The 72,089-nt window shown below is 38.1% G+C and overlaps 2 protein-coding genes, 1 long non-coding RNA gene, 3 other non-coding genes and 1 pseudogene across 7 annotated transcripts; 2 read left to right on the top strand and 5 right to left on the bottom strand.

Annotated features, from left to right (window-relative positions):
* The first annotated feature begins 27,323 nt into the window (after positions 1 to 27,323).
* LOC113276230 (calcium-dependent protein kinase 26-like) lies at positions 27,324 to 30,942 on the top strand. Its single transcript, XM_026525809.1, has 5 exons — positions 27,324 to 27,469; positions 27,730 to 28,611; positions 28,717 to 29,013; positions 29,838 to 30,242; positions 30,347 to 30,942. The coding sequence occupies exons 2-5, from the start codon at positions 28,023 to 28,025 to the stop codon at positions 30,622 to 30,624; spliced, it is 1,569 nt and encodes a 522-aa protein (XP_026381594.1). The 5' UTR covers positions 27,324 to 27,469; positions 27,730 to 28,022; the 3' UTR covers positions 30,625 to 30,942.
* Positions 30,943 to 31,188: 246 nt separating this feature from the next.
* On the bottom strand, positions 31,189 to 35,415 carry LOC113276231 (annotated as a pseudogene).
* A 139-nt stretch (positions 35,416 to 35,554) lies between these two features.
* LOC113276232 lies at positions 35,555 to 36,990 on the bottom strand. The gene is made up of 3 exons (XR_003324197.1): positions 36,847 to 36,990; positions 36,348 to 36,389; positions 35,555 to 36,188 (listed from the first exon to the last, which is right to left on the bottom strand). It is a non-coding gene; the product is annotated as an uncharacterized LOC113276232 (long non-coding RNA).
* A 178-nt stretch (positions 36,991 to 37,168) lies between these two features.
* TRNAV-CAC lies at positions 37,169 to 37,241 on the top strand. Its single transcript has one exon. It is a non-coding gene; the product is annotated as a tRNA-Val (tRNA).
* Positions 37,242 to 43,527: 6,286 nt separating this feature from the next.
* LOC113276234 (probable nucleolar protein 5-2) lies at positions 43,528 to 48,316 on the bottom strand. Of its 2 annotated transcripts, none has more exons than XM_026525811.1 (10): positions 48,168 to 48,316; positions 47,814 to 47,911; positions 47,687 to 47,728; positions 47,412 to 47,591; positions 47,165 to 47,329; positions 45,449 to 45,649; positions 44,813 to 45,310; positions 44,598 to 44,732; positions 44,158 to 44,515; positions 43,528 to 43,852 (listed from the first exon to the last, which is right to left on the bottom strand). In XM_026525811.1, the coding sequence occupies exons 2-9, from the start codon at positions 47,889 to 47,891 to the stop codon at positions 44,165 to 44,167; spliced, it is 1,650 nt and encodes a 549-aa protein (XP_026381596.1). In that variant the 5' UTR covers positions 47,892 to 47,911; positions 48,168 to 48,316; the 3' UTR covers positions 43,528 to 43,852; positions 44,158 to 44,164. The 2 variants fall into 2 exon arrangements, with proteins under 2 accessions (XP_026381596.1, XP_026381595.1); XM_026525810.1 differs by having other exon boundaries at positions 44,149 to 44,515.
* Positions 46,322 to 46,403, bottom strand: LOC113276906. Its single transcript, XR_003324697.1, has one exon. It is a non-coding gene; the product is annotated as a small nucleolar RNA snoR77Y (small nucleolar RNA).
* Positions 46,465 to 46,546, bottom strand: LOC113276909. The gene has a single exon (XR_003324700.1). It is a non-coding gene; the product is annotated as a small nucleolar RNA snoR77Y (small nucleolar RNA).
* Positions 48,317 to 72,089: the final 23,773 nt, after the last annotated feature.

Consider the following 72,089-nt stretch of genomic DNA (forward strand, 5'->3'; position numbering starts at 1 on the left):
GTATATTGGAGTTTGTCTATTCAGATTGCCAAAGGAAATATTGGGTGTTGTTGTTAGACCCTCGCTTTTTCAGCACCCACCCAGATACGGTGATTATCAGACCAGGTTCTTTATATTGTGGACTATAAGTATTGTTACTCCTCGAAATGCTATATGGTCTTTTTCTTTATGATATTAGATCAATATTATAGTATTCTACTTCATATTCTAGAAAGGAATATTAATTAGAAATTATTATCTCTTAGATGTGGATAAAAGATAGAAACCTATTATATCGATCGTTCAAAGGCTATCTATTTTTGTTCAACATAATTTATCTTTTTCTCTTTTTATACGAATACCTACAAAAATTATTGCATCAACCTCGAATGTCCTGGTTTCGTGCAAACATCCTCGGATGTTTCCCTTGGGTGAAACTTTACATAAATGTCTACTTTTAACGGTGACCAAAAAGATACCACCTTCAGTATATACAAGGTAAGAAAGCGGAAATAATCAATGTCTTATTCACATCGTATTGCAAACTATATTCTAAAAATTATATTGCATAATTTTGTAGGACCAAAATGGTGGAAACTGGTGGGTACAAATACAAGGTATTCCCTGGGATATTATCCAAGTTATTTGTTCACCCAATTAGCAAAGACAACAGTAGATGTATAATTTGGTGGAGAAATCTATGATGAGAAATATAAAGAACGACATACTACAACTCAAATGGGCAACAGTCATTTTCCTTTAGAAGGGGGTTTGGAATATCCAGTTTTTTTAATCATGTTCAAGTAATTGATAAAAATAACAAAGCCAAAGATCCCGAAGATGTTGAGACTTACGTATCAAATCGAAATTGTTATGATTTGAAAGTTGATGAAAAACATACAAATGGTTATGATTTTTACTATGGAGGTCCCGGGTATAATAATAATTTTCCATAATAAGGACAACTTCATATTCTTAAGTGGTTCGTAGTAGGTACAACAGTCATCCCTTAATTAATTATTACCTTGTATCGTATTAGATGTACTATGTAGTTGTGTTAGTGGCAGAGCCTATATTTTCAGTTTAGTGTAACAGCCCTAATCCTCTAGTATCAAATCAAATGACGTATGTTGAGTGAGTAGATATTGAGAGAGGGTTGAGTGAGTATTTCAAGTTGTAAGGATACTCATCTTTATTATCTACCACGACCAATGGGTCTTGGGTCATTAAATGAACTAATAAAACTGTATTTTGAATTGATAGCGTCGTTGTAGATTACATTGAATTCGAGCAATGGGCGGACCGGAATATAATGCCTAGCGCGTCAGGCCATAACTTCACCGATGCGTCATTCTGATGCCACTAACTGGACCTTAAAACTAGGCAAATGCAACTTCATTTGTCGTTGCAAGCATGCTCGACAAGTGCGATGCAGCTAACTTAGCTTCCACATCATTCTAACTTACCACAGAACAAGGATAAAAAGCCTTATAAGTTATGGCCGATGCATGTTTATATCTCTGAATTTGGCCATTATAGGCCTATTTCCACCTTTCTTACTTAGCTTCGGCAATGTTGAAAGTCTGCGCTTCTCTTGATCGTGGTGCATCAATCGCGCTCATATCGTACTTTCCTTAGGCTTATGCAATCTCCGCTAACTTTCATATTGATGCATCTTACTTTATTGACCATGCCCAATGCGCCATTGGTCCATGCCTACGCCAAACACCTTGATAAGAAGTATGAGCATTCATGGAATGGAATGCAACTTTCCTCGGCCACAATCATCTCTTGCATCGCAATACCAAGCCAGATGATATGCTAGGTCAATATGCCGCAATCATCTCGCAATTAAATGATATGAGGGACAATGTGTTGGACGGGCAATACTGCAACTCACTGTGTCTGCCTACGTACCCTCCATACTCTAAAGGGATCAAGCATTGATAGTAGTTTATCCTCGAAGGGAAAACAACTTAATTAAGAGAAATTGTGTTGCAAGGCCGTGGTCAAGCATCCGTATAGGTCGTTCTGTCAAAATGCACAAAGATTGCGCATAACTAGTCCAAGACATGTCATAGTGATTCCTTTACATCATCCCCATTGACAAGGATCATGACTATAAATGAGGCCTAAGCATCATTTATGCTCTTCCGGCTACGCTATGAAGCTTAGTTGGTGCATAGTCCGTATATGCACCTTCAACCAAGTACCCCTCCCTATATATCCTTAAGGACATTTCTACAACTTACACTGGGGGGCCACTTTTACATTCACGAAGTCACATTTTTTAGGTGTTTGCTTCACTATTTATGATCGTTTCTATGCACTTCTGAAAAACCGGCAATGATTGTTGTGTTTTATTCTGGCCCATAGGCCAACTTCAATATTGTGCAATTCACACGACCAGCTCGCGTTGCCATATTACACAACCGTTGCGTGATATTTTATCTAGGTTAATTCTTATGTTTACAACAATGATGGGTGTTCTTTATCTCGGGTAACCTGTTCTAGCCTCATGCATCATTGTGATGCGATATTGGTCATAGGCTAATAACCTGCGTAATGTGCTACGTTAGCATCACTTTTCTCAAGGGAATCCTCCCAACTATCCTAATGTACCATTTGTTGCTAGATTGGCCCTTGACCAGTATAACCCACTGAAAAGACGAGAGTACATATACCTCAATCTAAAACTTTTCCACCTATAAACCTTTCTTCGAGAGTGATTGTCTATGGACTGAGTCGAGACAATACAACAAATCGGTTCACACTTTGTGTGATTGTCTATGGATACGAGATCGAGATAATACAACGACGAAGTATGTTTACTTGATAAAAAGGTTCGGACTTAACCAAACACAATAGCATTACTTATCAAGTAAATAGGAATTAACGTTTGTGTATTTTACTTCTAATTATAATAAAAACAATTATAATTGCGGAAATAGAAAAGTAAAAGACATAAAAAGATTTTGTTAACGAGAAAAACGCAAATGCAGAAAAACCCCGAGACCTTGTCCAGAATTGAATACTCTCAGGATTAAGCCGCTACACAAAATCAAACCAACTTCGTATAGTTGAGACCAAGCAACTAACCTATAGTTCACCTAGTTCTGTATGTATTCCCACGCCTCCAACTTATGAATAAGTCACGTACTTGGAACAATTCCTTTGGTTCATATTCCAAACAGTAAAGGAACAACAAATCTGCTTGGTAATAACTCTTTTAAACCAAGTGATGTGAGTTCGACAAAGGCTCTTCTGTTTATCTCAATAAACTCCTTCGTCAGCTTCTTAGATCTATCTTATTATCAACTACCGAAGTAATTGTTAAGATTTTACAATCAATACTTTTAATCACAAAGAATTGTATTGATGCCGATCTACACAACTAATCAATCTAATCTACCACGAGGATAAACCGATTATAGTTGGATCTCTATACCGAAACAGGTATGGTGCACACCAAAGATTATGAACCCCAAATCAGAAATCTTCAATATCTTCTTTGTCTCAAATCTTCTTAGATCTTCAATAAACACCTGCACACAATCAACTTGAATCTCTTGTGATCAATCACGCACAGAACGGAGTCTGTTAACAATGGATTATCACAAGATGTCTTTAGAACTATAAACAGTCTAAATATCCCCGTCGAAACTTCGATCTTGTTTGAGTGAATCTTATATCAGAAGAGAAGATTCTCAAGCATAAATAAACTATATGCAATCAAAGTTCAACCACCGTTAGTCAATCAAATCAATCGAAAACAAAAGATAAACCGCAATTATCTAGTTTCCCACCAACGGTACTAATAGAGCTTCTCAATCCCAAAGAAGACTTTAAACTGAGCGGCCGTAATAAATTTCGCCTAATTAGGTTACTCTCCTCTCCGAATACGCGGCTTCACCAGTAACAACACAACTGAGAAAGTTCTTGTAGTACGTAGGATTAGTTTGCTTGAAATGCAAACTTTCATATTTATAGACCAAGGAAGTTTGTACACCAAGGAATTTCCAAAACCGAAAATATTCTCAAGATATGCAATATATTCCAAATTCGGTTTCCATAATTCCTGGAAATGCTTTGTCCAAATAATGATCGAAAATCTCTTGCAAAATCTCCAACTAGTAACTGCACATTACTAATTTTCATTTTCCTAAAATAAAATTAAAACCTTAAATAAAAGATTCTCAATTTATTTTATTCGATCCGGGATTTTCTTCCTTTAGCTATTAAGGAATAACTTTGAACAATTAAATATTAGCGTTACTGCACATGTTCAAAGTATGTCGACATCCTTACTTTGTAAGTCCTCTTTCATACTTACAACCTTGAAACCGATTTTCCACACTTCCAAACAAGTTTAGAATTGGTTCATCTGACTTTCAAGAACTATTTGATTCATCAAGAACACTCAATCACAAATCATGGGTTTCGCGGTTCTACCAAAACAAGTTTCGGTTCTACCTCCATGTGAGTACTGTGCATAGTCACATTAGCTTTCCAAAAATTAGGTTGACTAGGTACTAGGATCGGTTCCCCACGTATATATGGTATCTAACTTGTACTTGTTGCACATGTCCATAGGATCGGTTCCCCTTTGCCTGAAAACGTGTTGCACATGTCCGTAGGATCGGTTCCCCTTTCTGCTAAAAATTGTTGCACCTCATACAAGTATCGATTCCCCTTTGTGATGTGTTGAACCTCTTACTAGGATCGGTTCCCCTTTACCCAGAGTCGGTCATACACAAAATCACAAAATCGATCATACCATCTCATGTGATTACTTAAGATCGGTTTCACTAACAAAAGTCATACCAATACAAAAGTCAGGCCTTTGTGAATAGTTTTACCAAGAACATAAACAATTCATGAGAGGTTATACTAATCACACATATTGGTTGTTCACAAGATACACAATGAATAACAATACCAATAATGCCTGGCGATTTCCTTTTCGATTCACAAAACAAGTTCATGAATTTACTTCCTTAAAACAAATGTAAAACATTGTTTCCTAGGATGAAATCTTCACCTTATACCCATACATAATCACAATAGCATTCAAACGATTATGTTGATGTCTTATCTACAAAGTTTAATGGTTAAGCAATAAACCTTGTATTGTATTCCTTAATACTATGTCTAACTAGAGTGTCATTCATGCTTCGCAGTTTTGTTTCCAATATGCATGACTTGAAAGATACGTTAGGGAATGAAACAGTTCAAGTCAAATATCACTAACCTCAAGTGGAAGGATGATGTTGTCATTGTATCTCCTTACTTCTTCACTTCTTCAAGTCTTCGCAATACTTGTAATGTCTCATATCCTAATACTTTCAAGCTAACCTATACGAAATTGACTCTAGTACATAATCAAGCGACTCTTAAAATGAATTTTGGATCACTAAAATATGACAACCAAACTTGACATACCAACGCTTGGTGGGTTCAACCGAGCTATGCTCTAATACCCACAGAATTCTCAAGGGCATCCTCCCAACATACCTTTCGCTAGAAACATGTACCTTAGTCCCATATTGCTTAGATGGGGATTAATTGGGTAGTTTATAAGTCAATGTGATCCCTCAACTTGTAGACTGGTTTTCGAGTTGAGTTATGCCCATGGACTTGTGACAAATTAGGTTCAGTGTCCTAACATTTGGTATCATAGCCAACCACCACGACCCATGCCCACTCCTCAGAAGGGGTGACCTATATTAAGGAGTGAGTGCACCTATGTATGGGCGTAGTTTCCACCATATTGAATACTGGTAGTCGAGTGAAGCCACTATAAGGAAAAGGTTACCTCCGGGACAGTGTCGGTAGAATATTCCAACAAGGATGTTGGGTCTGGAAGCGTGGTAGGATGTTGGGACCTTAGGCTTAGTCTTATGGCGTGCTAATTTAGCAGCTAGATTAGCAGACCGCGTCAGCTAGGACAACCTCCTAAGTACTATGGAAGTTCTAATCTAGCATGATAGTCGCAGAATCAAACAGCGCAACCAATCTTAGCTATCAGATCAAAAAATAAATCTAGATGCGCTGAGCCATTCTACGAAAAGGTGATTTTTGTGGCGCTGATGGCTCAGCGCAACTATCTCGCTGCTAGTTCAAATGCGACCAAATTCTATGAGAGAGAACTGGTGTTAACAAATAGACAACATTTTTTTTAACTGCAACAATTTTTGGCTAATCTAGTAGTTCAATCCCACATAAATTATCCTTAGTCCCACATTGCTTATTTGGGGTTTAATTGGGTAGTTTATAAGTCAATGGGATCCCTAAACTTGTAGACCATTTTTAGCTAGAGTTGAGTTGTACCCATGGGCTTATGACGAGTTAGGGTCGGAATCCTAACAACAAGCTTGCAAAAGATCGAAAAACTTCATTGTCAACTTCACCATCCCTACACTAGGCTTAGCAACGCTCGGCTCATCTTGGCGCTTCTCAAGAAGGATAAATAATTTCTTACTAATAGCGCTCTCAAGGCCCGATCTATTTTTTTCCTGAGAGTATCTATCCCACAAAGACTCACCGCTGGATGAAGCCTCATCTAACATGGCATGAAGGTTTCAAATGCAAAGAACGTTACACGTAAACTCATTTAGTAACTGTGAAAAAAAGTAATGAAAACGAGTAACGAGTCAAAAATATTAGAAATAATAAGTATGAAATCTAAAAGGAGGTTGGAATACCCCCAACACTTAGTATAATCTCCTGAAGATAACACAGAAACAAGCGATTCAACGTCCATACCTCAATTTGCATTCGGGGGGGAATTTAGAGCACAAGCTCCATTTCTTTCCATAGGCATTTCTCGGTGGCAATAACTTGACCTAGAGTGTAGGTTACAAGTATCGATGGAACTAAAAGCAGACAGAGAAAAGTTATCAGGAGTTGTGTCTCTTAATTCTTCCTCAATCAGGAGGAAGAACAAGTTTCCACAATTATTCTGTTATCAGAAATAGTTTTTCTCCTATCTGCAAAAAAAGAAGAAAAAAAAAATCATAAGAAATTAAAAGAGGAAAAGAAATCATTATCAAATCAACATCAAAAGAAATCATCATCAAATCAATATCGAAAATATCATCATCACAATACTTAATAAGAGGAGCATGAGCTTCTAATATAGTGGTAGAGACTGTCTCACGACCTAGACGGTGAAGAGTTAGCATATAGATATGTCAAGTCCCTCGTGGATGTTATTATTGAGGTTAATAGGTTAAGTTATCCAGTGAATTTAAATGTCTTAGATACCCAGCTTGTTCAGGATCAAATTTCTCAAATACCTGTAATCTTAGGTCGTCCATTTTTAGCCACATCTATGCAGTCATCAACTATAAAACAAGATTTATGAACATATCTTTTGGTAATATGACTACTGAAATAAATGTATTTAATGTTACTATACAACCTTCTGGGATTGATGATTTAGAAGAAGTGAATTTTATTAACACTTTAGTTCAAGAATATCCATATTTGAAGTTCTTAAGTTGGGAGTCGAGTTTTGTGTGTCTAAGGTATTAATTGAGTCTCTATAGACTCCACAACAGTGATGACTAATCATCTAATGTGAGTAGGTATAAAGTATATGGTCCACAACAGTGATGACTTAGACATTAATGTGCATATCTGGTAATATTTATGAGAATTTATTTATCGAGACACTCATATGGAACCTAAATTGGCACCCGAGATAAACGCAGTTATATTGAAAGAAACCTTAGACAAGGTTGTGCTCTGTATGCTCATTTTTCTGACCCAATGCAATTGTCTCATATTTGTGTCAGTTCAATTTAGTTATGATGATCTGCAGTTGTTTCGGATATTGGTATATGATTTTATATTTGATGTCTGGATGAAAACATTAAACATAGCACTTGCTAGGAGGTAACCCATGCTATGCGACTCAATAATATTTTTCCTTTTCGGTTTCATTCAAGTGACAATGGTTTCTCCTTGTTCATGCTTTTAATCATTTATCTTCGGAACATTGAGGGAAATGTTAGATTTAAGTTTAGGGTAAGGAATAAGATTTTAGTTTCATTATAAGATTTCAAAGTCGAGAAACTTGTGACAATTCAGAGTGACACTAACCAATCTAAGCAGATGGAAACAAGCCTCTTGGTTGTAGAATAGGCGTTCCCAACTAGATAGCATATTCATAAAAAGACGCCTAACTCAGGTGTTATAAATAACATGATAGTTGTCCCCATATCTCGAAATTTAGCTTGACTATATGACTTTCTTTTTTTATTTTATTTTCCAAATTTATGTGTTTCTCTAAGTTTTGTTAGAGCCCTAGTATTACCTTGATGTAAGAGTTGGGATGAATAGAGTGATTGAGATCAACCCCCATTATTTGCATTTTATTTTATTTTGTTTTTTTAATAGTAAATAAATCGACGATGAGGCATTTGTCTTAACCAACATAGTCGATAACAGGAATAGAATTAAGAAAGTGGGATCGAATTCTAACCCATTAGGAGCACTGACAATCATACTTATATTTTCGGAAATGTCGTTCACCTTAGTTAACATGCGCACACTTCTATCTTCGTATACATGTTCTAATATTTTCATGTGATTGAGCTTTGTTAGATTTTGAATATCATGGGTCATTGAACGACTATATGAGTAGATTTTTGAATTCTTATATATAAAAGCTAGAGATAAAGTCAAGGATAATACCTGACTTACTCTGAATAATGGATCTTGCATTTAGTTTGACAAATGGGTGGATGACTTAACTCATACATATTTCCAGATATTTTAAGCTAACTCAGTTAAATGTGCATCTATAAAGAATATGTTTTCAGTCCAAGGATCTTGGAGTTTTAGTTTTAAAATAAATTTGAATGAATTTGAAATTGGTGAGGTTGCTTTGATACTCCAGTTGCTAGACAATGTCACTTTTGAGTTCATAATGGTATAGTGGAGATGCCATAAAATGGATTTTTTTCTTCTGACTTGTCTCTTGCTAGTTGTTATTCTTCTACGGAGGTGGACGAATTCATAAGCTTTCCTCGTAAGCAGATTTGGAACGCGAAAATATCTTCAAAAGTGCCTTTTCTGATTTGGAATTTCTGCCATATGGTGAAAATGCGGGGGTCTAACAACCACACCCAATAATTCGTTTGCCAATCTGAGAGGACTTACTCCAATACACTTTCTAGAGAATCAACTAGACAGTTAGACTCAATCTAGAGTAAAGTATATCAAAGAGTTTTAATATCTCTGTTTCACAATGTAATCAGGAAATCAAACAGATAGAAATCCACGAGCCTGATTATTATGTAAAACAACTTGAACATTACCAAAGACCAATGTTCAAGTGTCAATCAATGCAAATCAACAACCCAAGGTTGGATATTCTAACTGATTGATCTTAACGCACAACCTGTGATATTTCAATTATATAACTAAATATAATGCGGAAAAGAAATAACACAGACACCAGAATTTTTTTAACGAGGAAACTGCAAATGCAGAAAAATCCCGGGACCTAGTCTATTTTGAACACCACACTGTATTAAGCCGCTACAGAATCTAGCCTACTACCAATTAACTTTGGACTGGACTGTAGTTGAACCCTAATCAATCTCACACTGATTCAAGGTACAGTTGCGCTCCTTACATCTCTGATCCAAGCAGGATACTACCTACGCACTTGATTCCCTTAGATGATCTCACCCACAACTAAGAGTTGCTACGACCCAAAGTCGAAGACTTGATAGATAAATATGTCTCACAAAGAAAAGTCTATATGATTGAATAAATTTGTCTCCCACAGAAATACCCAAGAGTTTTTGTTTTGTCTTTTGATAAATCAAGGTGAACATGAACCAATTGATAAACCGGACTTATATTCCCGAAGAACAACCTAGTATTATCAATCACCTCAAAATAATCTTAATCGACTAGAGAAACAAGATATTGTGGAATCACAAACGATGAGACGAAGGTGTTTGTGATACTTTTTTATCTTGCCTATCGGAGAATAAATCTCAAGTCAATCTTACGATTGTACTCAATCATGATAGAATCAGCAAGATCAGATCACACAACTACAAAGATAATAGTTGGGTATGGATTCACAATCCCAATGAAGTCTTCAAGTCGTTAACCTACAGAGTCTCGAGAAGAAACCTAAGGTTCAAAGAGAATCGACTCTAGTTATGCAACTAGTAACACACGGGAGGTGTGGGGATTAGGTTTCCCAGTTGATAGACACATTTTTATGTCTAATTTGTCTCGATTCTATATATTGATAGTTCTCATTCTTGTATTTATTTTGATATTTTATCTCTTTGTAGGTGTTTTTGGAGAAATAAGCTTTTGCGGCGAAATTGGCTCAAAACGTGGCATTTGAACCTCCGTAGCAGACGTACCAGTGACATCCCAGAAATACCCCGGAGGAACCACGAGAAAAGTGTTGAAAACATCCCAGAAAAATTACTAAACGACCCAAGGGACAAGTGTTATACGGACTCCAGAAGCGGATAAGGGGCGACCACTGGATAAGGGGTAACCTTTCCTCTTCACGTTCAAAAACTGAAATTGGCGGGGAAAAAAATGGCAGCAACGAGCGAAACTTGGTTCGAATTTCTCGGCTGTTTTAGAGAGATTAAATCGCTGGAATTTGTTGGGCTGGACGTGATTAAGCATAACAGGCTTGGTATGGGCGCTGGAATGGATTGAATTGGGCTAGAAATCGATTTGGAGCAAAACAGAGGTGGAGTTATACACGAGACCCTATTGAGATTATTTTTAGAAGTTCTAGAGATACTAAAGACCTAATAATCTTTCCAAAGATACATATTTATCTAAGGAAGAGTTTGAGACGATTGGGAAAGCTCAGAAACGCGTAAACAAGTCAGCAGAGAAGATTATTTCCGTGACTTGCACGAAAAGAAAGAGAGAATTTTTATCGGAATTTTTGGGTTTCTGAGTAGTATAACAGGTGTGTTTAAGTCTTAGGAAAAAAAGGAAGTGATTGGAGCAGTTGCAGAGGAGTTTGTAACACTACAGAGGCGAGTTGATCAATTTGCAGGAAACCCGTATTTCTGCTGCTGCTGCTGAAGAACAAGCGTTGCAACTAAGAACAGCGTCTCAAATTCGTAACGCTGCTACAGTACTTCTTTGTAACAGTCAGTCATTCGTTTTGCGACTTCAATACATCGTTGCAAACATTCAGAGTTATAGTTTTTCATCTTTTAATCAACTTTTGAACCATAAACAAATATTTTGAGTAAGTGATTAATATGAGGAGCTAAACCCCATTGCTGAGGCGACGGAGGAAGCCATTTTTCCAATTATTATGTGGTAAATTCTATTTAATTTAATTTTCGTAATTCTTTTATGATTATTTGCACTGAACTGAAATTGAATATATGGTTCTGATTAAGTGGTTGTGTTCCCAATTAATGGGTCATGCTTAGGTTAAGTCTTTTGATGGTCCATGCTTTCGATTTAAAACTATTGTTTTGAGAATCTATTTGTCTAGGAGAAAATATTAGAATCACTTTAAACGTAAAGAGTTGCATAAATATTGACTAGATTAAATCACATGAAAATTGGAGATTGGTGGAATCCAAAATCTCAGTGCTTTTTATAAACTTGAATACAATTTCTTTTTAAGTTTTCTATTCTAATTTGAGTCTAAAATCGAGTCTACATAATCCGAGTTGAACGAACTTTACTACCACTTAAAAACTACATCAATTTTTGGCGCCGCCGACGCAGATTTGTATTAGGTTTTAGGTTTTAGATTTATTTTATTTCTTTTAGAATTTTTGTTCTCTTTTACGCCTTTGGTATTTTTCGATTCTTTTCAGATTGGAGCGAAGCTACAAGGAAAGAAAAAAGTACTATAAAAAGAAAGCATCGCCAAAGAAGGAAACAAGAGAGGAATCCAAAAGGAGTGAAGAAGAAGATTTTTTATATAGTTATTTTGGTTTATTTTTAGAACCTGTAAATAGGGTTTTATTTTTTGTAATTTTTATTTTTATTTTTGGACACTTTTTGGACTTTATTTTTGGACTGGGACATTATTATTTTTAAACCCTACGGAAGGGTTGGTTTAAATAAAAACTGTGTGCAGAGAAGGACGGTGATTACGATATCGCCTCGGCCCCTCTGGTTCGTATATGACATAGGAGTCGTGGCCCGAGTCGACTTCAGCGGTTCTTCGCCCGTCTGGTACGGGAGGTAAGTTTTTCAAAACACCCGCGAATCCCCTGTCAGCGGGTTTATTGTATTCCTTCGTTTGCATATATGTTGAGGACTTGAAAACGGCTGCTTTAATTTCCTAGTAAAGGGCAAGAACTGGCCATACAAGATAAGGGTTCAGATTTCATCACCGTTCTCTTCTTTCCCGCCTTAGGAAAACGAAACCAAACGCGAACCTAAGCCTAAAATTTTGACTAGAACGAGACAGATAGGGTAATGAGCTTAATAGGAAAGTCGTTCGAAAAATATTGGTTACTCTTTTGAGCATACTTCGAAGTTCATGATGGTTTCTGTGAGTTGAATGCGTGACTGCGCCGCCTTGTAACCGGTGAGGCCTTGGGTATCAAAGCTCCACTGATCTTCTCTCGCCTCGATTCAACTTACTTTGACTCGGATTGATTCCATAGGGGTTTGCTCAGATTGTAACGAGTTCCTTCTCGAAAGAATAGAAGTTGGTCTAGAAACAATCTAAGTGGAACCATCATGCTTTTTGTTTGCTAGAAAATTAGGTTTGATTTGGTTGAGTCAGCCTTGTTTTGTGATTGCATAGAATCCCAAATATACTGATAGTGCCAGCAATGGAAACTTTGAAAGCTTTGTTGAACACAAATAGGACTACTCGTCCTTCTTGTATCAGGTTAGCTGAAACTGAAGCAAATTATGAACTTAGGCCTGGGACCCTACAGATGCTCCCAATCTTTTTAGGGAAAGAAAATGAAAACCTATACTTCCATGTTAGGGATTTTGAGGAAATTTGTAGTACCCTAAAGATTAGATACCTTGATGATGATGCTTTGAAACTCAGGTTATTCCCCTTTTCCTTAAAAGATAAAGCCAAGTCGTGGCTGTATAATTTGGCTTCCGAATCAATCAAAACATATGAACAACTTACATCTGCCTTTTTGAACAAGTTTTTCCCTAGGCACAAAACATCGTCTATTAGGACGCAAATCTGCACATTTTCTCAACAGGAGGGAGAGTCTTTGTATAGGTATTTGGAAAGGTTCAATGACTTATTAGCCCAATGTCCTCATCATGGTTTAGAAAAGGTTAGGCTAGTTCAAATCCTCTATGAGGGTTTAGATCATTCGACAACAACCATGGTTGAGTCTCTATGCACTGGTGGTTTTGAAAACCAAACTGTTGATGCGGCGATGGAATTTTTGAATGAAATCGCCGAAAAGACCCAGCAATGGGAATATAGTAGGGAACCCAAGAAAACAATTCTTCTAGGTAGAGGAAACGTTAATAGGGTAGAAGGAGGCTATGAATCAGATGCCAAAATTGTTGTTATAGCAAAAAGGTTAGAAGCCTTAGAGTTGGGTCATACTAGTGGTAGAATAGAGCCTTTTTGGGAAGTCCATAATAATGAAGAGCAAGCCAATGCTCTCTATAATAACACTAGGTTTGATAACCGTTAGAATTTTGACCCATATTCAGAAACCTATAGTCCTGGTTGAAGAAACCATCCGAACCTTTCATGGTCTAAGGGCCAGAGTCTAGGTCAGTTTAGTAATTCTAATGCTCCCCCAGATTTTGGTTACACTAAGAATTCATCAGGCCCAGAAAATAAAACGACTAGCTTAGAGGAATCTATTAAGATGTTAGCAAAAACTCAGGATATGTTAGCACAGAGCCAAATTAGTTTTCAGCAGGAAACCAAGCAGAACTTTCAAACTAATGCTCAGAGCCTTGCTAAGCTAGAAATTCAAGTCGTCCAAATAGCTAAGACCTTAAGTGGGAGAGATAACGGAAGGCTCCATAGTCAGACTACCCCCAACCCTAGAGAAGTTCATGAAGTAGGTGCAAAACCATTTAATCAAGTGAATTCTGTCACAACCCTTAGGAGTGGTAAAACGGTAGACAATAAGGTAGCCATGCCTAATAGTGGACATACTGTAGATCCACCTTCTATTTCCCAAGATGAGACCCAGAAGGAGCCACTAATTGAAGATTCCGATAAAATTTATAGTGATGCCAATGTGGTTCCCGACAGGTTTCATTTTGTACCCAAAGCCCCATATCCACAGTTGTTAGCTCCAACAAAGAGAGAGTCGACTTTCAACGAAATACTAGAGATATTTAAGCAGGTAAACATTAACATCCCTTTATTAGAAGCAATTAGGCAAATTCCTGCTTATGCCAAGTTCCTTAAGGACCTTTGTACATGAAAGCGTAAGCTTAATGTCCATAAGAAAGCCTTTTTAGCTGGTCAGGTAAGTTCAATCCTTCTGAACCAAACAGTCCCTAAGTATAAAGACCCTGGATTCCCCACCATATCTTGTGTGATCGGTAATTATTCAGTAGATAAGGCATTGCTTGACTTAGGAGCTAGTGTGAACTTACTCCCTTATCATGTATACAACCAGCTAGGTCTTGGTAAGTTGAAACCGACTAAAATGACATTGCAATTAGCTGATAGGTCTGTCAAAATACCTCGTGGTGTCATAGAGGATGTTCTGATTGAGGTTGATAAATTTATTTATCCAGTGGATTTCGTTGTTCTAGATACTCAGCCTGTTCAGGATCCTAGTGCTCAAATACCGGTGATTTTAGGTCTCCCATTTTTAGCCACAGCTAACGCAGTCATCAACTGTAGGACCGGACTTATGAACATATCCTTTGGTAATATGACCACTGCACTAAATGTCTTTAATGTTAATAGACAACCTTCCGATGATTTAGAAGAAGTTAATATGATTAGCACTTTAGTTCAGGATCTAACTCAGGATAATTGGGACGACACTTTATTTGGTGATTCCTTAGATGAACTTGATGAGGAAATTCTCTTAAGTCAGTTAGGTGACCAAACTTTTGAACTAGAAGAATCTCTTGAGTATTTTAAAGACTCTGAGGATCCAGAAATTCCAGCAATAGTTATAGGTTTGTCCGAGAATACTGACTACCCTAAGTTTGGGGGTAGTAATGGTCAATTATCTCCATTAGAAGTCCCTAACTTTGGATTCGAGTCTAGTGTACCTGAGGTATTACTTGAGTCACTTCCGACTCCGCAACCGGATCCTCCTGATATTATCCAGGAGGAAATTCTAAAGACTTGTTGTTCAAATGAGTCAATTTGTCAAGACACTCATATGAAGCCCAAATGGGCACAACAGAAAAACCCAGTTGTCTTGCAGGAAACCTTGGACGAGGATGTGCTATGTCTGTTCATTTTTCTGATTTGGTGAAGTTGTCTGATAATTGTGGAAATTTTATTTGCTTTTGTTGACCCACAGTTGTTTCGACTATTGATATATGATTTGAAAGGTAATTAGCCATTTTGTGGTATTTGACGTCTGGCTGAAGACTTTAAATTTAGCACTTTTTGGGAGTCCAATCTCATGCAACATGGTAATATCTTTCCTTATCTCTTTTGCTTCAAATGGCAACAGTTTCTCCTTGTTCATACTTTTAATTTTATCTTTAAAACATTGAGGACAATGTTAGATTTAAGTTTGGGGGTATGGGAGAAACTTTTTAGTTGCAGTATGAATAAATAAACTCCAGAACCTAGAAATTTATGCCTATTGAGGATTGCACTAACTAATCTAAGTGGATGGAAGCATTTTGATCGTAGGAGTTGAGGAACCAATCTGATTAGATGGAAACATATAAAGAGTCTATTCATAAAAGCACAAAGCTCAGGTGTTAGAAATAACATGATAGTTTCACCATATCAAGTTGAGTCCTTTTCACTTCTATTTTTATTTTGTTTTGTTTTTAAACTATGTTTCTCTAAGTGATTAGGTGGGGCTCAAGATTCAAGTTGTTACCAATGCTAGGTTGAATTAGAGTGATTGAGATACAAAAGAAAAAAAAATTGAAAAAAAAAAAGAGAAAAAGAAAAAAAAAAGTTGAAATTTTTTTTTTTGAGACCAGACCATTTGACCAAAATGAATAAATTCAATAAAGTCGACCACTGGTACCCTTGTATATGCCAGTTGTGTTGACCTAGAATTAGGTTATCGACCACTGGTTCCCTTGTATATGCCAGTGTGTTGATATTAGTCAGACTAGTATCTCAATCCATTAGGATAGGTTCATTTTGGCGGAGGCCTTCAGACAGATATGGGAAACGCCGTTCACTTAGTAAACATCAAAACCATCTATGTTTTTCTCTATATCCATCTTCTTGATCTATCCATGTGATTAGTTTTGACTCCGGATATTGATGTCCATAGCGCGACTATCTGAGTAGAGCTCTGTCACTTTATATGAATTTTAGTATGCTTGAGTGCAAACTCGTGTACAGCAATTGGAATTTCGCATCAGGGTACTTCCTCCTGTAGTCAATAAGTATGCCAACCAAGGAGATTCTTTAGTGCCTTCCAAGGTTCTGCCTAGATAGCTAGGGTCTGGAGTGTAAAGGTTTTGTGGGTATATCTCTTGTAAGCCCTCCGGAGACAACACTCCGCCACTAGGGACACTTAGGGGTTTAAAGGCTTATTGCATACGCTAAATGCAATCGACGATGCCTGCGACAGTGAGTTAGGATTTTATTTTCTATTTCACCAGTTACTAGAGTTCTCCTTTATATAGTATTCACCGTTAGATTAAAAACCTGATTCAACCAAGCTAATATCTTTCAACCGTTAGATCGAACTTAGCTTGTTACACACAAATGAAATGTACCCTCATTTAGGTTTACGTCGCCGTACCTAAACGTGTACACCATGTTGGTTCACAAATAGTTAACCGAGGTTAGCCATATGAGTACTCTCATATCAACCTGTTTGTGGGTAAAAACGGTTTCTGCTGTTTTTGGTAATTTCGTGTGTGTGGATGATAAACGAGTCTAAACCCTAAATAATGTACTGCATGGGAGTACTTTTGATTCGAGAGATCAATCTGTACAATCCTGGCCTAAACCAAAAAATGGTCGTTCCAGGCTTGCTTCGGTCACAAAGTGAAGGAGAAGGGCCGGTCTTAGGGAGGGAAGAGAAAAAAGTGTTGAGACCAGATAGTTGATTCTGGAAGTGTGGGTGTTTTGTGACTTGTATCAGAAAGTTGAACTGGCTAGCTGAAAGCTATCAGATGATTTCTGGATGTGGTATTGTTCTCCTGACCAAAACTTGTTATTTGGTGGAAAACATGTGAGACCTATTTATACAAGTCGCAGCAAAACGTACCTCGGTCTCGTAGGAAGTGGAAACGATTGAGTGGTGGAAGAAGGGAGTAACGGGTAACGCCTGGAATTTATGTTTCCATAATGAAGGATACGTTTATACCATTAATTTTTGTCATTACTAACCGCCCCGCTTTATGACATTTTCCTGTAACGGGCGTATTGCACGCCGCAAGCTGTAAACCGCCAGACCAATAACCTGATGAGTATCCCCCAAGTTGTGACATGTTTTGATGTCTCAAGTGTTTTGGTGGAAAACATGGAGAACTTTGCTACGTGTGGCAAGTTAAAATTGAGAGGCTTTCCGCCGGTAAATAGTGTATGTGATGCTAGGCTCGTTTTGGCTAGTCGCCTAAAACTTGTCACGAGCTTACCGGATCGGTGGCGAATTTCGATGGCTGAAATCGCATCTTTTGAATAAGGGTAGTCGTTGATTATGGATACCTTGTGTTGGCGCCTGATAATGGTGCAGTGGCGTTTTGGTGTACGCCAGTGGCATTGCGGCATGGATCGTGCATGCCAGTGGTACGGTGGTGCAAGTGGCGCTCGGCGTAGCCATGGCCACTAGGTTTAGGCGGCTGGTCGCCTAAAAGTTGCCACAAGTCCATCAGTTCGGTGGCGAACTTGGAGGGCTGAGATTGCATCTCAGGAGTAAGGGTAGCCGTCGATTATGGCTACCTTTTGTAGGCAGTGGCGCCTTTAACACGCGCCGCCGGTGTTGAAGCATGGCTGCCATGGCTCTGCATGCCATTAGCACGGTTGCGCAAATGGCATAGCGGCGCCTGTGGCATGGCGGCATGGCCAAATCTGGGATTTGGTGTCGTGACCAAATTAGGTTTTGGCACTGTGGCCGAAATTAGGGTTTGAAACTGCGGCCGAAATTAGGGCTTGGCACTACAGCCGAAACTAGACGTCGTGGCCAAAATTTAGGATTTGGCGGCGTGGCTGGCACGGCTCGTGCATGCCAGTGGTGGTGCAAGTGGCGTCTGGCGTATCCATGACCACTGGATTTAGGCGGTTGGTCGCCTAAAAGTTGCCACAAGTCCATCAGTTCGGTGGCGAACTTGGATGGCTGAGATTGCATCTCAGGAGGAAAGGTAGCCGTCGATCATGGCTACCATTAGTTGGCGGTGGCGCCTTTAACGCGCGCTAGCGGCATTGCGGCATGGCTGGCATGGCTTGTGCACGCCTTTGGCATGGTTGCGCCCGGCGTAGCCATGGCCACTGTATTTTGGCACGTTGGTGTGGAAATCTTGCCTAAATTAGGGTTTGGTTTGTCGAAACCCTAATTAGCCTATATGGCATGTCGCTTGTGGTGAGTGGTCATGTTTGGCCTGTTTGGCATGAGCGTATGGCATGTGTTCCTGGCATGTATGCCTGGCATGTGCGTGTTTGTCATATGGCATGTCGTTTGGCATGTTGGCGCGGTTTTTGGGAAGCCAATTGGCTTTGCGGCCATCTGGCGCGGTTTCCTCCTTTTCAACACTGTGGCGAGTTTAGAGCAACCTGATTGGTTAATATAAGGGGGGAGGCCAAGCATGGGAGTGGGTACACTTATGGTGTGAGTGTGGCGGTTTTAGAGCGTCCTGATTGGTCGATGGAAAGTGGGGCCGTCAAGCTAGGGTGTGGCCACACTTTCGGTGCGTTATGGAGGATTTAAAGCAGCCTGATTGGTCGATGGAAAGAGGGCCAGCAAGCTAGGGCGTGACCATACTTCTGGTGTGCGCATGGAGGATTTAAAGAGACCTGATTGGTCAATGGAAAGAGGGCCATCAAGCTAAGGCGTGGCCACACTTCTGGTGTGCGCTGTGGCGGAAATCCCCTAGTTTGGCCAAGCGTAGTTTCAACCAGTGGGGTCTAGTGTACTTCGCGGGGCGCGAAACCCTAATTTTTGCAAATTAGTATGAGTTTTTTGTGAGTTATCTCAATAATTGGCTGGATTTTGTATGCTGCCACAAAAATCCTTATCTACAGAATGCAGTGTGCTTTCCGTATGAGCATTTTGTGCGATGGCCTTAACTTTGGTACTTGGAGGTTTATGCTACTCCGCTGCGAGTGAACATAAATCCGTCACGCCATACCTATATTAAGGGTTCTTCCAGGGAACATAGCACAGGAAAGTACTCAGTGAGTCTTGTATTGACGAGGTGCCAAAATTTACAGAGTGTTTAGGATGGTTGCTACATTCGCCAGTCTGGATAAATTTCATGTAAATATATTGAATGGCTCAATAAATATGCCGGTGGAGAGGTTAGCACTCACGTCACCGTTTCCTTGCAGAGTGACGTCACATCAGATGCAAGGTATTACGATTTTAACCCTAAGCTAAAAACCACCATCAACACAACCTTATTCATCTTAACCATAATTAGTTCAAATGACTCAAATGAAACTAGTTAAAGAGTTGTTCAATTGCTATATTCTCATAGAGTTATACAAGAACACAGTTGAAGCAAAATTGGTTTGATTCACTCGAATCAATACATGAACATTATAGCCACGGTTTGCAAGGATTGCATTCCTTATTGATAAATGTTTAGGTTCATGTACAACCGATTTAGAAAGTAACCCACTTAAGTATGCGTTAGGGTATGCGTAATTACATAACCAGATTTGAGTTTGTTTTAGTTTTCAAACTCAGCAGAATTTCACGGACGTGAACTTTCCGCCAGTATGCGTACGGGTACGCGTACGTTAGGTAAGCAGATGAGTTTGGTTTGATTTTCAAACTCAGCAGAAATTCACGGACGTGAACTTCCGCCAGTATGCATACGGGTACGCATAGTTACCCAGTCTCCTACAACCTTTTTGTATACACACAAGTATGCATACTTTAGGTTCTTGGTTTTGGACTTATATACTAATGTGCGAACACACTATGCTTATATCCAAATATGGTTACAAGATTCTAAACTCTTTATTTCAATCATTAAAACATTCTTAGAGGATGACAATATCCGTTTTCACACACTATTAGCATCAAAGAAATTTTCAAGATATTGAAATAATCATTATCGAAACATTCCAAGCCTACATCAAATGATTGTATCACACAAACCATGTAAGACGTTACTCGGAAATTTTCTCATGATATAAGATGAACTTGGTCGAAGCGAAAACTTACCAGCACATATTTCGAGAAATATGTAAGCGAGATATACTCAACTCGAAATTTCAAATGTGTATAGAGAAACCTATATCGTAACACGACTTATATTTCAATATAGGAGATAGTAGAAATAGACTTTCCAAGTGATAGATGAGTTCAAGTCTCCACATACCTTTTGTCGATGAAGTTCCACAAGCTCCCATTAGTAGTTCTTCGTCTTCAAATGATGATGAACGCCATGAAAACTAAACTCAACTACACAATCTATGTCCTAGTCCGAGACATCTATAAATAGGCTAGGAATCAAGACTTATGGTTTTGATCACTAACATTGACAGACATGCTTGAGATAGCAACGCATTCGAGTTCGACCGAGCAGTGATCTAACATATGGAATACATACTCTAAATTTACGACAAAGAGATGGTAAGGTAGATTCTAGTCTTTGCACTTTGTGTAACATGGAGCAGGAAATACAGAACCACATGTTTCTCCATTGTTCAGAGACTAAAAATGTATTGTACTATTTTTTGGATTTTTTTGCGGTTAAGTGTGTCTTTGCGGAGGACATCAAGACTAATATTCGGGAACAGTCTTCTAAGAAGAGTAAGAGAATAATAAAGAAAACTTGGGGTATCTGCCTTTCGTATTATGGTTGGACTATTTGGAGAGCCTAACGGCTTTTTTTCAATAAGGAGAAACTATCGAACACCTAATTATCTCAGTAAGTTTTTTTTTTAATTGATCAAGTCATTTTAAGATTTTTAAAAAGTATTTTTAAAGGCAGTGACTAAATACGAACCACACTTTGGTTAAATACAAGTCAAACTTTACTTTTAAAATTTTCATTTTCTTAATTTGAAAAATAACTAAATGCAACCCAAACAAAAAGTCAAGTCAAACTAGTCATAACCTAAAAATAAATAATTACTTTTCTTTTTCCTTCTTCTTCCATGAATCAAGATCCATTATTCAAATCCTAAATAACTAAAATCAATTCTAGATTCGATGTAAATTACGGAATCGTAAGCGATCATATATACGAATCCCATGAAGGTCCATTATTTCCACTGCCTCTGATTTGGTGTTGAAAGAGTTCATGAAGGATCCTTGAAAAAAGCATGATATTTAGCAAATTACATATCTAAAGAGGTTGTATTTAGTAAGGATTACATTTAACCCAGATATGGGTTGTATTTAGTCACTATCTTTTTAAATACCTTAATCTATAATTGAGAAGTGTAGCGAATAACAACTGATTATTTTTTTTCTTTACTATGCTTTCTTGCTTCAAAAGGAAAAGAGGAGAACCGATCAAAAAAAAGAAAAATTCAATGCTTTCTTCAAATGCCACAATTTTATCTACTTCGTCAAGGCTGTTAATGGGATACCAAATTTATTTGGGGGTGTACCAATCCAAAGACAAATGGTTGTTTTGTCTTATATGTAATATTGTACTCCCCAACCAATTTGGTACCCCATCGTGCAAACAAATCTGGCCCCCCATAGCTGTAAGTTACGCTATCTAAGAGGACCCAGCAAACCCCCACGCTTGGAAAGGGAATGAATGTGGTCGACCATTAAACCAGCACACGAGCATCCATTTACAAACAAACAAGAGGTCCTAGTGTCCTACTAATAATCACTCTTCTTTCCACCTAAATCACCTAAAGTTGCCAGAGTGATTAAGTCAACTTCATTAGCATTTGTTTACTTATAGACTTGATGTAGTTTAGTTTTAATGGTAATCCTAAGCGTCAGCAACCAACACTTTTAATATCCGCAGCGTCCCGCCTACAAATCTTGCTAGCATCCAAGTTAAATTTAAAAAAATCGTCCTCCTGCGTGTTTGTTGCGGCACTCAAAAATCTCTAATTAAAAACTTTGTCAAAACAATTTGGTGTACAAAAATGGGTGTTTATTGAGGGAAAACAAAAGTTAGTTCCTGAAGAAGATAAAACATAAATTCCACGGCTTCGTGCAATAATTTAATAAGTAAACATCCGGATACAGTGTGCTTGTTGGTGTTCCATTATTGGCAAATAAAATAACAAAAATGATAGACACACAACGTTGTGTGTACCGTGTGAGGGAGGTTGTGTGCACCGTGTGAGGGGAGGAGTGGGACCCACTTCTGCCTATCCCAATGCAGAGAGGGTGACCTTTCTGCCGTTGGATCCCCTCTCGGTGTACACAACGTTGTGTGTGTAGCAAAATTGATAAAATAAACAGAAACCGTGTGGATTCGAAAAGAATGAGGAGGAGGACCCTCTCAAGCGAACTCAATCACATGGATAGTTAGCTAGCAGGCCGCAACCACCAAATAATAATCAAACGGTCGGTTGCTTGGCTCTTATAGCGCGTTTGCAGATAAATCTGTTTCTGATTTCTGCTTTTCTAGAAATCGAAGTCAGAAGCAAAACAATTTTGCTTCACAAAAAAGTAAACTTTTTGATTTTTAGAAGTTTTGAAATTTGACACCCAACACAAATTTCTGATTTTTCGACTTCTAAAATTCAAAAAACTACTTTCGATGTGCTATTCAAACAGATTATTACTCTCTTGGTATGTGATATTAGTTTCAATAATTAATAATTAGAAAGGTAACTTTATAAAAACTGGCTAAATTGGGGCCTATAAGGTTTAATTTGGGCCTATCACTACGTGACAAAAAAGAGACATTTTGAAGTAAAATAAAAAACCCCTTAACCAATTATTTTTTTAATGGCTAATTTATCCCTGATTAATTAGTGTTAATTCGAGTGATTAGTGGTAAAATATCGTGTTATATGTGAAATTAATTTGTGTTAATGAATCATTTTGACATGAAAAAATTTGAAAATTTAAATTTTTTTGAAGAACACCAACTAAGAATCGGTATATGTTGTCATTGGTATCAACCGATTGTAACCTCAAAAACATACAGAAATTTTCTGAAACTTGCTTCTACCCAGAATCGGTTTATATAGGCATGAAAATCAACCGATTATCCAGTTTCAAATCGTTTAAGAAGTTGTACTCGTTTTCAATTCGAGTATAAAGTTACACTCGTTTTCAAATTGGGTAAAATCTATTTTCATTTTCGTATGTGATCGAAATGAAATGAAATCGAGTATGATTTCATACTCATTTTATGATCGAGTATTAACTAAAAAAAGATGGTTAACCAGAATCGGTTTACACGATACATGTATAAAAACCGATTCCTAACATTGCATAACAGGAATCGGTTTTGGGCAAATTAACAAAGTGTCCAGCTTCAAACCATATAATTCATAAACCGGCCAGAATTTTTAGGTCTTTTATAAACTGGCCTTTCCGTTAGTTTCTTCACCTGGTCCCACCAAAATGGTCCAGCCAATGGACTTAGTCAATATTTTGGTTCAAGATTACCACCGTATCCTCACCCCTTTATCTTACGATTCCAGACTCTCTTCTCTTTTCTATTTCGTTTATTCTTCTTGTTTCTGTCTCCCTCACAACTCTTCCGTCGAAACTAGGGTTAGAAATTAGGTTATTGGTAAGCAAGAAGTGATTCGCAGTAAAGACATGATTATTAGTGAAGTAGAAGATTAGTGATGTTTGGAAATTTTGAAGTTTTAGGGTTTCCTTTGATGCAGCGAAGATGAAGTACAAATCAAGGATGAACAAATCAGAATCCATGTAAAATTCTTAGAACCCACATATTATTTAACTTAATATTTGATGAAAAATCATTTTTAGTTAGTGAAATCGATTGATTTAAATTCTAGGGTTTGGGGTTCTTTCCCCTTTTTTGGTTCTATGAATTACACGATTTATGTCAATGATTGATTGTCTTTTTTTCTATTTTTTTGTTTAATAGAGTTCAATTTTGTTAATTTTGGTTGCGATGGGTTTTTCAGTGTTTCTGAATTTTTCTTGTTCATTTCTGTTGCAGTTGAAATATGGTGATGAATGGTGAAGATTGAGGCGTACAAAGAGTTCCAATGGTTTTAATTGAAATAGATTCAATGAAAAGTCAGTTGAAAAATGATGATGTTGTTGTTGTTTCAGTTTTTGTGTATGAACAGGATTGAGGGTTGTTATGAAATATGGGGGAAGTAGACACACACAAGGTGTTTGTGCAAAGACCTGAATGAGCAGTTCCCAAAATCAAGTTCAGTTGCCACCGGTTCTTGAACCTAATTTTTTTCATCGATTAACCATGGTTCCTGAGGTTATTTGAGAAGAATTAGGTATCATTAACACCAACAATTCTATCGTCAACATGATTATCATCAATAATATAAGGTCTTATCTAATAGTTGATTGTATCTTTTGATTTTGAATGTGGGCTTTGATTTGTAATTTGGAGATTAATCATCGACTGGGAAGAAGATTGAAGTGGTGAGTTTTCGTAACTCGAACCCAGTGAGTTGATCTGAGGGACTTGAGAGTCTTTTGAAATGGACTGGGTAACTGACACATAAACAATAATTGTCGTTACACGTTTTTTTTCCGAAAAAACGGGATGGAAAAGTCAAACTCGGCCAGTTTATATAATGATTTGAGAAAAAGACCACTTTCTTAATTATACTTCAAAAAGGTGGCTACTTTATCGAAAAGTCCATCGGTTTTTGTATATGTATCTTGTAAACCGATTCTAATAAAAAAATAACACACAGAAAAAAATTTCATATCAGAATCGGGCTACGTGGGCATTAACGTAGCCCGATTCTGATTCAATTTCCTCTAACCAGAATGCCATTCAGGACAATCGGTCTTTGTGCGCATAAACAACAACCGTTTCTAAATGAAATCGGTTTACAGCCGATTGTTATAAACCCAAAAGACTTTGATTTAAAAAAATTGGATTGGAAAAATAGTGCAATTATTTGCTTAGGAAACTAGTGTACTCTGTAAATAGTCAACGACATTGTAAATTTATGTTAAACTTTTACTTGCCTCATAAGTGGCATCACAGGCATTTCGCAATATAATTAGCGGCCATACTCATCCAGCTGACTCCTTTCTTGAGATAATAAGCTGCAAATTGCATCACTAATCCTCTAGTAAACCACTAATCGAGGAAAGTAATCCTCTTAAAAGAAGTGAAAGATTGTTTTACCTACTAGTGGCAAAGTAAATATTTGAAAAAGAGACGTAAATACAAAATAATAATCAAAATTCAAAAAATGTAAACCGTTGGGATCAAATGAGACAAAATAAAATACATGATCGATCAGGTGTTGGGGATAAGAGTGGGCAAGGCATATATAGTATTTGTTTAATGCAAATCACAGTGAGCCACTTGTTTTAAAAAATGATATCGAACCCAGGAACGGCTGGCATTGAGCAGGGAGGGTATTTAAAGACCTAATAAATGGTGGAAATAACTGACTTTTGTGTCCCGACATAACTTTTTTCAAGCACTTTCTATGAATACGCTATTTAGCAACTAGTCCTCAGGGGGACATTTTCTTTTAGAACTTGAGTGAGGACATCTTACTTCAAGTCAAGTCATGTTTAAGTCAACCACTCAACCTTATCGAGAGGGGGAAATCTTCTGGTGATTATGTCAAGAATCTTAGGACATAATCTTTGCATATGGTTGAAAAGCGACCACTCCTGATATGAGATTTATTTACTGAGAGATTTTGAACAATATAAAATAAGGGTATGCCATCCCACTGTTAGAGAACAAAAATATTTGACACACCACTTTACATTGTGAAATTCGTTTTGACAATAAATCTTTTTTTTTCTTGTTGATTGCTGAATCTTAATTAAAATTTAAATTGAGTATAATTACACAACAAAATGGTTTAGTTTAGTTTTGCACAGGGACGGACCCTAGAATTTTCTTTGGGTAGCGCTGGAATGACAATAATTTGGCGACAACAAATATTTTTGAACAAATGAGCGTAAATTAATGGCTAATAGCAAAAATTTAAAAAAAAAATAGTAGCAAGACATGATTATAGCAAAAAAAAGAAATTATAGCTTATGGAAACAGAATGTGTAGTAAGTCTCTAAATTCATGGTCCAAAGAAAAGAAAGTCTCTTTTCTTCTCTTCTGACATCGACTGAATCTCACTTCCAACACGTATCGAAAAGGTTGTTTTTCTCATTTAAGCATACGTATCGAGCTTTGAATGTAGGTTGACTCCATTCTAGTGTTGGGCTAATCTCAGAATTAACGTAAATGTGTATGCTAAAAAAAGAGAATATTCAGTGAATCTAGGGACGGGCTATAGCCTGGATTAGCCCCTTGTTAGGCTCGTCCCTCGTTTTACGAAACTGTTAAGTAAGCTGAAAATTGCATGAAAGATCCGTAGGTAATTCCATAAAAATAACATGATTTTCTTTTTGAATGATTAATGTAACGGCAAGACAAGAATACTTCACATGAAAATTACGGCGTAAAACATGAAAACCCCATTCCCCAGAAAGAGCCCTCTCATTCATCTCGAGTCCTAAAGGATTCTTGCAGTACTCATTTACCTTCTAGATGTTCAATTAAATTTTTATTTATTCTTGATTAGTGAAACTAAGCAAGCTTACCTAACCCCACTTAAACATAACCCTAAATTTGAAACTCAAACCGTTAAACTAAACAAATGTATTTTTACACAAAGAAAAAGTTGAAAAAGAGGTTTCTAACTCCAAAAATAAAAAAATTAAGCTTCCTTAATTATGGGTCGATTAGGTATTTAAAGTAATATTATATCGACTCGCTCAAGAAAAATAATTCAAAAACGCGTTGACCAAAGACAAAACACAAGGACGTAAAAATAATATTATCACTAATACAAGGGCTTTCAGTGAAGATAAATATTTGATAAGGAGTTTCTAATAAATAATAATCGCAGTCTTTGAATAATAAAAGCAGAATGAATTTCACAAATTTGGGCCAACCAGAGAGAAAAAGAGAGAACCGCCAGAACAACAAAACACAGACAGACAAAAAACACAATAAACTCCATTGAAGGTCTTTGGTTGAGCTCTCAACACACAGAGCTCCTCCAATCAGACCTCAATGACACAATTTCCAGGTTCGTTTCTCTCATTAGATCTTTTAAAGCTCACATTTTTAATCTGGGTTTTCGTTTGTTTTTGAATTTCTGTAGTAATTTCAAGATCTGGTCTCTTTTTTAGGGTTCATGGGTACCCTAAAAATTGGTTCTTTTAGTGTTTTAGGGTTCATGGGTACCCTTTTCCCCTCTGGGTTTAGTGGTTTCTATATTGGGTTTTTTTGTGAAACTCAGAAAGCTGATTATTTTTGGAATGTTTTTCTTTTTTGGAAATTTAACAGGAAGTACATAAAGGGAGTGTAAAGATATAATTTAAGCTCTGTGGGGGGTTTTGATCTTCAATTATCTATAAAGGGTTTGTCCAGGTACATTAAGTTAAGATCAACTGTCAAACTTCAACAACTACAGTTGAGAAATTGACTAGTACATTTTGTTGAATTAGTACTGTTTTTACAAATTTTTAGGTAAGTTATAATTTTAGAAAGAGTTCTTAGAGGTGTGGTATGGATGTTGTATTATAAGATCATCAGATATTGTAAGTTATAATTTTAGAAAGAGTTCTTAGAGGTGTGGTATGGATGTTGCGCGGAGCAACAGTAGTAATTCGGCGTTGATTGAACCGTGCAGCTGTTATAGAGTTTCAACACTTGTTGACACAATTCTGAACACAGAACAAATTGCTCGGTTGGAAGATCGGTATCGTTTGGGGGATGAATTGGGGTGGGGGCAATTTGGTGTTATTCGTGCTTGCTTGGATAAATTAAATGGAGAGATTTTGGCTTGTAAATCTATAGCGAAAGAGAGATTAGTAACACTTGATGATCTTAGAAGTGTTAAGCTTGAGATTGAGATAATGACTAGGTTATCTGGGCATCCAAATGTTGTGAATCTTAAGGCTGTTTACGAAGATGAAGATTATGTGCATTTGGTAATGGAACTTTGTGCTGGTGGGGAACTTTTTCATCGACTGGAGAAACATGGGAAGTTCTCTGAGTTCAATGCTAGAGTTCTTTTTCGGCATCTGATGCAGGTGGTTATGTATTGCCATGACAAGGGTGTTGTTCATAGAGATTTGAAACCTGAAAACATTCTTTTGGCCACAAAGGATACATCCTCACCCATTAAATTGGCCGATTTTGGTCTTGCAACCTATATTCAACCCGGTAATCTCTCTTGTTTCATTCTTCTTTATTCAAGATTGTATTTTCTTGGTTTATTGTTTTAGAGTTCCATCAATTGGTATTTAAGTTTGAATTTCGTATTAACAGGGCAGAAACTTAATGGTACTGTTGGGAGTCCATTTTACATAGCTCCTGAAGTATTGGCTGGGGGTTACAACCAGGCAGCCGATGTCTGGAGTGCTGGTGTTATCCTTTACATTCTCCTCTGTGGGATGCCTCCATTTTGGGGGAAAACCAAGTCTAGGATCTTCGATGCTGTCAGGGCTGCTGATCTGCGGTTCCCCTCTGAACATTGGGATCATGTATCTGCATCTGCCAAGGATTTGGTTACTCAAATGCTCTGTACTGATCCTGCAAAACGGCTAACTGCAACTCAAGTGCTCGGTATGTTGCTTCCTTACTCTTCTTTGTACGTTGGTATATTTTTGACTCTGTACGTTGGTTTAAATATCATATTCATCGTACGTAGCCTTTGTTCTAACTTAAGCATGCAAATGTTCTGATAGCAAGAAGTGTACCTTTCTGGAATAAAGTCTTTCATCTATCAGCTTTATCTCCATCAAACTGTCAAATCAAAGTAGATGGTACAATCAGAATATCTAAATAGCGCACATCAGAACTATTTTATTAAAGACATGGTGTAGAAATTTCTGATAAGTAGTTCATAATCTGACAAGTATTCCATATGGGATAGCACCAACTGGTGTTACAAAACAGTTACAGCAAATGTTTTGTGGTTATCACATTATATGAAGTTCAGTACTTGACCGAATCTCTCACATGATTGTCTTATTTTCTATTTCTTGACAGAGAGAAACTTTGTTTGCAAAATCTTACTGTGTAAAGATAGTTTGATATAGTATTGCGTTCCTTCGCTTTTGTACAATGTAGCAGTAAACAAGTTTGTCTAGAAATGAATGTGCCATGTATACATATTAACTGATTATCTCAGCTTCCACCAGATAAAACAAAAATAGCAACTTTGTACTTTTTCTGAGCACCAATACGCATATGAATTAAATGTTATCTGCAAGCAAATGTTGTTTGGCTCTTATAAATGTCACAAGCATAAAGTTGATAGCATTTTGTTTCTCTCTAATTTGCCTTGGCTTTATAAATTGAAACGTCTAAATGATGCAAGACATCATCCTTGGTAAAAGAATTCTCTCTTTGTGATCTCCAGAATATTGACATTTACTTCCTTGCAGATCACTCTTGGATGAATGAGTGTGTACAGATGGAGAACGAATACTGTGAACGCCAAAACGTAAGTTGTGGTGATATGGATATGGGCCAGGGATCTTTCTCCTCCACCACCTTTATCTCTAGACAAGATCTTAGCTTTGGTTCAGAGTCACAGCCAGGGCATTCTCCTGCGTTCACTTGCAAATCGTCATTTTCATCATTCTTGGTTGATGCCTCAACTCCTTGTTCTGTAGCTCGAGGCTTTTCATTCCGTAGTTGTGGTGAATCAAGCGTGTTAGACTTTTCTTCCCCTGTTGCTTCGATGACAAGCTTTGCATTTTTCGGACCAAGTTCTCCAGTCGATCAAGTGAACTGTAACCCATTAAGTTTCAGAATAGATAGTTCAGCAGCTTGTGAGATTCGTAGAGGTAACCCGACTTCTCCTATTTACTCTAATTTTCTGGATATTGCGAAACTTCATAGTAAGAAATGCTTTTAGTTCAAAAGCTGAAACACCTTTTGGTTTGTGCAGAGACCAGCTTTGGGAAGCTTTTCATTGCTCCAGATTCCTCTAATAGTTTAGTTTGTGGCGGCGGTGAAACTGAGAACAACAAGAACCCAACTGTGATCCGAAGGTTTGGAGGAACAACAAGTGCCACTGGAGTGCTAAGTATCCACAACATGAGACACCATACAATTGGACTAGGGGAGCTCGAGCAACTTGATCTAATCACTGAATCAGTTGTTCGATGGGCATCATGCACTCATGTCTCAGGTGCTCCATCTCTTAGATCTTCTCTCGTTTGTTGAAGTTCACTAATTAACGAGCAGTACACAATGACAATGACGAAGAAGAACGGTCCCAGTGAAGGAGCTTAGTGCATAATTTATAGTGAAAGAAATCACTTGTTAAATAGAGCTAATCTAATATTAACATATGTATGCTTGTATAACTGAATTTGAATTTCAGTTGGGGGCTTTGATTATTCTGATTAGTGTGTATTTGAGTGATGAAGGGGTGTGCATATGTGTTGCTTGTGGTCTTAATACTGAACTTTACAAGGGAACTATCTGAATATACCATGTGCTTCAATCTCTATGAAAAATGTGAAAGTATTACAGCTCGTCTCAGTTCTTCACCTAATCTTCTTTGTTGACAGGACCTATTTGTCAGATTTAAGTTTCTGGTTGCTGGATTTTAAAATGTCTGCGACTTTAGAGTCATGTCATGGATGTCCTTTTTCTGGATTCAAAGTGAATGCACCAAAATTGGTGTGCGTAGCCCCGTTCAGTTGTAAATATCTTAAGTTCAGCAACCATTCAATGTATAATAAAAACAAAAAGCTCCAGTAATAATGGTCATGATACTAAAGGGCTACAGCATATGCTGGACAAAGTTCCCATACAATGCCCCCCAAGGCACAACCGCCTCTGCGAGGTCTTCCTAAATGTCATGAAAAAGAAAATATGAATGAAGAAACAACTCGAGGCAAGGCCGAGTTGTAGGCCACAATCACACACTAGGACTTGGCCATAATACAACATGACTTGACACTATGCAAGTTCTTGGAACACGTGAGCCCTGTTTTGGAGTACTCAGGTCAGAGAGTAGCATGCTGTATGCAACTTCTGGTGAATGGTTGATGAGTGCACAAAATACGGAAGCCGCGAACATGGTATGTCTCTTATATGGCAGGTAACACTAATCCAGTTCCTGGACATCATGAAATTACCTAAGAGTTGAATATGAAGATCCCTCCAGGCACAAGCACTCTTCAGAAGAGGGAACATCTGAAGTACAGGAGCTAAATTCCTTCCCAGATATATTCTGCCAGATGCCAGAAATATTGAAGTGTTGTTATCGAAACACATACCCCTAAGCATCATCCCCACCTCTAAGGGAGTCGTGGGGAGTTTTCTGTTGATTTGGTTCAGGACAGGCCTAATTATGCGCGTTTCGCGATTGAATGTCCCTCCACCCTTTTTCACGAGCAGCTTCCATTTTCATTTTTTCAGTCTCCCCTCCATCATAGACACGGCGTGAAAAGGCCACCATATTCTCCTCGAAACGAAGGTGGACTGCCACGTACTTTCCACCAGTCTTGGCGCTCTTCTCAATCATGCATGGAACCAACTGCTCTGCAAGCGCTGAGATGGGATCAGCAAATTTTAATTCTTTATAATTGGTCAAGCATACTGAAAAGTGGGTGGACTTTCCATCACCAGTCTGTTCGCAGACGGGGCTATGTGGATAACTCCTTCATGCAAGAGTAAGACAGATTGGACTTCTCCCAAATAATTGCATAGTGGAGCCCAACTTAACTCCCTGATCCATCAATACCTTAGGTAGCTCCCTGATCACCCTCCATGGCCCTCAAGTGCGGACATTAAATGTTTAGTTATCTCCAAAATCACTTGAATCCTGCCAGATGTTATGGTATTCAAAGCGAGGGATGACAAGTGCCACATTCAAAATCGCTGCAACAGACGCCGCATTGCAAATCCCTGCCCGATGTTATTCAATTACAGTTTACCATCAGCTTCTCCTCCACCCAGTTGAAGGAGTAACGGCCAGGAAAGCATGTGCCACGTTAAATTATCGACCACACACCCAAGAAGCAGGTGAACAAAATTAACCTGCAGCATTGTCCGATGGTCACAATTCATAATGGCAATTCAAAGCTCAGACTAATAACTTCCAGCATCAAGAGTGTCTGGCTCTAAGGTTGTTACAACTAGTTTCACACAGCTGATTTGTCACATAAAAAGTCCAAGGTCTTAGTCCTTGAGCAAGTGTTTACTTGTCAGGATCTTGTTAACCAAACTAAAGATATTAACAACAGAAAAAATTGGGCCTTCGCCATCAAAACAGGTATAAATCAAGTCACTCACCTCCACATTGAAGTCCCCTCATTCTCTCCCAGACATCACTATACCCGTATGATAATCCCTGGACTCTTCACCACTTGCATTTGTGGAATCGAATCAGATTCATACAGTTGCTGTAAAATGTCTTCAAGCAGCAAAGGAAATGTGATCTTATTTCCACTCATGGCACAAGCTCATCAAATCCCATACTTGCCTTTAAACACGATTAGATAATAATGGTGAGGAAATAGAAGATGCAGATGATAACAGATAGCAGCAGTGAAATAAAAACCTAATTATTTATATACAAACTAACAAAAATTGACAACACCCAATATGTCCCCATGTTCATGACGAACTGCAAAATGGCATGAACCCCGTAAATGAAGGAAGAGTACCAGTAGCTAGCTACAGTAGGTGCATTCGCTCAACACGTGATTGGTGTAGCCATTGATTGAGAGAATCCCCGCTGCCTACAAAACAGCCTGAGTTGCCATTTTCGGGTAAAAATGGAAACTGAAACATATCCAGCAACTCCTGCACGAACTGTCTGACCAGAGATGATCCAGTGACTCTACTACGCCTGCCCCAGCCTGTAACAATATCAATTCTGCTTGGCCCAATACCTGATGCAATCATTTTCTTACGAAACCCAGCAAGAGTCCTTGACAATGCTGTAATTGCAGTTCCATTTGACATAACATGAAGGTTTATAAGCCAGTAGCAGGAGCTCTTCTCTTTAACTGCATCTGGGTACACATTTTTTAAAGCCGCTACCTCCCAAACTGATCCAGCCTCTTCTCTAAGACCTGACTTATGGAGGAAATCTATCACCGCATCAACAATCCCTCTTTTACTTTCTCTATCTTCACTGTGCATCAAGTCGAGGAAGTTGCTTGCATGTTGTCGCACGTTCTGTCCACCATCGAGTCCTGATGATGGCATTGATACCAAAAATGTATGGGCAGGATGGCCAGTAACTGCCATGAGTTTCCAGCAAGAACCCATGTCAATATGAAATGTTGTATCAGTAGAGCAGCTGAGGAGCAGAGTATAGGTCTGAAGAGATGGGTGCAGACCTAACCTCAACATACTTTGCAGCAGATCATAGGCATCAGCTAACCGTTGCATTCGGAGAAAAGCACTGAGTAAAGAATTGCATGTAGGGACATTAGGGCGGAGGCCTGCATTAAGCATTGCTTGAAACCATTCTCGAGCTTTATCGACATGGCCAGCCTTACCCCACATATCAACCAAGATACCATAAACAAGTTCATCTGGAATCAAATTGTGCTGCTTCATTTCTGCAAATACAGCTTCTGCTTCATCCAGATGTCCACATACCCCAAGAACCTCCATGACAATACTGAATGTAACTTTGTCAGGTAAGAATCCAGCACTTTGCATGTCCTGGTAAATTTTTAAGGCACAAGTGTAGTTTCTTGCCTTGGCTTGAAGAGCAATCATTGTATTGTACGTGACCAGGTTAGGAACACAACCTTGAGAAACCATCTCGTTGAAGATCTTGTAAGCAGCAGCCAAGTGCCCAGCTTTCCCTAGACAGTTGATAATGACACTGTATGTAAATGTATCGGGAGAGAGACCTGCCAACTGCATTTTCCCGTACAAGTCCATTGCTACATCTAAATAACCTGCTTTCGCATGGATGTCAATAAGCGTACAATAGGTAACTCGATCTGGTTCACAGCCCTCTTCTTGCATCTGATGAAAAACATTTAATGCTTCATTCAAGTAATTTGCACGGCCGTAGCTATGAATCAGACGATTATAAGTTACCACATTTGGTAAACACCCGTCTCTCGCCATTTCATCCAGTAATTGATTTATGTAAGTGAATTTTCTAGCACGCCCAAGAATGCCAACCATTGTGGTGTAAGTATACCCATCATGCTTAAACCCAGGACGACTTTTCAACCAGTTGAAAAACCCCTATAGCAGTTGAATGATCTTGTGGCTGTTTCAGGACCTGATTGGCTTGATAAGGATCCAACGAACAATTGAGTTTCTCGAGAGCCTCTTCTGCAGAAGGGCCCCAGTTATGCTGCTGTAAAATGTTAAAAACACGCTCTACAGCATGCCTAGTGTTCACATTATGCCTAGTCAATGGGATAAAACCTGCTGGCTTCCTTGCGTACATTGAAGGCTTCTGAACATTATTTGAACCAGATCTAATGCTTTCAGAAGCACTTCCTGCAGCCTTAGGTTCTGATGCTTGTCCGGACTTAGGATTTGAAACAACACGGAAAGAAGTAAGTTTGGATTTCTGTTGCTCAGATTGACTCTGAAGATATCGAGTACCAGAAGGTATATTATGATTCTTAGCTGAATTATCTTGGATATTGTTGCTTGAGCTATGGTTTGTACTTGTAATCTTCAGTGGAGCAAACTTTTCTGCTTGAGCATCATAATGAACGTTGGAAGTTGTACCACGTCCTATCTCATCAACGGTTGGTCTTCTATCAACAATGACGAAACTCTCTCTTTTCACTGGTTTTATGTTCGATGGTCTTATGCTGGAGATGGGCCTTGAAGGATCAAGCATGCAGTTTGTGTTGTTGTGAAGTACCTCTTTCCCATCTGATAAAGGAAGCTTGTAATTTACCAAGTCAGATAGAAGGCTAACTGCAGTAATACCAGCTTTGACAAACTGATCTGAAACACAAGCAGTTGACAAATCTTTCTGAATACCACATACATCACTTCCTACAGAACTTCCAGAACCCAATTTCAGTGAAGGGTTCGGAAGAGATATAACATGTGTAGAAACCGGCTTAGCACCATTCTCAGTCTTATAGCCAGTTGCTCCAATTGCATCTCCAGAAAGTATAGCTCCATCTCTTGTTGAGGATTTGGAACTGACAGTGAGATCCTTATGTGGAAGCAAAACTCCTCTATTTCTGAGCTGCTTCCTCGGTGCATAAGTTTCATCTTCTGGATTAGGACAAGGACTTCCTTCCGCTCCGCTACTCCGAGAACCATTAACAAAAAATGACCTAGCAGACTTGGTAAGGGAACCAATCTGCTTACTCCTTGACATCATTTGTATAAAGATGTGATGCCCAACTCAACCTTCCAAAATAGTTGACAAACTGAAAAACTATAGAAGAATGGGGGATTAATCTCAAAGAATTAGTGCCTTCAACTCGATCTTAGTGTGCTTAACAGTATCTTTTACATGATATCAGGCAGATGTTGCCCTCTTCTTTCCTTCTTCCAAGCAGGTAAGCTACTCTCGTCAATTCTGAAATTCAGACCAGCAAGATATCTTGAGAATTAGCAGTTGTGCAGGTGATGAATCTATATCTGCTGTCATGTGGAGAGAATATGAAATGGAAAGAAGAAACAACAGAGATGCGCGGCTCAATGGATTTATCTCAACTGTTATAAACAAATTTCTACTCTTCTCTTACTCAATCTGCTTGTCTAGAGAAACCTCAGCACGACTAAACTCGATGGGATACAATAATGTAAGTTGCAACAGGCATCTGAAGAGAACAGGGGAACATTATGTAGAAGAAAAACATTAGAAAAGAACACAGCGATTTCTAAATGGTCATCAATAAGATAAAAAGAAATTATACTGACAACAAAAAACAGTACATTTGAATTTTGTGCAAAATGTAATTTAACAAAGATGTACTTACAATAATATCTGCCTTGCACACCCGTTTTCCCATGGTGAATAACTATAAGATTGAACCCATTATCAGTATCAGGTGCAAATCAAGGAATAAGAATACATTAACTTCGAGTTGTGAAGGGTAGTCCTAACTCCTTAGGCTATCAAATCCTTTTACAAAATCCTAGAAATTCCAAATTCTTAGTTCAAGGAACTCAATGTAATACATATTCTATTCTATTACTTCACAGGAGTTCTATGTATGAGTTACTTACAAGTACACAGCAGAATTTCAGTGTTAAAAAAACAACCTTTTTTTATTATATCATTGATAATTACTAACACTCCTTGATAGTTTCATTTAAGATGGGAAACCATAAAAACAAATTTTCCCATCCTCATTGAAGCAATATATCAAACTCCTTACATACTTATAGTGTTTTTTTTTTACCAAAACAAAAAAAAAAACGTGAACTTTATGTAAACAAGAATTGGATATTCGAAAATATAGAACAAAATCTCACCTTTCCTGACAGCAAAGTAATGTTGATATTTGTAGCTTGAATGTGGGGCTGTAGCAATATGGTTTCAAGACTTTGAGATGATTTTGATGTTAAGGTACTGAGAGCGGCAGAGTTCAAGAATTGATGTTGGACTTCAACTGTGATTCCGATTGTGAACTGGGTTTGAGTTTAGCTTGGAGGTTAATTCTGTCAATTTAAATTAATCAAAAAAATCAACCCCGTAAAAAACTTTCCCCTAGGAATTCAGCTTTCCGACTTCCCAAGCAACCAGGGAGGAAGATATAAGTGATCTGTATCTGCTTAGATTAGTTTGACATCAAATGTCTGAGTGGTGTAGTGGTTATCACGTTAGTCTCACACACTAAAGGTCCCCAGTTCGAACCTGGGCTCAGACACTTCTTTTTATTTATTTTTCTTCTGGCTAGGATCAGCTTGACCTTGCTTTAACCTTCTTTCCTTCTGGCACACACCAAACTTACAGAAGTTCAATTTTCAGGCTTGGAAGAAAATAAGCTAAAACAAAAACAAGCAGTAAACTATGTTGTTTGACAAGCTATTCTCGAGCTCAAATTGAAAAAAGATATTATTTGGGAATCATAGTTATATGCCCATCTATTACCTTTCATTCTTATACCCCTTCATGTACCACCTGAAGAATTCTGCTCTTGAACTTATGAATATTGACCTTCCCATTGTCAAAAAGAATTGAGTTCTTTTGGAACCATAGTTCCCTCATAGTAGCACAGGCTGCTGTAAACCAGATCTCCTTGACTAGTGGGCTATGATGATTTGCTGCAGTACATACTTATGTAAATGATAATGGTCTGGGAAATGCAAAGACAGAACATAGCCAATTCCAGATCTGACCACTAAAATCACATTGCCATAAAGTGTGCTCCATATTATCTTGTTCTGTCTCACACACATTGCATCTAGAAGGCATTGCATAACCTTATTGTGTCATCATCTATATATACTCCTTGTAACAGCTTCCATACATTGCAGGCAATACAGGGATGTAAAAAAGATTTCCAAATGAAAGAAGGCCATACCAGTTGTTGCTCTTGAATCTTAGCTTTTCCACTACCATTGCAGTAGTAAATTTACCATTAGAACTACCATTCCAATTCATACTATCAGTTCCTCCACCAATTCCAGGCATGTTATTAATCTTAAAAACAGATTGCAATTCACTGTGAATTTCCCATTTATTGTCATTTATCAAATCATTCACTTTCATCTGCATATTATTTTTAACAAGATCAGAATACCCTATTTGAGAAATTATTGGAAAAGTTTCATACCAAGAATCAAACCACACTGAAATATCAGTACCATCACCGACCCTCCATTTGATATCTTCTTTTAAAGTAGACCAAGCCCATTTCAGTCCAGAATAGACAGATGATTGTTTCTAGTTTTCAAACCACTGACCTTGTTTATTTTTAAATTGAAACCTGTTTTGAGGCATACTGATTTTTTTTGAGGCATACTTATTTATTATCCCATCTAGGATGGTTTTATAAGGGGTGTCTAAAGATAGTGCAATTACCTATATATTCTTAAACAATCTAATTACTAGAGTGCCCTTATCCTCAAAAACCTAAAATCAAAAATCAAAATAACCTTTAAACTTAAACATCTTGGACTCCAATTCAATCAAGCAATCAATCAATCAAAGCACACAAATCGAAGTGAGCGATGTTGGAGTGCGAAATCCAAATCTCAATTGCTCTTAGATGTATTTTAGAATGCATTTGTAACAAACTCATCTTGTTTTAGATTGATTTTATTTTGTTTGATCGATAAAATATGATTTCAAAGATGAAATTAGGGTTTTCAGAAGATCAGTTCGGCTGATCTTGGAATATCAATTTTTAGCCGAATCTAGTATATGATTTAGAGAAATACTATGTTCGGCTAATGCGATTTTGCTAGATTTTGTTCGAATCAACCGAACCTAAATTCGTAAGTTACAGAGTGAAGTCCGGCTGATAACTTGTCAGTCGAACCTCTGTTTTTTGAGAATTCACCCTGGTTCGGCTAACAACGATTTTATTGGAATCAGGCGAACCTAAATTAGTGAATTACAGAGTAAAGTTCGGCTGATAACTTGTCAGCCGAACCTCTGTGTTTCAAAAATATACCTAGGTTCGGCTGACAAGTTGTTAGCCGAACCTAGGTATATTTTCAAAAAAACAGAGGTTCGGCTGAGAAGTTATCAGCCGAACCGTTCATCTGGTCAGTAGATCTGGGTTAGCCGAACCTAGGTATATTTTCAAAAAACAGTTACAGAGTAAAGTTGTTAGCCGTTTATCTGACAAGTTGTTAGCCGAACCTAGGTATATTTTCAAAATACAGAGGTTCGGCTGAGAAGTTATCAGCCGAACCGTTCATCTGGTCAGTAGATCTGGGTTTTAAAAATTTAATTTTTTGACAGATTCAACTTATAAAAAGGACATTAAACCTTGTATAAAAGTCTACCTCTGATTTGAATCACACATTTTGGTCACTTCTAATCCCTAAAATCTTAAAACCCAAGTTTTTTTTTAACTTCTTCTTCTTTTTCCTCCTAAAAACCCCAACTCTCCACATAAATTTGATTTCTATACCAATTTACCACTAATAATTTAATTTTTAATCAATTCTTAAAATTCCTAGTTAACATTAACACTAATTATATAAGGATAATTATGTCATTATCAAAAAGAGTGGATAAGGGGTGATGTTGTTTTTTATTTAGTGACCTATTTTGGCATTATTTAGTATGCCTCAAAAAAATTCAATATGCCTCAAAACAGGTTTCTTTAAATTTAGCAGCAAAAAATAAAGCTCATTCATTTTGAGAGTTTACCATCTTCCACATTATTTTCATTAGGAAGGCTTTGTTAATGATTTCCAACCTTCTAATACCAAGACCTCCTTCATTATAAGGTGTGCAGACTTTTTTCCATGAAAAGGTTTTATACTTTCTTACTTCACTGTCACCAGACCATAAGAAATTTCTGATCAACTTTTCACAAATTTTAATGACAGAAGCAGGCCATCTATAAACTGTCATGTTATATAATGGAATACTGCATAAAACTGATTTTACAAGTACCAATCTATCAGCAAAAGATAACAGTTTACCTTTCCATTTAGCTAATTTGTATTGAATCATTTCTACCACAGGCCAGACCATAGCTGAAGTTACTCTTCCAGGAGCTAAGATTACACCTAAATACTTATCAGGAAATTTAGATAATTCCATATTAACCATTTCACAAATTTGTTGTTTCCTGATTGAAGTGACACCATCTATAAAGCACTTACTTTTCTCCTTATTTATTAACTGACCTGAGCTAGCTTGGTATTCATCAAGCAGTGTGAATAAGTTGTTCAAAGTTTTCTTAGCTCCATTTCAAAATATAAATTCATCATCTGCAAAGAAGAGGTGAGTTGGATGAATACCATTCTTAACCACCATTGGAAGTATTTTACCTTGTTCAACTAGATGAGAGATGTTCATACCGAGTACATCTTCCATTAGCACAAAAAGTATTGGTGATAATGGATCACCTTGCTTTAAACCTCTACCCACTGAAAAAAATCCACAAGAGCCACCATTGACCATAACAGACATTTTTGCTGATTCAAATAATGTTAGAAGCCAATTACACCATGAAGAAGAAAATCCATATTTCTGCAAGACTTGAAAAAGAAATCTGCAGCTAACAAAATTATAAGCTTGAGATATATCTAGTTTGAAAGCAACATTACCTCCTCTTCTTTTCCTTTTCATTTCATTCACCATCTCTTTGCCTTTAATATAAGTTGTTTGTTGTGGAGATATCAATTTCACCATTAGATTATTCATCCTTGTAGTGATAATTTTAGTGAAGATTTTGAATAACACATTACTCAATCCAATGGGTCTGAACTGATTTGCTTTTTTTGCTCCTTGACATTTTAGAATAAGAAGTAAAAAGTTGGAATTAAGACCCTTTGGAATGAATCTTCTTTCCCAACAGAATTGAATTGCTGCTACTAGATCATTGCAAATAATTTCCCAAAAAGTCCTGTAGAAGATACCAGAAAAGCCATCAGGACCAGGAGCACTTTCTGGATCCATTTCAAAAGTGATGCTTTTAATTATTTGCAATGAAAAGCCATCAGGACCAGGAACACTTTCTTTGCTTGGTAGTGCATCCAACATTGGTTGATCTGAAGTGGTAACTGATGAAGGGATAACATCCAACAATTTGTCTGCAATATGAACCTCTTGAAACTCAAATTTTTGTTGAAAGTGATGAACTAATAAATCAGCAATAAGGGCTTGATCAGAGATGATATTTCCTTGACCATCTTCAATTTCACTTATTAGATTTGTGGCTTGTCTTATTTTCATCTTGGTATGAAAGTAATGAGTGTTAGCTGCACCTTCCTTAATCCATTTTTCTCTTGATTTTTTCCTTAGAAGAGTATTAGCTTGCACTTCTCTACTAGCATGCTCATTCTGAGCTGTCACTAGGTTGTGTAAAGCATCTTCATCAAAGGGATTGTTATCTGAATGTTGCATTGCCACTTTAACTTTTTCTTCTGCTTCTTTTATTTTAACTTGGAAATTACCAATAACATTCCAGTTCCAGTCATTTAATACTTTTTTTAAAGCTTTTAACTTCTGCAGAAAGATGTAAGCAAGATCACCAGAAATATGCTGAGACCAACACTCCTTGACTACTGAAAAGAACTCTGGATGATAAATCTACATCTTTTGAAATCTTCTAGGAACGTTGTGTGGTTTAGGAATATTAGAGCAACCTCCTAATAATGGAGCATGATCTGAAACAATTCTCAAACCAACTTTATACCCCCAATCTCCATATTTTTGCAACCATTGTTGATTAAACACAACTCTATCTAGAGTACACAAAATTCTGTTTTTTTCCTTGTTGACAATTAGACCATGAAAATTGCAATCCAGTTTTAGGAGCTTGAATAAGTTCACAATCTTCTAAACAAGTTGAGAAGTCTAACATTGAAGATCTATTAGGAGGTTTACCACCAATTTTTTCATCTTGTGAAATGACTGCATTAAAATCACCCAAAGCAATCCAAGGTTTTTTTAAATTACTGATTATTTTCATTTCAGGTCATAAGAATCTTCTTTGAACTTTCTTGACATGAGCATGAATTCCAGATACAAGAACATCTCCAATACTAATTGTGATCATTTGACTAGAAACATAAATTACTTGAGGAGTTGAAATATTTTTATTCCAAAATAACCATATGTTACCTTTATTATTTTAAGAGGAGTTGTGAATCACCATGCTCTGCATCCCAGCTAAGTTCAATTTTTCACAAAAAGAAGCAATGCATTTCACTTTTGGTTCTGCAATCCACACTAAAGGACTAAATTGATGCACCAAAGACCTTAGTTTATCCTGAGCCCTAGGTCTTCTCAGGCCCCTGATATTCCAATATATTATCTTCATTTAACAGGAGGAGGAGGATTTTTGGTACCTCCTTTTCCTTGATTTTTCTCGAAGTTATATTTATTATTGGCTGGAAATTGTTTAGTTACCTTAACTGGATCAGATGGACTTGTAGTAGTTGATGAGGATGCAATATTAGAGACCATTCCCTTTTCAACTATTTTAGACCAAGAGGTCACTTTAACAGTTTCATTGGATACTTGACCAGTTTTTCCATCTACATACTTGATAGTTGTATTTTCTAAACTATTAACTTCCTTTGGTGTTGTAACTTTTGGAACTTCTTTAATGACAGCTTCTTCTACTATTTCACCTTCTTCACATTCAAGAGGACTGAATTTTTCCTTTGTGCAAAATATTGTTTCCTGTAGTTGACTTGATAATTTGTGCTTCATGAATAGTATTCACTATAGAATCTTCGTCTGCTCTTTCTGAAACATTACAAATATCAAATGGGATTTGTTGATGCTTTGCTGGTGTGATAAATTGCCTTTGACTATTATCACCTCATGCATTATCCGCTTTAGTTTTATTCTGCTCAACTCTACATTCTGTAGTTAAATGACCAATAATCTTGCAAGTATGACAAAATTTAGGACACACAAGAATTGAGATATCCTCAAAAAAAAAACCTCCAAACTTTATACCAATCCAAATGTTCTAATCTTTGATAAAAGTTTTATGTTCTACACCAAGAAAGAGTAACAAGGAAGATTCAAGCTTGTTAACTCTTCTAATTCAGTCCTGTAATTTGCAGATTGCGAACAATTCACATTATATAATGTAGCAGTGCCAGAGCATTAATAAGATAGTGATGGGTTATGCCAAATCCTTAACGACATGCTTGCAATTGAGAAGTTGCTTTTTTACTGCTATTGTAAACAGTTTCCTTATATTATCCAAACTGTTGTTGCAATCGGTAGAGAGTATAGTTCTTCCATTCTTCAATTGCAAATTCTTCTTGATTTGAATGTACCAAACGAACGTTATCACGACCTATTTTCATTACAATGGTTCTTAATCTTAAAGAAGCAAAGCCAACTGCTTCAACTGAGGACCTTCTGAAAAATTGTAGTGTCGTGTTCATCAATCAGACAGCTAATACACCTCCATAACGGCCAAGACCACTTCAGAAACTCATCTCCTTGACAGTTCCCTAATAATAATGGTGCAAGTGTAGTCACCTGCGCAGATTCCGAACTTCACTACACTAACTTTAATATCATTGACTAAATTTATATATGCTAGCAAATCTCAGTAAGTTACACATTCCCTTGATACCTACTTCCTCGAAACACTAAAGAGAATGGTTTCATAACATTAACCATCTGAACAAAAAAAATAAAATAAAGAAACCATTCCTCTCTCAACAAGTGAAAAGCAAAACATAAGATAACTCATTTATACATTTTTTTTTTCCAGCTTTTGATCAAAGTGGCGGTGTCATTTGCAAAAGAAAAAGACCTTCCTGGTAAACAAAGCCGACAGGGACAACTCTGGAACAATACAGATCATTTCTTCCAGAACTGCATAAAACAAAGAAAATGCTAGTTAAAGTCTTTGCACAAATATACTTTTTTGGTACCTAAAAATCAAAGTCCAAACAGAGCCGTTCTAACGATAGTACCAGAACATAAAGATTAACAAGCAGTTATTGTAATGATAGTATCAACAAAAGCAGATATACTGTTTTTTCATCTAGGTTTAACTCAGCTCATTAAGATTTAAGATAACAAAAAGGGGGATGCGATTCAGAACATACTAGCTTCAAAATCAAAAAGACAAAAAAACACAAAACTTAGATAATTTCACAAGAACGTACCAATAATACCTTAAAATCAAGCATCGCTCTTCTTCTTCTTTTTCTTTTTGTCTTTTTTCTGACTTTGAGCTTCTGCCTCTTCTTCTTCCTCATGCTTTCTCTTCTTTTTTTTCTTTGCTACCCCATCTTCTTGTTCGACATCTTGTTCAGCTTCAGCAGCCTTCCGTTTCTTCTTCTTTTCTTTCTTTGGTGTTTCCACCTCTATCTCCTCAACCTCCTCTTTCTTCTTCTTCTTCTTTTTTTTATCTTTCTTCTCTCCCACCTCAGCAGCTGGTTCCTCTGTCTCTACTTGTTTCCTCTTCTTTACATCAGAATCTTCCAAAGGTGCTGGTGTTCCTAGTACTGCGTCAGCTGAGGAATTGTAGGTCTTCACACACACAAAGCAACCATCAGTAAACGATAGCCACCTGGTAAACTAAATCACTTAAAGTAACTGGAGACAAACCAACCTGAGCAGAAGTTATGAGAGCTCCTGTATCCTTCTTCCGGTCCTTGTTATATTCTGAAATCTTGGCCTTGCCTTTAGTGGATCCAGCAGAACGACCCAGTTCTTTACCCTCGAGATTCCTCAACCGTACTTCAAGCTGCACAAGAACATCCTAATCAGAAACGGGTTCAATAGATATATTTTGAAAGTACAAAAGTAAAAGTTCTGATCTCATACCTTGGCACGATTCTCCAGACCCATGGAGTTATCTTGGCCTTCTCCTAGAGCATCACATCTGATGGCCAACACACTTTTGGCTGCCAGAGTTCTAGATATCTTTCCCTTGAGTTTCGCAGCAGCTTGACCAATCAACGAAGCATGGTAGATAAGCCCGTATTTGGGTGTAGCATGTTTGGTCTTAAGAGCTCTAAAGAGGGCCTTCTCTGCACCAAGAATCTGGATAGTGCTTCCAGGTTGCTTAGCAAGGTTTAACAAGCTACCACCATGAGCTATGAGACGAGCTCCAACAAGCTCTCCAACAAGGGCAGTAAGATTCGGGGCAATGGTGTTCATTCTGCTTTTCAAGTAATCATAGAGTTGGCCTCTATACTCGGAAAGAGACAACACTTGGTCACAGAGCTCCTTGATATTCATCAGATCCAATTCACTGACCTCGGTTCCCATAGAGATGACAGCTGCCTCTTTCAATTCAGTCTCAATCTCTTCTGGTAAGACCTAAAGAAACAATACAACGAGGACTTCAAAAACCCCAAACTTTGGAAATAATAGAACAAATCAGTACCTACAGCTCGCCCATAACCTGAAAAATACTTTTCATATAATAAATATGTAGCATGAAAGAGAATCATCTACCTCGGAGAAATCTAGATCTGCAGCATTTGTACGGTTTCCCATCAGCTTCACGGCTTTAGCATACAAGATGTTGTCAGATACAATCTTCGCAAGTTCTGGAAAGTGCCATCCGTACCATTCCCTAACCCTCATAGCATATGTATTAAGCTCTTTGTCAAGATCATCCAATAAACCAATAGCTTGAATGATCATGGTATCCACCTAAATATAGGAGAAGCAAATAAGAAGCAAAGTTAATCAACCTAAATATAGGAGAAGCAATGAACAAAAGATGATCAACAGAGACATTCTGCTGAGAAATTTAGCCACCAAGCAGTATGAAAGAAAATTTATTCCAACATATACGTCAATACAACATTATTACTCATTAACCTGGATGGACAATTTACCATTACTATCAATGTTAAGAATCTCTATCGAAGGGGGTCAATAGAGCACTGAGGGATTACTCTCCATACTTAGTGAGCCCAGAAAAATTCAAATTACAGGATTAAGGTAAAAGAAAGAGTCTCAAATGAGTAATGACCCATGTTTTCCATTTCCAAAATGTAAAAAGACGAAATCCAACTGAAGTTCATTGAGGGACAAGACATAACTAAAAGAATATCTGTCTCATGGGCAGTCCCAAGAGGTAATGGCCGCAACGCTGCTCCCCAAGGCGATGGAATATGGGACCGTTCAAACAACGGTGAAACTCCGGAGAGGACCAACAACGTCAACAGAACTTAATTTCCGACGTTTACCATAAATTTTACGAACACAGGGATTTGTTCGCTTCAACAAGTAAGGAGGCTTTCAGCCAGAAAACCATCCCCGTCATAAATAACATGTACAGAATGACCAAATCAAAAACACTAACTTTAGATATGATTTAGAATGCCTCAGAAAAACAGCCAAAGGTTAACATCAAAGAAATCAGCCGGTAATTCCAAATAAGTTTGATCCTCACAGGCAATTCATAAATCCAAACAACTATTTCAATCCTAACTTATAACTTAAAACTTAAGATATGATTTAGAGTGCCTCAGAAAAACAGCCAAAGGTTAACATCAAAGCAATCAGCCGGTAATTCCAAATAAGTTTGATCCTCACAGGCAATTCATAAATCCAAACAACTATTTCAATCCTAATTTATTTTATGAAATTCAAAGGAAGCTCAAAAATCCTAAGTAAACCACTTTCCAGGGCTTGACTTTAGCATTTTTAATCAATGAAATAAATAAAAAAAAGACGCAAGAAAATACAAAAATGAATTTTCTACAAATTCATCATGCAAAACAATTATCCCGAGTATTCAATAGAGCTCTGAGGGGATAAGAAGGATGCATCTCTCGATATTTATTGAGTAAAAACTTTAAGTTCTAGGATCAAGGTATATGAAAGAGTCTCCAATGAGTAATGACCCATGTTTTCCAGAGTCTTTGAAAAGACGAAATCCAGCAACGGAGTAACTAAAACCACCAAACTGAACTCAAAAATCCTAAGTTTGCTTCATCATATAAAGGGCTTGGAAATTTCAATCTACTGTCCAGTCTTAACTTTAGCATTTCTGATCTATGATAAAATGCCCGCCAGAACATATAAAAATGATTTTTTTACAATTTCATCATGCAAAATTGTTATCCAGAATACAAGCAACAAGACAGGTCATCGAAGGCTAACAAAGCCCTTGAAAGTTCACATACTCAAACACGTAAAATATAGAGTGGATTTTACCTTATCCGGGCTGAATTTAAGCTTGTATCTAGACAAGCTGTGAGACAAACCCAAACTCATTGGAGCTAAATCTTGAACACCAAGACCAGAAATAAGTTCAGACAACTGGCTTCTGACACCTCTCATCAGCTCCATCACAGATTTATCATGCACACAATCAATTTGCTGAAACAAGAAAACATCATTAAAGCACACCCATAAGCAAATTGACACGAAAAATGCAGTATGCTAAGCAAAAGAGATATACCAGTTTCTCCTTAATGGCATTTCCAAGCTTGGAATCAGCTACTCCCAATTTTTCTCCATCGCAATGAGCTTTCAAGAACTTACGAAGACCCTTGCTTGGCTTGCTATCAATAAGCAATGTAGCAGTTGACAACGCCTCCGCGGTGTTCTCAAACTTTGTAAAAGCTTTCAACTTTACAATCTGATTACAAGCATAAGAATCATGATTAAATCAGCAACGCATAAAAATTGAATTCAACAAACAGGGGAAATTTATTACAGAAAAAACAACAATACCTTTCTAGCTGAATCTGATGTAGAGAAATCCTTCCACAAATCCTACAAAAAAGAGATCGATTATGAGACAAATGAGAAGAACCCAAATTGAAAAAGTATGATTAAAGAGCAGAATCGCAGTTGTTACCTCAACTTGATCTAGCTTTCCTTCATCTAGAACCTTAAACAGGGCAAACCCTGCTGGAGTTTCAAACAAAACTAACATTTTTTTTATCTCCGCAACACCTAGAACAAACAAAAAATCAAAACCCAGCTAGTTAGTATCACAAAAAGAACGATTCTTTAGACTAATAACAAGATTTTTCAAGCTCGGATTAAAAGGGTTTGTGCAGAAACTGATTTACTTGAGGAAAAATCAAAACTTTATAGGGTTTAAGTAAAAAGAATTAGGGTTTAAAGACATCAATCAAGGGTTTTTGTACCATTCAAAGAGATTTTACAGAGAGGGGAAAGAAGAAGTAACCCTAGAAGAAGATTATACCAGTAGCGTTCTTCTCTTTCTTCTTCTGAGAGATGAAGATGATAGCAGCAGCGGAGGCAGCTGCTAATGGTGTTTTTCCGTTTTGTTCTTTCCGAAGAGTAGTAGGTTTGAGGCTTTAATAGTTTTAAGATGCCCCTGTCCAGGTCAGACCTAGTAGGCTAGTACATATGAGTTGAAGCCATCCGTTTGCATCAGACACGGCGGAAGGGCATTTTTGGAGCTGCATATTTTTTATTCCAGGGTTACTTGGGTTATTCCCATCTAAAGTAGCAGGATAGGGGATGTCTTACTTGATAGTATCCTACTCTAATAAAATCATTATGTTATTGTGAAGGGGGGTTTTCTACGGATGGAAGGATCTTAAAACTGGTGTCATTAACATAAGTGGAAGATTAGACAGTACGATGGTGAATAACTTTGGGAGAAAAGCTTTCTTGATGCTCGGGTTTATGATCTCCCTTACCTGAACTATGTTCATAATGCTATCATGTTGGTTGATACCAATCATGCTATGAAGTTTAAAAACATACCTTTTAGGTGTGAGGTCATTTGGACTGAAGATTAGTTGAAAAATGTGGTTGATTTTTGTTGGAATAACGATAACTTTGGTACTGAATCGTAACACCGGCACTTTTCGGATGACGTGCAATCAAAGATGCGTCATAAAACAAGATGAAGCCTCATCTTAAGTTTGTGAAGCTTACTAGTGGAAGCATTAATGATGCTTCAGAACGATTATTTTGTGAGGCTTCCTTAATTGGGGACGTTTTCCTCGAGGAAGTGATAGATGGTTTCCTCGAGGAAGTGGTGGATGTTTCCTCGAGAAAGTGGTACTTGGTGAGTGGCAAAGTGTCCAGAATTTTAATTTGTAAAATGTCAATAAGACATATAGAGAGAGGGGTAGTTGGTTGAAGGTGCATTGAGGAGGAATGCACCACTAAGTTTGTAGCTTAGTTGGTAAAGCGTATATGATAAGTAAGCATCATTATCAGGTGTTGCTTACTTGAGGAAGCTAACTCAAGAAAGAGGAAACATCAGTTATGTACGACCTTGTGCATATCTTGCGAAAGTCTCCTTCGCATATACGAACTATGTTATTTCTTGCCTTTGGCATTGCAACACAAGTTGTCTTTAGTTACTTTTCCCGACGTCGACGAACTACGATTAGTGGTTGATCCCTTAAAGGTAAGAAGAAGGGTATGTAGGAAGTCGCAATGAGTTACAACATTAGTGGTCTAGCACCTTGGCGCTCATATCATCTAACTGCGAGGTAATTGGAACATTATGGTAACTCATCTTATCTGGCTTGGCAAAATGAGGAAATAAATGATTGTTGACATACTTGATGAGGTAAGTTGTAGTTCATTCCTTGGATGTTCATACTTCATCAAGTCGTTCGACGTAGGCATGCACCAATTGCGCATTGGGCATGGTCAGGAAAGAAAGTAAATAGGTACGCAAGTTAAGGGATCTTGCATAAGCCACTTTCATCACACGGATGATGCATTACGTACAAGTATGGCTTGAGTCTAACTGATCTGATGCAGATGAATAATTTATAGCACGTGAGCTAGATTATTTGGAAGTTAAGAACTCGAGTGTCACATTTTAGCTAAAGAAGTGTCCATTTTGAAAGGGAACGACCTAAAGGTCAAGACATGTCCATATTTATATCCACACGGTCGTCCAAATTTAGCTAAATTCCATCATTTAGGGTTTTAGAAAGCCGTTTTTGTTATTTTAGGAAAGTTTTAGTGAAGTACGAGAACTGGGAATAGGCTTGCAATGGCATATGTGCAAGTCCAAGGCATTGCCCTATGTCTGGAGAAGACTCGGAAACCAGTGATTCGTGCCTGTGCAGAACAAGGGTAAGCTAGAACTGTGTGGAAGCTACATTTAAGGTGTCATGCTTGCGAAGCATGCTTCCAACGGCAATTGGAAGTGCATTTTTCTGCAAACAAGAAAACCTTTAAGGCCCAGTCACTGCGTTATGAGTGGCACATCAGGGAGTTTTGGCCTGCGGCTGGGCGCAACAGGCGTAATTTTCCAGTGTGTCATATAATCTAATAAGTTTTTCTTTAGAATTAGGAATATCCATATTGGTGCTAGGAGATGGATTAAAATGACCTTTGGTCACATGAAAAATTAAATAAGTATTTGAGGGTAGGGAAACTCTAATATCTCCTTAAGAGGCTTTTGACATCAATCCTAAGAACTAATAACTAATAAGGGTATATGGTGGTTAAGTTGGTTGCTTAATGTGGGAGTTGTTGCCTGTTGTGGAACCAAAAATCCAGAATACAATGGCCGCCTGAAGGGAACTCGAGTACTAATTTTATTCATTTAGCTACTATTGTTAGGATAAGTAATACCAATACTTAGCATGTTGATGAGAAAGTTATTCAGGACCATCTGCCACTTTAGTTCTTTGTTCATAGACCATATGTGGGATGGTAAAGATGATAATGAAAAATCTAGTTTTCTCCCAAAGGTTATTACGAGTGAGGAAAATGTTAGAGAATTGCTTGTTTGAACCCACCAAGTGTTGGTATGTCAAGTTTGGTTGTCATATTTTAGTTCCAAAACTTGAGTTGCTTGATTAGGTTACTAGAGTCAACTTTGTTAGGTTATACTAGGAAGTCTAGAAATGTTCAGACAAACTCATGTTACTCTGAAGAACCTGAAAATATATCAACATCAACAAACACATCATCCTTCTGTTCGAGGTTAGTAATACAAGTCTAGACTCATTTCCATTTCTATCTACGTTACTTTCAACAGAAACATAACATGTAAAGTTATATATAAGAATCTCTAGTATTGGTGACTTGATCATTACATTAATTACGATCAAATTATCAAGGAATAATATACATGTTGTGTTTCAACTCTTGTATATGATAATACAAAGTATAACATTTATCTTTTGAACTTCGTACATGCGACATAACATTATCTTTGTAATTCGTTACTAGATTGTGTTATGAACTATAGGTTGATTCCATGCTTAGAAAATTATGTTTAACTACATTAGTTTAAGGAAGTAGACTTGCGAAACTTATTTAGCAGTTGAAAGGGATCAAGGGATTATTGGTGGTTCGATTCCTATTAATGATCTCTAGCATGAATGATCCCTACCTTGGGGATCACTTGCAAGGCCGATCCCTAAATAACAATTGTATTTCCGCTTTACGTACACATTATATGGATTTCAGAATATCATTTGTTATTTAGGAAAGTACACCATGTCGACATTATGAGAATTTGAACATGTATTAAGCTTATTTATTTATTGTTCAAATATATTCCTTGATATTCAAAGTGAGATCCCAAAACGAAATATTTGAGAATATTTTATTATATTTTTAGGATTTACATGTTTTTACTTTCCCAGTAAGTAAAATATATCTTTGGAGAATATATTAATAAAGTATACTTGTATGCTAGCTATTATTTAGTTATCATCCACGAAATATTTCGGTATATTAGTTGGAATTAGAATAAAATCGAAACTTGGTATTATTGTATATATTTTGTTTTTTGGGGTTATGGAAATTCATTGGTGTCCAATCCACCTCGGTATATAAATAGTGAAGTTTAGTAGTATTATTTGTAACACTCACGTGGAGAGGAGAGTAACCTAATTAGGCGAAATCTCTTACGTCCGATTCATTTAAGACCTTTTTGGGATCAAAAAGCATCTATATATACTGTTGGTGGGAAACTTAAATCATATTGTTATTCTAGTTTTCGATTATTGATTTGATTAACTAACGATAGTTGAACCCTGATACTCACCTAGTTTCTTTATTTTTGTGAACCTTCTCTTCTGTAAGAAGGTCACTCGAAATAGATCAAGGATCGATAAAGTTCAGATATATTTTTATATATGATGATATGCTTGTGATCACCCATTGTTAACAGACTCCGTTCTGCGCTTGATTGATCATAATGGATTAAAGTTATATGTGCAAGTATGAAGACTGAAGATTCCAAGACAAGAAGATTTCTGAGTGTTGTGATATACTTCATGCACACTTGATTAACTGGGATCCGAGATAACTTGTTTATCTTAATAGACATCTTATAGATTGTTGTATATATCGATGATTTATCATTTGGTGGTTCTCTCTAGGATATGAATATGATTGTGAATTAATATTTGATTATCTACATAATCTAGATATTGGTTGATCTAAAACAACATGAAGGAGTTTAAGTTTTTAAACATAAGAACCTTTGTATAACTCAAGAATATATCTGATTAAGTTCTTGAGATTGATGGAGCTGTTGCCGGATACATGTTAGTCCTTTATTGTTTCAGAATACGATTCAAAGGAGTTAAGTGGTAGAAGTCTTCACAGCGGCTGAAGTAACTTAAGATAGTGGACTATATCTTAGGATTCACGTGTGTTGACCAAATTGGTAGTAGGCGCAGGGATACTGAAGGAACTAGGTAACTTGGACGAAGTTGGCAGTAGTCTTTGTATAACAACGACTTAATTCTGAGAGTATTCAAAACTGGACTAGGTCCCGGGATTTTTTTTTGCATCTGCGATTTCCTCGTTAACAAAATCTTGTGTCGTGTTATTTAATTTGCTTTTGCATTATTTAACTTGTCTTTATAATTAAATTAAATACATTTGTACGTTAATTAAACACTTAGTTTGATCACATAGTTGGTTCAGTTGAACTTCTGTTATATACCAAGTGGACATCTTTGGATTGTTATCTTTTTGACAGTCTTTTCCCATATTAGATCACGCAAGGTGTGCCTCGTATAGGTTAATATCGAAAATATTGTGGTGTACTTGGTATCCTCGTCTTCTTAAAAAATTAGTTTCTTATTATGATGGTTAGTGATGAGAAAATTAAGATTGTCATTGAGCAGTTGGGCCTTTTAAAAGATCCAAGACTCGATAACTTTCGGGGAGTGTATTACAATAAGTATTGGGATATTGTTGGACACTCTATGATAGGTTAATAACTATGGTGGAAGATTTTTTTACTAATGGCTTGATAAGTGTTGATATTAATAAGATTTTCATCATTCTTATCCTTAAGGTTCAATATCCAAGAACTTTAAAAGAATTAATCCCTTAATTTTTGTAATTTTGCTTACAAATTATTATTGCTAAAACCTTAGCTAATATGTTTAAATTGTTTCCTGGTAAATTATTTCAAAATGTCAACATGCCATTGTTCCTAGTAGATATATTTTTGATGAAACAGTTTTGACAAGTAAAGTTTTTCACTCCTTTAAATATAAATTTATAAAAAATAGTGGATGGATTTAAACTTGGTTTTGAAAACACTGATAATACGATTAGTGTGGCTGTCTAAAATTGGTGAAAGGCCAAAAGTAGGGTTTTAGGGTATCCGAAAGTGAGCTTCGGGAGGTTAAGCACGAAGAACCATCGTCTTAACCAATAAAGATGGTCGTATAAGGGACGCTTGAGTCATAGAGGATTGAATAGAGCTGTTCTTAGGAAGGGAAGCATAAAAGAAAAGAAAAATGAGAGAATTATAAGTTCGAGAAGAATTGCTCTGATGCTGTATTTTGTTGGGTCGATTGATGACTTATTTATAGTACACCTCTCTAATATCAAGTCGGTGAAAATAAGGATTGATTTTCGTGAAGAACACTCTTTCCGTATTTTCTGGAACAACTAAGGATCAGTTAGGATGAGTTTATCCTTGATTCTCTTTGACCGACTTTACTCTCTTTTGTGTGCTGAAAATAAGCCGAGTATTTCTCACACGTGTCGCATACCGCCAGATCAAAATTTAAATTGAGAATTCCCATATTCATGTGTGACTGAGTCAGCCTTTGTGATGAGGTGTCGACAAGTTAGCGATATTCTATGTGGTTTATGTTGACTGGGATAGAGAAATATTCTCCAATTTTTGAATATAACTAGGATGAATCACATGAAATGAAAGAAGTTCCTTGTAGTCATGTGTATAACACAAGAGGATCTAAGGCAGAGCCTTCGTATGGCTGGCCACATATGTCTCCTTGCTTATGGGTCCCTATGATGAGCATGTGGATAATTATGCATGATTCAGACTCAATTTGTAGTCGTGAGCGTTTGTGAGAGGTTAGATGCATCTGTACAAGACTCTTCAGATGATCAAGTAGAGGTTGGATCCTATGTGACAGAATAATGATTTGTTTATAGAGTTTAAAGTATCTTTAAAGTTACCTGGTACGTGTTCAGAAGATCGAAAGTGAGGCTTGTATGCCTAATAATGTCTTTTATTTATACGAGACTATGGATCATTTGTCTGTGACTAACATGTGTTGCAGTCAATCATAATTGTGTCCATATTATGGGGAAGACATGACCCGTTGCAATCTCGAAAGAATATTCTAGGGGTATGTCACGAGGCATGGCGTCATAATTATCAGTCGTTATCTCACGAATATGTCTCGGAATTACTCGCAAGGCCCAACTAAGATAAAATCATGGCCTAAAGTAGACATGAACAGTTGTGTCTCACGAGGATATTTTATGGTTAGTCTCTGATCTCGTATAGGGGAAAATCGTGCTTCCATGAGATAGTATGTCTTTGCTCATGCTCATGAGTCAACCGTAGATGTTTCATTGGACCTTAGAGCTGCTGTGAACAGTTGTATCTTGAAAGAATGTGTTGATACTCTAATTTCACACTTCCAGTAAAAATCAATTTTTACGTTCCAGAACCAGATACAAGAGAAGTTGTTTAGAAAAACTACATCACAGTAGAAAACTTTTCCATGCCACTCCATATAATCCGTCTTCCATAAACAAAAAATAATAAATAGGGGGACAAAGAAACCAAAATAACTATTCATTATAATTATTTTCCTCTTATCCACCTTCTCGGTATCATTATATAACATATCTTCCTCACCCAAATATATTCATTGAATTTCCTCCATGATATTATTCAACTCTACCCAATGAAACTATTCTACTCCACCAATTATGCTATTCAACTACCCCAAATACATTATTTAACTCCACCCAGTAAAACTATTCTAAATCACTAAATACATTATTCAACTCCCAATCCAATAAATCCTTCTATTCCAGCCAACCGTATCATTCAATTCCCTTTACTATACAAAAGAAGAAAAAAAAAACTTTATTTCTCCCACTAACTTCATTTACACCACCAATCCATATACTATTGTACTTCACCCTCCTTACTATTCCCCACATGCGTGTCCATTAATCACCCCATTCACTACCTATATAAATCCATGTACACTTCAACTAAAAAGGGAGGGGATAAGAGAAAAAAAAAAGAAACACAAAAGAAAAGAAGAAAACTACTTCCAATACCACCTCGAACACTTTCCAACTCCTAAAAGCAAAATATCTTTCCATGAAATCCTACCACATTCCCACTCATACACCTTCTCTCTATACTCTTTTCAAACAAAAAATATAAATACTACAAGTACTAAAGTAATTATTTGTTTCTTTTTTGTACTTAGTTTGTACTCTATAATTTATTACCTTGGATTCAGTCATATTCAATATAAGCACAAAACTAGCCAAAAAATCAAGACAAAAAAAAGTTTAAGTCAATCAAATATTTGTCTTTAAGTTTTTAAAAGATTAAGTTGCTAGTATTTAATTACTTTTAGCATATTTATCAAAAAGAAAAAAAATAGGAATCGTTGTAAGGATCTTTCCAAGCTCAATATCGGATTCAAGGTATAATAATGAAACTTCTTTCCTTTTTTTATTATCAACTATGGACTAATCAAAAATCAGATGAATCATGATCCACCATCCATTATGTGGTTTTAAGCAAAAGTTTATATATTGATTTTTCTTATCAATTATGTGGACGAATCCAAACGTGGGTAAAAAAATGGTCTTACATCTCACATTCAGGATCACACATACATACTTGCACATTAATTTATCATTTTACCTTTTCTTTATACGAACGAATCCAAGTGTTGGTAAAAATGGTTTTTCATCTCACATTAAGAGTCGCACATACATACTTAATTGCATAGTAGTTTTTTTTATGCGTATGAATCCAAGTGTGGGTGAAAATGGTCTTCCATCTCAAATTAAGGATCGCAGATACATAGTTGTGTCAGTCATCCATTCCACATTAAGGGTCACACATACATACCTGAGCATTAATTTCTTATTTTCTTTTTTATGTGGATGAATCCAAGTGTGGGTACAAATGGTCTTCCATCTCACATTAAGGGTGGCACATACATGCTCGTATATTGAACTCTAAGGTTGAGTCCATAGTTACACGAGACTATTAAGTGATACCCTTTCATGCATAAAATTTCCCTTAATTCTTTGCCATCAGGTTTAGAGTTTCCCTAAACTCTAACATCAAGCCCATAGTCACACGATACTGTTAGGTGATACTTTTCCATACTTAGAATCGCCTTTAATTATTTGTTGTTACATCTAGAGTTTCCTTAAACTCTAAGTGATGAGTTCATACTCTCAAATATCTTCCTTTTTTTTCCGTATATATCAAATATGAATGTTCTTTCTCGTTTTTAGCAACCTCTATGTTATGAGTCAACAATCACAGCATGCATATGTACATTTGATAAGATAAATTGTAATCATTTTATCCCTTTAATCACGAGGTAGAGGCCAGTTATATGATTAGACAGTTGATGGGTGCCTAAACCTTCTGATCCCGTACTAGAATATCCTTATCTAGACTCTCTGATAGCTTACCATGAATATGTAAGTCATAGCTAGATTGTTATTCCCGAAAGAATTCAAACTAGTTAGAAAGATTCCTAAATCCTCTTAGTCAGGTAGCGACTTCAAAAGATCACTACAAAGTTAACTTTTTAATCACAAACCGTTAATAAGTTATCTTTGTATCTATTGCGCATTGACATTCACGAATGAATGATAATTTTTGCACACGCTCCACTCATGTCATCTCTCACCCTTTCCACTTAGAAGAGGCCATTGAACTAGACAGCTCGGTGTTGATACATGAAAATAACCAATCATAGACAGATGGCCCCTTAGCCCATAAAGGGAATGATGAAATAAGGGACTAGGCCTAACCCACTAAGGTGAGATAGTTCTAGTCCATCCAAGGTTGCATAAAGATTGGTTGGGCTTTGGTCCAAGAAGGAATCCCTTTAGGGTTTAGTGTTAACTTAAGGAAAGGGAAATGGTAGTTTAGTAATATGTTAATCTTATGGGCACTTATCCATAAGAGGTTTTTTTTTTTTTTTTTTTTTTTGGACAATCAACATATTTCAGTTCATTTAAATCAAAACAGTGATTACATGTTCGCTTCCAAAAATAACAAAAACATCAAAATAAAAGATAATCAAGACCCTAATACACATAAAGACATCAATTACATGTAGATCGCGAAGAGAAAGAGCAATAAACTGCAAAGATATCCAAATTCTTCTTATGTATAAGGGAGGGACGATGGTATATCCGGAATTGATTTCCGACCATTTAATCAGATTATAGTCTTCTTCGATAAGAGATGCTCCTAAAACAAAGGAGTAATTTTCCCATAAATTTGTCGATCCACACAAACACAGATGCTGATTGAAAGCGATGTAGTGATGAACCGTCGATGGTTTTGAGTCGATATAAGCAAGCCACGAATCAGCCATTAAAATTTGAAGAACTCGTCCCACAACGACGAAGAAAAATCGCCCCAAAACGGCGAAGAAATATGTCAAAAGACACCGGAAACGATGTAAAAACATCTTATTTATTACCTACTACCAAAAAACTTTGAAAGAAAAAAGAATTTTTGCTCAGATCTGGTCCAAAAGGACCAGATCTGAGCAAGGTAGCTCAAAAAAAAATTTCTTTTGAGAAAGGGAGGAGGAAGAAAGAGGGCCCATAAGAGGGTTATTATAAAAGGGAAAGAGGGCACACTTCTTGAGGTATCATTAATTCTCTATTACTTTCCATAAACCCTTCTTCTCCTTGGGAGTACTTTCTGTGATTAGGGCTAGTTCCTCCTTCCCACGTTTTACCCATCAACATTGCGACCACAGTGGAGGTTCTTAGCTTCTTTTCCAGCATGATACTCCCAGGTGCGAGCCAAGAGGTACCAGTGGGCGGAGCACTTCCTAACCCGGACCATGTATTTTTGGAAGACGTGCACGGAGAAAGTGATGAGGAGATACGTTTCCAAGCGGTAGTCACTACGCCTATTGTACAAGGTGCAGGAGCGTCTCAAAAGAAAGAATAAATGCTGCTGCGGCTGAGACGAGCGAGCAGGAGATGTCTGAAATACAGGAGGAGCTAGATGCATCCATTAAGAAGCAGCAGGAGCTATGCGGACGTCTTAAGTGAGCAAGAGAACAGAACGCGACAACCATTAAAGCAGTCAATATGAGAGGTATTGTTCCGGGTATGACGGAAGACGCGATTGCAAAATACTTGGAAGCTAACTACCGAGTGACAAGGCACAATGCTTATAACTCGCTGGAACCCCCATACTCGGTAGAAGTTGCCGATTACCTCTACCCTGAGGATTACACATCACCAAAGTTTAAAACATATAGAGGTAAAGGAAATGCGCGAGATCATGTCAATCGCTTCATATCAGCAATGAATGCATACGCTCAGGATGAAATTAGCCTTTGTATGAGAAAATTCCCAAATCACTCACATATAATGCTTTTACCTGGTACGATAACTTGAAACCCGACAGTATTAGTTCGTGGTCCGCTATGGTCCAACTCTTTTTGAAGAAGTTCTATTCCGCGCAAAGAAGAGTCACAACAATAGATTTAGGAAGATGTACCCAGCGGGTAGGGGAAGAAATCGGAAAGTATATCACTCGCTTCCGGGATTTCAAACTAGAATGTCATGAAGACATCCCAGAAGAGTGATTAGTGGAGATCTGCATCCGAGGAATGGATGCCATTTTCCGGTTAAACTTAACGAACTTCGAATTCCAAACCTTTGTGGAAGTTGAGGAATCTATGGCCCGGATCTCAGATTGTATGGACATTATGAGTTCTTGGGCAAGCGGTCATACTTGCGAATTACACTCTGTTAATACTATATCCACACCAGCTTTTAATGATCAAGGAAGCGAAAGAGGAAAGGAGGGGATGCTTTTGGCTCTTATCGAGAAGGACAGTCTGGTAGAAGAGGAAGAAGAACGGATGGAGGAAGATCCAACCGCCACCACCGCTACCATACAACAGAGAACATATAATAGGGCTTCTGGAGCAATGAATGGCAAATAAAGAAGAAACCCTACCGCTCGTACCCACAGAGCCTACCGCAGCAGATAAAATGCACTAGCAATATTTTCTTTATCACAGGAGAGTTCATCATCCGACTGTGGAGTGTTTCTCCTTACGGTACATTGTGCAAAGGAAACGAGCTAGAGGCGAGTTGGAGATAGGAGAACAAAGCATCAAGAGCGACCCGCTTCCTCAACATCAAGTCATGATGATCTCACACGAGCCTACGGAGGGAGAAGCTTGGAGACCTTGGGAGGAGGTGGAAGAAGAAGAAGCATGTGAAGCTTCTAAGAAGGCCGTCTTCCCAGATACTAATGGAATTGCTAGCAAATTTGCTCTAACTGTTCTAGCTCAACAATTCTTTGATTCCCTCGGTTTCGGTGAGAACCAGATCCACGAAGCATCCAAGGCTATCACGACAATTGCATCCGGAAAAGCGTATAACCCAATACCCAGAGAAGTTGTCACCTTTACAGATGAAGATATATGCTACCCGGGAGAGCACCTTCGTCCTCTATATTTGACAGCTTTTATTAACAAACAACCTCTCAAGCGAGCTTTCATAGATGGTGGAGCTTCCCTCAACTTAATTTCACTACACACATTGGATTCCTTAGGAGTGTCAAAGACAGGAATTAAGATGCGCTCGACGACTGTAAGAGGATTTGGAGGACAGACTCATACGGAGATTGGGATAGTGCATTTGATGATGAAAATCGGGCCCATTAAAGCACTCACTCCCTTCTATGTACTTGAGGACGACACTAATTTCCATGTGCTACTAGGGAGAGGATGGCTTTTGAATCACAAGGTAGTAGCGTCGGCGTATCACCAATGTGTCAAAACCAACATCGGAGGAAAGCAATTCCGGATCCCAGCCACAGGCAACCCGTTCGGACCAGATGAGGCTTACATGATGGATGCGGTATTCTATACACAGCTATTTACGAATCAGGATGAACATCCGGGGCATCTAACACCCCTCCCAAAATGGGAAGAATTCCAACCTGAAGAGCAAAAGAAAGGGAAGGCTAAGTCAGTTTTTAGTTCATCACGATTGGGACCTGTCACAGGAAATAAAAGAGTTGTAGCCGAGACAAAGAATATTCAGTTCAAGCGTTTCTCGCGGCCAGAGGGCAGACATGCCTATCGCTTATAGCAATTATCCGGGGAAGCCTCCAACTGTCAGCATGACTGCGCTATGTCATCGGCGGATGAAGAGATGATGGAGGCGACCCCAATAATTGAGGATTTGCAGGAAGAAGTAGAGCATCTTATTTCAGAAGAGGAAATAATAGAAAAGTTTCCTGAGGAAAAGGAAAAAATCGATCCAACCCTCGACGGCTTAGAAGAAGTAAACCTAGGCTCAGAAGGCGAACCCCGTTGTGTACGCATCAGTAAACATCTGGAAGGGGAAGAGAAGTCGCGGATGATTAAGCTACTTCGTGAATACCGAGATGTATTCCCATTTACGTATGACGAAATACCAGGTCTCGGTAACAGCTTGATCGTGCATAACCTCAACGTCTCACCCGAGTACAAGCCAGTCAAGCAACGAAGTCGTAACTTCCCGGAGAAAATAGAATTGGCGATCAAGGAAGAGGTGGAGAAGTTGCTGAAAGCCAAATTCATTACACCGATCCAACACCCCGTGTGGATAGCTAATATCGTACCAGTAGCAAAGAAGAATGGAAAGGTCCGATGTTGTGCCGACTATCGAGATCTGAATCGAGCATGCCCTAAAGACGACTTCCCAGTGTCAAACATAGATATAATGGTGAATAACACGTGCGAATATGGTATGTTTTCTTTCATGGACGGGTTTAGCGGATACAACCAAGTCAAGATGTATGCATAAGATGCGCACAAGACAGCCTTCCATACCCCGTACGCTAATTTCTATTATGTTGTGATGCCGTTTGGGTTAAAGAACGTGGGCGCAACCTATCAACGGTCAATGGTGGCTATCTTCCACGACATGATGTATTAAATTATGGAAGTTTACATAGATGATGTGGTGGTAAAATCCCGAGCACGAGAAGATCACCTCGACCAATTAAGGATTGTTTTCAACAGATGTAGAAAGTATCACTTAAAGATGAGTCCTCTCAAATGCGCCGTTGGAGTCACTTCTGGAAAATTCTTAGGGTTCGTTGTTACAGACAAGGGGATACAGATTTATCCGCATAAGGTTGAAGCAATAACCACTATGAGATCACCCGCAAATGTAAAAGAGTTACAAACTTTTATAGGCAGAGTGTCTTACGTCCGGAGATTTATCCCTGGGCTGGCACAAATATTGTCTCCATTCACACTACTATTGAAGAAAAATAGGCAATTCGAATGGGGAGATGATCAAGAGCGAGCCTTTCAGAAGTTCAAAGAATGTGTAATCAATGCGCGGGTCCTACGCCCCTCTGTCAAAGGAGAACCCCTCTACTTATACACAACATTCACTAATATGGCGATCGGAGCACTGTTGGCTCAAGACCTCGGCAACGACCAGCTATGCCTAATTCGCTATATCAGCAGAGGGTTTAGAGACGCGGAGTTCAGATATTCGAAAGCAGAGTAAGCATGCTTAGCGCTCATATATGCCACACAAAAATTGCGATCTTATTTGCTCGCTCATGGAACCATAGTGGTTGTAACTGCTAATCTGATCACTTATCTGGCAACAAAACCAGTGTTATCCGGCAGGACAACCCACTGGCTACTACAACTATCTGAATTTGAGTAAAGTATTAGTAGTCTAAAGGAGTACGCGGGCAAGCATTTGCAATTTATTGGCCGCATTTCCAAGTATGGATATGACGAGAATAAGTGATGAAATACCTGGAGAAGTTGCAGAAGTTGAGGAGAAAGAACGCTGGACAATCTTTCTTGACGGTTCATCATATGGCTATTACGGAGGAGCGGGAATAGTATTTGAGACACCCAAAAGAGAATTGTTATCATTCGCTTTCAAGATAGACTTTGAATGTAGCAATAATGTGGCAGAGTATGAAGCATTGATTCTCGTATTACGAATGGCTGAAGAGCTCAATTTATGGGAAATCAACATCAAGAGAGACTCGAAGCTAGTCACAAACCAAGTGTCAGGTGATTTCCAGGTAAAAGAAGCGTACTTGGCACCATACCGAGCGAAAGCCCAAGAACTGATATCACGGAGAGGAAGCATCGTTATTGAGCATACTGGAAGATCCATTAACAAACACGCGGACGCGTTAGCTACCTTAGCAGCAAAGCTACAATTGAATGAAGCCGACGAAGGAACCGTAGTGGTGAAAAGAAGGGCATTACCCAGCACGTGGAAAGAAGATGCAGCGTTCGAATTGAAAGATGATTGGAGAACATCATATATCGAAGATTTAACTAGAGAAGCGGATGATCAGTTATCTCTCATTAAAGTGCTAAAACAATTTGTTGTAGTCCGAGGAGCGCTATACTTTCGAACATCCAGAGGTGCTTTATCACGGTGTGTGGGAAAGGTTGAAGCGCAAGAAATACTGAATCGCGTTCATGAAGAATCATGCGGACAGACAGGAGGAATCCCGTTATACCGCCGATTGCAGAGGATGGGTGTATACTGGCCGAATATGACAGTCCAAGCGGTAGTAGTCCAGGATAAATGTGAAGATTGTCAGGCGCCCCCACAACAAACAAAGGTGTGTAGTGTAGAAATAAAGGACTGGAGGCAACCTTACATAGATTTCCTCCAGCATGAACGCTTTCCGTTGAACAGACAAGATGCGTTGAAAATTCAAAGGAAATCCGGGAGTTTCTTTTTGAGTGAAGGCATCCTCTATAGAAAGAGTTTTGGGGACAAGATATTGCAGCTGTTTATCACAAGAAGAAGTGGAGATAGTTATGGCTACGACTCACAATACTGAACACCAAGGTATGATAAAGCTCTTCCTACAGTTGTATGAAGGGGGTTTTACTGGCCTACGATGGAATTTGATACAGCCGAACATGTAAAGAAGTTCCATCAATATCAAAGCCACGGATCACTAATCCGCGCCTCGTATACCTTGCTGCATAGTGTCGTCACCCCTTGGCCTTTCCATAACTGGGGGCTTGATATTATTGGTCAAATAAGCCCGACTTCATCTGGACGACTTAAGTATATCATCACTGCGACTGAATATTCTTCCAAATGGGTTGAAGCCATTGCTCTCCAGGATTACTCAGGTGCCACGATCACTGCGTTCATCAAAGAACATATCATATATCGATTCGGTGCACCTATGATTATCCGCTCGGATAATGATACCTCTTTTGTTAATCAAACAGTGAAAAAACTGTTGAATCAATATGGAATCAAGTTTCATACTTCGACTGTCTACTACCCTCATGGAAATGGACAGGAAGAAGCGACTAATAAAACATTGCTAAGGATATTAAGCCGCACCGTACATGATCACCATAGGAGTTGGCATGAACAGCTACCCCTCGCACTTTGGGCATATCGTATTTCCAAGAGAAGTTCAACTGGCGCCTCTCCTTACTCCTTAGTGTATGGAGAAGACGCAATATTTTCGCAGAGATTGCAATTCCTTCCGCACGAGTGGCCATGGCCAGCCTCACTACCCCGGATGAGGTCAGTTGATTAAAAAAATTTCGTGGTTGTAGTAATGAAGGTTCGAACTCTAAGACTTGTGAAGGTGAAGGATTTTTAGATTTATAAAAAATTATGTACAAAAATATTGACAAATTGGTAGAGAGGTACTGGGACTAATGATTCGGCCAATCTTCATAACATAGGGCTCAATGATTTATTCTCAACAATAATCGCTCAAAACATATATGGACTCTTATTTTGCCAAAGTAGATTCTCAAAACATTGATTGTAATTGTTAAGCATGGAACATCAAATCACCTAAGATAAGCATGACCCATCTAATCAAATAACACCCAATTTAATCAAATCATATTTCAATTAATTTTTAATGCAAAAGTCTTAAAAAGAATTAATAAAAATTACCCATGTATGAAGCTCGGCCTCCTCCATCGTCCCAGTGTTGGGGTTTAACTCATCATAGTAAAAATGCTCTCAAAATAATTTATTATGGCTCAAAAATGGTTTACAAATGATGAGAATATGAGAAATACAATAAAACCAGAGAACTACGACCCTCAGTGATAAAATAAGACTGCTGAAGCTCTGTCGCAAACGCTGTGGAAAATAAGACTGCCTGATTACGACCCACATGTGTTAGTCGTTACTACTGTAGAAAAACGACTGTTGTTGCTGGTCCGTTCTTCGTGTTCTTCATCATCATCATCATCATCAGCAGCAGAGTTTTGTTAAACTCTGATTTCGTCTTCTCTAGCTCTCCCTAACTCCCGAAACTCTCGACACCCTCTCTGCTCAACCCCAGCAACCTATTTATAGCCAACAGACCCATCGAATCTCGCTCATTCACTCCATATAATTCTCCATTACTCGGAAAATATTTTTTTCCATTTTCTTCACTGTCAGCCGAGATATGATCTTCTCCATCCCCTCTGCCTGCGCATATGAGCTGTAATACTTCCATAGTTGCATAAAAACTTAAGAAGATCAGAAATCTTCCCCATTTAGTCCACAAAACTTCCCAAAAATTCCTCTCACAGAGAACTCGAGTGTATCTTCCCTGTTTAACTCTCGATTGAAAGTTAGCGGATTCTAGCCAAATTTAACTCATTCCAACGCTCAGAATAATCTTGTTATACTCAATAGATATGACCCAATTAATTCCAGCCATTTAGTTTCTCCACAAATCCATCGAAAATCAATTTGAAAATCTGCCAGGGAGAGAATATATTTTCCCGCCAAAAATGAAATTTGAATTATGAGAAGAAAAGTGTCCTCCCCCTAATCTTGTACGGGTGTCCCTTTAGCAATTGGGGTGGAAATAGTAATTTTGGGGTGGAAATAGTAATTTTTCTGGGTTCCTCCGGTACATTTCTGGGACGCTTCCGGTGCATTTCTAAGGTGCCACCGGTACATTATCCTGGGGTTTAAAACACTACTTTTCGAGCTCAATTCGCCGCAAAGGCTTATTTCTCTAAAAATATCTACAAAAACACAAAATAACACAATAAGTACTTAATCGAGTCTAACAATACAGAATATTGAGAACAAAATAGACACATAAATGCGTCTATCATCAGTCGATTTTCTCACCTTGATACCCTAGAAGAAAGACGAGCCAAAGCTGCGCGTTTCACGGACAAATATAGGCAAAGGACGACAAGATATTATAACCAGAAAGTAAAGGAACGGACCTTCAACATAAATGGTGTAGTTATGAAGATCGCACCACACGTCCAGCGCAATGAAAAGGCAGGAAAATTTGCTGCAAATTGGCAAGGTCCCTACGTGATTAGCGAAGCTGCAGAAAGCAGATATTACTATCTCAAGCGGATGAATGGCTCACGCATCAACACTCCTATCAATGGTAAATGTCTTAAAACTTATTATGCTTAAGTAACTACGGATGGTTGAGAAATAATAAAACAACTATCTTATGTTACACTTTCAGTCGCTTTAATCGCATAAAAAACAAAACAAAAAATAACTAAAGTCTCGCGTACGACCCAATGAAGTGCGCCAATAGTCCCAGAAAGGACTAGGCTCCGTGAATGGTTTAATGAAGTGCACCAATAGTCCCACAAAGTACTAGGTTCCGTGCATGGCTTAATGAAGTGCACCAATAGTCTCAGAAAGGACTAGGCTCCGGGCATGGCTTAATGAAGTGCACCAATAGTCTCAAAAAGGGCTAAGTCTCGCGTACGACCCAATGAAGTGCGTCAATAGTCCCAGAAAGGACTAGGCTCCGTGCATGGCTTAATGAAGTGCACCAATAGTCTCAGAAAGGACTAGACTCCGTGCAAGGATTAATGAAGTGCACCAATAGTCCCAGAAAGGATTAGGCTCCGGGCATGGCTTAATAAAGTGCACCAATAGTCCCAGAAAGGGCTAAGTCTCGCGTACGACCCAATGAAGTACGCCAATAGTCCCAGAAAGGATTAGGCTCCATGCATGGCTTAATGAAGTGAACCTATAGTCTCAAAAAGGACTAGGTTCTGTGCATGGCTTAATGAAGTGCACCAATAGTCCCAGAAAGGACTAGGTTCCGTGCATGGCTTAATGAAGTGCACCAAGAGTCCCAGAAAGGACTGGGTTCCGTGCATGGCTTAATGAAGTGCACCAATAGTCCCAGAAAGGATTAAGTCTCGTCTACGACTCAATGAAGCGCACCAATAGTTCTAAAGTATGGCTAGATTTTGTGTATGACCAATGAAGTACACTAAAACTTTAAAGCCAACTAAGTTCTGCGCGTAAAGCTTACTAAGACCCGTGAAAGATATCATAAGCACAATATAAGTATCGACTCCGATTAACCCAAGTAATAAATATATTTTATAGAAGGAATACTCCTAAAGGAAGTCATGCGTGCATATAATACATAGAAAGTAACATAAGTAATATATTCATAAACATCCGACATAATACACAGAACAGATAAAGCAATACACTATGTGGCAAAATCCATTAAGTCAAAGAACTGAAGATAGGACTGAGTTCGCGCTCCTCAATCTGCCGCGCGCAACAACCAAGTCTCTTTCTCTACGCTCCATCCGTACACGAGCATTAGCAAACGCCTCAGAAGCCTCATCTGAAGCTATAACGTTTTCTATTGAAGGGTTGATCCGACTAGCACTTAGTCGATCCACATACAGATTCATTACATGAAAGTATTGCATTTGGCTAACCTCAAATAATTCTTCACATTCACGAGCGAGTCTGGCATGTCCATCTACAGTAGCTCGCAACAATTCAATTTTTTGATTCTTAAGAGACAAACATAAAACACTGACTGATTCTTCCATTATTACTAATCCTTTTTCGTCTGCGAATACCTAGACTATATAAAAAAAAGGGAGAACTTTTCAAGATGATTCAGTTATGAGCATGCGGCAATGGGCGATTTCTTGTTCTACATCTTGCATCATTACAATCACTTCTTCAAATTGAATGATAGCCATATTTAAACCATCCCGCATATCTCCTAGCACTTGGTCTACTTCATACAAAATCCTCTCGGATACATTGTTCTGGCGAGCCATGTTAGAGGTCTCATCTTGTTCCTCGAAATCTTTGCGTGCATTTTCTTGCACAGTCAGCCTATGAGTCCGTAAAGCTTTCACTTCACTCTTCAGGATAAAAAACCGTGCCAATTCCACCTGTCTATCCGAAGGATGCACCACAATGAGTATCATGCACAAAGACAATGCGTAACCATGCATATGACAGCTTGGCGGATGAGAAGCGGATACATAACAATCCGCGATAACCTGATCAATATCTACCATCATAAGATTTACTTCTCGCAACAGCCGATCGGCCTCATGGCGAGCGGAGACAGCATCGTCTAGGTCATGTTGAATCCTGAAAGAAACTGGCCCGGACACTTGAGCTTTTCGAGCATTTAAAAACACTTTGTACTGCTTGTCAAATTGCGCGCGCGCTTTTGTACGACTCGCCAGTCTTCTCTCCCTAAGCAATTCTATTTCGTCCTTCACGATTCGTAAGCGGTCTAACTCGGATCCTCTCCTATATGGGGATACTAACGTTGGCATAGATCCAGAGATAATACATACACGTGTAAACAATCAGCCATACAGAGAATACTAGTATAAACAATGAACAGAGTAAAGAAATGAAGACATCACACTAGTACATATAGTCTATTTATAGGAAATACATACATCAAGACATTTATTACTCCATAACTATTACCACAACTCCTACTTACCCTAAAAAAAAAAAATTATTATTAATTATTAATTATGGTACATACTAAGCACCATATGAACTTCAGCAAGAGCCATCTCAATGGACCTAATACTATGATCCGCCTCAACACATCGAAAATGGGTAGTCAGACGTTGCTCACGGCAATAACCACGATATTCTAGAAGGGTTATCTTAGGAAGACCACCCTCACTTTGAATCTTCCTCACTAGATGATCTGCAGCGGATAGTTGTTCATGTCAACCTGAGTTCTCGATCTCAAAAGTATCCCGAGCAAAGCACATCACCCGGAAAAGGCGATTTAGATACTCCACTTCCAGAACTAACCTCACACGATTATCCATAAACCAAAAAAAAAATGGAGAGATAAGAAGACTCAAGGAATATTTACTATGATTAACCAAAACAAACTCTCATATATATAATTAAAATAACACAATACCCAAGATAAAGATTATTTTACTAATCCCAAAAAAAAACACAAAACAAAAAAAAACTGGTAGTGATCTATCTAAGAACGCTCAACTATAAGCGAGCGGCAGTAGGAAATGTCTTCATCTAAGTCTTGCATCATCAATTGTGCCTCACCATACTGAGTAGTGGAATAGGTGTAAGCACTACAAACCTCTTCTAACACTTGATGAATCTTGTGCATAACCTCACTAGAAATACATGCCTCTTGAGCCATATCTAGTGTCTCCTTATGTTCTTCATAGGCTTTGTGGGCCTTATCTAGAGCAACCAATCGATGAGTCTGTAGCATCCCGACTTCATCCTTCAATATTAATAGACGCGCTAGCTCCGCCTTCATATCGGCAAGACGAATAAGAGCAGATACAACAGACAAAGTCAAAACACATCCACGGAGATTCAGACCCGCTTTTTGAGTAATAAATGCACGACAATCAGTTATCACTTGTTCAATATCAGTCATCATAATTATCTCTTCTTGAAACAGCCGCTCAGCTTTGTTTCGGGCAGCTATAGTATCATTCAGCGCACGTTGTACAACCAGAGTCAGGCGCCCGGACGTCTATGACCTCTGAGCCATTGAACATGTCTCATATTTCTCATCATACTGCGCTCGTGTAGCCACTCTGTTCGCCATTCTAACCTCTCTAAGCATCTTCACTTCAACTTTTACCAACAATAAGCGAGTTAGCTCATGATCCTTCTAATAAGGGATAACCAATATTGGCACAGGGGTCAAAGCCAAAGTATAACCATGAAGACGATGAGCCATCCACTGCAAAATATAGCTAACAACTAGAAGGAAGATGAAATATCAAAGTATGAAAATACTAAGACAGTTCTACTTATCCCTATTTATAGAAACACGGAATAATACCACATTAATAACCATCCAACCATAATAATAAATGCAGATAAATTAAAATAGTAAATATGTTTTGCAAAAGAAAATAACCCATCAAAGTTCTCAGCTCAATCAAATAAAATCAAGGAAATTATCGTTCAAAATATCACTTTCAGAAGATATCCAAAGCAACCAACTCCGCCTTCTTCCTAGTTAAACTCCTGTTGACCTCCTCAGCAGCGTCCTGAGCGGTCTTCAAATCCTTGGTAGCTCGACCCACGTCTGCCAACAGCTGGTCGTATGCTTCCTTTTTAGCATTGGCAACATCGAGCATCTGCTTGTGTTCCCGATCCAACTCCTCAATCTTGCGAGGTAACGTGGTCCGCGCGCTATGGCTCGCCTTCGCCAGGTCCAATAGATTCTTAAGCCATTGAACGGGAAATCGAAGGACTAGAGAAGTTTGGATGGTAGCGTCCTACTTCCTTAAGGTGACTGGATCAACTGGAGTTTCCTCCGCCAGGGAGAGACCCTCCGCTATGTCGAGCAGATCCTCATTAGCCACGATCAGAGAATTGACAGGCATTTCCTCATGAACACACATGTGGCCAAACTTCTACACTATGCGCCGATAGGTGGCTGCTTTAGACGAGGGGACCCAAAACCCATGTACTAGTTCATAGCGGTTATCCACACCAGCCTTCACCGCGGAAATAACACGAGGATATCAGAATTGAGGATCCTCCGGAGTAGCCATTAGCTCAACATCAGCATTCACGCTACGAGAAACCTTAAGGGTTGGCTTGGAAGGTTTATGCCGCTTGTTATTGGCATTCCCAGACTCGCTGCCTTTGACCTGTTGGTTCGGGACGCTCCCCTTACCATGAGCGCCATCTCGTTTTCCGATATTCTAAAAAAAAAGGGAAGAGAGAGGCAGAAAGATGGCCATAAGCAAAATATTCTAACACAGCAAGGAAACGAAACTCAAAATACATAATATATACCAGATCGGGAGAAGGGAGAGGATCAACAGGAGAATGAATGGATCGGCGAGAAGAAGAAGAAATTGACACAGCCGGCTCTGAATGACCTAATGTGAGATGAAAGAAAAAGAAAAGGGGGAAATAAAATAATCTTATCAGAAGAGTGTAGGAAGTGAAGATGTATATATAGATCACCAAATGCATTTAATAATCACAACAAAAATATTTCCACTGGCACGTGTAGGTATTTGAAACTTAATAAATGAGAATGTAGTACACTCACGGGATTTAAAAGGGGAAGAACTCTTATTCTGGGCGCTACCTTTAAGACCACTGCCCTCTTGGGAATAGTCATGCACAGAATGGTCCGATTCAGACTCGTCCTCTGCACCTAACATGTCGGAAGGAGTAAGAAGAGGATGATTGGGATCTTTAACTGTCTGTACAATCATAGGATGAGTGGATTGAAGAATCATACGGGGAAAGAGAATTTCAGGAACACTCTGACTAACAGATCGACCAAGTTGGCGTTCCACGCGCTCGATGAAGGTACTCGCGGACGATGACCCCATTTTTGGAGCCTGCGGGGAAAATGGAGGGAAAATATTAGCAGTGCGGATGGAAGGTAACCACAAAACAGGTAGCACACCAGCATCTCGCTTTATCTACTTAGCCAGCCGTTCATCTCTCCACTCGTTGAGAGGCAGGTTAATATATTCTTCAAATAAGAGGCCCCTAGGCTTGTAGCCGATAGGCGGAGAGTTCTAAAAGAATATGGCAAACCAACATAAAGAAACTAAGCGCAAAATTTGATTGGAAATAACAGAGAAAGAAAGGGAAGGTACCTTAGCAGGAGGAGACGCGGTCGAAGGAATATTCACGGGCTTCATTGGTTGAACACGCCTTCTTTTCTTGGAGCCAGATGAAGGTAAAGCACTACCCTTCCCATCCTCTTTAGAAGATTCGTCATCCAGAAGAGGATCCCAGTTGGTAACTAGCGGACGAAAAGGACGACCCTTGTTGCTGGAAGATATTTTATACTTCTTGGCAGTCTCGGCATTTAAATTCACACGACCTGATGCGTGCATCTCTCGGAAATCCTCCTTGGTTAAAGCCGAAGGATCATATGGCTCCTTGATAAGCAGGTTTAGTACATTCCGGTTAATGTTGTCGCGATACCCAAGCCCACTCATTGGTAACGCTAACGTGTCGACGGGACTGAGGTTGATAGAAGTCAAAATAGCATTTACGATCGCTCATCCGAAGACCGCTCTTAAAAACAAAGCGATCGAAACTCTTCCGGACTTCCCTATCCTCTTCCATCGAGGAGGGAAGAGGAGGATCATAAGGGACTCCCTGATCGAAGCCTAGATGTCGAGCCACACGAATAGTTTTATATGACTCGGAGGAAAACCTCCCACCATATAAACCATGAAGACGTCCGGGTAGGGTAGAAACAATGATATCAAAATCATCAGCGAAAGGTGTATCTGCGGACGTCATCCTTCTTTGAGACTGAATAACAAAGTTGTAACGAAGAGAAACAGTACGACCATCTTGATAGGTAACAAGGTTGAAATCATCA

Source organism: Papaver somniferum, chromosome 4 (assembly GCF_003573695.1).
Source record: "Papaver somniferum cultivar HN1 chromosome 4, ASM357369v1, whole genome shotgun sequence".
Lineage (NCBI taxonomy): Eukaryota > Viridiplantae > Streptophyta > Magnoliopsida > Ranunculales > Papaveraceae > Papaver > Papaver somniferum.

Excerpts from the sequence above, each read along its gene's own strand:
- LOC113276234 (XM_026525811.1), bottom strand. The coding sequence starts at position 47,891 with ATGTTAGTTTTGTTTGAAACTCCAGCAGGGTTTGCCCTGTTTAAGGTT. Across the intron at positions 47,592-47,686 it reads CATCAGATTCAGCTAGAAAG|ATTGTAAAGTTGAAAGCTTT; the intron begins GTATTGTTGTTT and ends GCTTGTAATCAG. Across the intron at positions 44,516-44,597 it reads CTCTCATAACTTCTGCTCAG|ACCTACAATTCCTCAGCTGA; the intron begins GTTGGTTTGTCT and ends GTGTGTGTGAAG.
- LOC113276230 (XM_026525809.1), top strand. The coding sequence starts at position 28,023 with ATGGATGTTGCGCGGAGCAACAGTAGTAATTCGGCGTTGATTGAACCG. Across the intron at positions 29,014-29,837 it reads AACTGCAACTCAAGTGCTCG|ATCACTCTTGGATGAATGAG; the intron begins GTATGTTGCTTC and ends ACTTCCTTGCAG. Across the intron at positions 30,243-30,346 it reads AGCTTGTGAGATTCGTAGAG|AGACCAGCTTTGGGAAGCTT; the intron begins GTAACCCGACTT and ends TGGTTTGTGCAG.